Genomic DNA, 72,089 nt, shown 5'->3' with positions numbered 1-72,089 from the left:
CTCTCCTTTATCAATGCACTCCACTTCACTTACTGTTTTTCATTTTTTTAAGAATATCGCTCTTTGATGAGAATTGGAGGTAGTTCTGAAAAGAACTTTTTTTTTCTTCTTTTTTCTTTTTTTAGAACAAAAACAAAAATAGGGAATGGAAACTACTCAACAGGAGCAAAAAAAAAAAAACATTTAGGGCTGGGAACGGCAGCGATGGTTCTCCAATGCTCGAACCATGAGCAGAACACTTTGCTCCCCAAAGCAAAGTAGCTGATCACAGTCTCTGCATTTAAGGACACCTTTGTTAAATGCAGGCTGAATGTTCGGAACCAGCTCTTGCGATCTCCCCCTCACCGATGTCGTTGGTCCTCCGGTTGATGTAGAGGCCCCATCACTGGGAACCTCCTGTGCCAGAGCCCTGACACTTTCCCGGGCAAAATTCTGGGGGTGCCTCCTCTCCACATGGCGAATCATTGTGGAGTTCCCAAAAGAATATTTTTTAGTGGGGTCACTTTCGGAGCATTTACCTTCTTCTGGTCATCAGGAATTAAAAAAAACTTCCAGATGAAATGTTCTTTCACCTTCGGCCGAGGAGGCTCTTAATCGATGAAATCATTGTTGTCATCTTCACTGCTGGATGGTCTGGCAGCCATGATAATCCAAGATATCCAACAAAGAACCGAGAGCAAAAAGGCAGGTCTTGCAGTCACAAAAGTGAAAGAAGAAGTGAAGGAAAGGGGTGGGGATTTAATTCTTTGTAAAAAAAACTGTTAGCAACCAATGAAAAGTGTTATTTTAAGGTCACATGACTTGACGAGCTTACGCTGCGCGCATCGAAGCGCTTCCGGGGGCGCTTACGCGGCACGAACGTAGGCGCTTCCGGGGGTGCATACGCGGCGCGTAGGTAGGCGCTTCCGGGGGTGCTTACGCGGCGGGCCTAAGTGACGTTTCGATAGTTTCACGGAAATGCAAAATCATTTTCATTTCGTAAATCAAAAATACTGCTTTTATATGTATGGTACTAAATGTCTTGCGTTATTATTTACTTTTCATTCATATTTTTTTACACGAACGCAGAAGTAGGGCTCTGGGTGCGCTCTCCGGAGAGCTTACCACTGCGCGCACCCAGAGCGCCCCTGGAAAAAATGATTAAAAAAAACATTTAAAAAATATTATTAGCGCACCCGCAATCCACTGCTGATGATGTCACATATTACATCATTCATGACATGGTCAGTGACATCACTGATGACATCACTGATGACATCTCAAATGACATCACTGATTACATCACTGATGACATCATCCAGTGTCTGTGTGTGTCTGTAAAGTTAAAATACAATTAAGTTATCAAGACTGATGCAAGCCCTTTCACATGAGGCTGGCCCCATGTGAAAGGATGCATTGCTGGAGTTGCGTCACTTTTGTGACACACTCCAGCAATGCATCACTTTTGCGTTTACAGATATGTCAGAAATACTGACGTATCTGTAACTCCTTGCGACATAATGCGTCACTAAGATACATTTAATAAGTCAGTTAACCAATCAATTTTACACAAAAAAAAATCCATTTAGACATTTATTTACCCATTTATTCTTCCATCAACCTTTAGATATACATATATAAAAAATATTTATTTTTCAGAAAGATACACATTCACTGGATGATGTCATCAGTGATGTCATTTGAGATGTCATCAGTGATGTCATGAGTGATGTCACTGACCATGTCATGAGTGATGTAATATGTGACGTCATCAGCAGTGCATTGCACGCGCAAGTTATAGTGAGTCCAACTAACTATAACGTGAGAATTTTAATGGTTTTATGCGAGTAAAATTTCCACCTAACTATAACTGGTGCGAAGCCTATGGTTTTTTTCAGTGAATATATATATATATATATTCACAGAAAAAACCATAGGTTATAGTGGATATATAGTTAGGAATTTGCATTTACAAAACCTTGAAAATTCAATGAAAAAACCATTGGTTTTAGGCCATATATAGTTAGGGATTTGCATTTACAAAACCTTATTTTACTCGCATAAAACCATTGAAATTCCATATATAGTTATAAGCGCTAACTATATATCGCGCACCCGCAATCCACTGCTGATGATGTCACATATTACATCATTCATGACATGGTTAGTGACATCACTGATGACATCACTGATGACATCTCAAATGACATCACTGATGACATCACTGATGACAACATGCAGTGACTGTATGTTTCTGTAAAGTTAAAATATCTCTTACATATTGAAGAATGAGTGGATATATAAGTGTCTGGATGAAGGATTTAGTAGGTGCATGACTGACTGTATGAGTGAGTGATTAAATGTGTCTCACTGAGTGCATGGGTTAGTGACTAAACTGTCTTAATTTGTGCATCATTATGTCTGTTGTTCTGTGAACTGTTGCATGTGTTGATAAGTAGCTATATGAGTAACTATATGGGTTATTGATTGGTTGCCCAAGTATTTGTATGGGATACTGAGTGTGTGTGTAGGTGGCTGGGAGGTGTATGACTCTGTGCATAGATGTGTGAGCAGTTGATTCACTAGATGTATGGTTTCAAAAGTGCATGTGGAAACAGCTGTATGGGCGGTTGACTGTGTGCATGAGTGCATTGGAGAGTGAATGGATATCTCAGTGCTACATGTCAAAGTAAGTACATATGTAAAACACAGTACATGTGAGAGTTGACATATATAAATAACTGTGCATAAGAGCCAGTGAATGTGTGAGTGGCTGTATGGATCATTGTGAACTTGTATCAGGGATTGTATAATAGAGTAAATATGTGTTAGTATATGTTTGAATAAGTAAATTTTGTATAACTGTATAGTTGAGGAAATGGAGGTGTGATTGATTCTTTGCATGACTGACTAGGTGTGTGAGTAACTCCATGGATGAGTGACAGTCTGTGAGTGTCTGTTTACACTGATTGTATCTAAGGTTATATTAGAGTCTGAAGAGGTTCATCGTATTATCACATGAATGATATCATCAGTGATGTTATCAGTCATGTCAAATGAGATGTTTTCAGTGATGTCATCAGTGATGTCATTTGAGATGTCATCAGTGATGTCATCAGTGATGCCACTAACCATGTCATGAATGATGTAATATGTGACATCATCAGCAGTGGATTGCGGGTGCGCGATATATAGTTAGCGCTTATAACTATATATGGAATTTCAATGGTTTTATGCGAGTAAAATAAGGTTTTGTAAATGCAAATCCCTAACTATATATGGCCTAAAACCAATGGTTTTTTCATTGAATTTTCAAGGTTTTGTAAATGCAAATTCCTAACTATATATCCACTATAACCTATGGTTTTTTCTGTGAATTTCATTGGTTTTTTAATAGCAAATATGAAAAGCTTTAAAATGTCAAGTACGTGATAGATAAAAACATTTTCGTATTTATGCACGCTGATGTGCTTTGAACGCTGCACCCCCCCCTCCCCTCTTTTGTCTTAGTAGTACTCTCTCTTTGCAGATAGTGAACGGTAGTTAACGCAAGCCTTTGCCCCCGTTGTAATCCGTCGTGCCTGCTTGTCTCTCCATTTGATTGATTGTTGTCCAAGCATTTACTGTTTTAGAATTGGTTCTCTTTGGATCATTCTCTATTTACAAACAAGCACAAAGTCGCAATACTCTGTTTAGTCTTTGCAGATAGTGAAAAATCGTGTAAAAAAATAAAAGTAATCGAGCAAAATCAGTAGGCCACTAATTGGATCTCTTTTTGACCTCGCTAAAATAGAAATATTAGGAACAACCCTTCATGAGAAATACGAAAATAGTGAGATGAACTGAGCTCCACACCATGAGGGCTGCAAGACAGCTCGGCTCCATCACCCATCCCGCACAAAATAATGACAAACCCTATGCAAATATTAAATATATAGACAACACACCAGCAAAGAAACAGGGTAAAACATTTTATTAAAAAACTATTTACATAACGTTGGTTTATAAGATGATGTCAGTAGTGGACCGATGTGTGAATAGATCGAAAGCCGCACAAGGCTCCAAGATCCGGATGGCAAGCTCCTGGATGTTGGGTGCCATAGTTCAGAGTTCTGAGTTTGAGCCTTTTTCAATGCCTGTGCTTTGTTGAATCAAAATGGCGGCTTGACACAAAGCTGACTCAAGCGTTGCTACTGATGCTAAGCAGACCAAAACTGGTTTTCAGTTTGTACATTTTTCTAGATTTTTCAATCCAAGTTTGGTTGACTTTGTAGAACGATGGCTTCAAATTTTCAACATACGGTGTGGTGGCGCTGACTGGGAGGGGGCGCTTCGCTCCTGCCCCCTCCCCAAGTAAGATTTTCATACGTGAAAGTACGTTAATGGTTTTGGTCCCTGAGTTGCTTCGATGTCACTGCCATTCTCAAATAGCATAAGTTCTGGATGTTGGGTGCCATAGTTAAGAGTTCTGAGCAGTGCTTGTAACACTGTCTGAAGCTTATTTCCACCTACTGCAGCTTCACTATTCTCAAAGTAAGTGAGTGTCGTTTGTGGACCTGACTGCATTAGAAAACAATGTGATATGTTACCTTCCTAAACAGCTTGACGGAGGCCCCTGAGGGGCGGTGTGATGGCCATGGACTCGGATAAGACGCTTGGCTCCGACACCCTCCCCAAGTCTTATAGCACTGGTGTAGCCTGAGATCGCCCCCGACATAGGCGGCCGGCTCCCGGGATCCGGCGGAACTTTTTGCCTTTTGATGACTCTTCAATTCTGGACCTTGTCCCACAATCCGTTTCACCTGAAGACAAGCTGTAGTGGGGCGCCCCTTTACCGTTTTAGTTGCCATTCCGCCCGCTTTTGCTACACTGTGCCTCTTCCGCCATTCAGCTGTTTACCGCCCGCTCTTGCGACTACAGCGTCTCGCTCACCATGTAGTTGAGTTGCTCCCGCTCTTGCGGTGCAGCGATAGGCGGCTGCCACATGGCTCTCAAAATGGCGGCCGGCTCTTCGGTTTTGGGCCTGGTCCACTAAAATGGCCCTGGGACACATTGGAACTCGGACGCTTCCCTGATAGGGCTTGGGTCCCATTCTCGAAAAGCGTCCCCTCAGCCGTGAAGATTCTACAAAAGTCTTGGGGGCCTCCGACTCCCGCAGGCTTCTGGTGGGGAGCGGCTGCCATGATTGCTCGTGGAATGGCCACGACGGAGCTACGAGATGGTAGTGGTCTCATGCTGACGCCAGCTTTAGTCTGAAACATCCAGAAACACTGTAGACTACCAATTCGATCAGTTCCGGTAGCGCCCCAACATGACCCGGAAGAGAAGAACTTGCCCTCCCCTCTTTGACTGATGGTTCTTGTTGCCTGTCCCCTCTGTTGTCATTTAACAGAACTTTTTGGACTGCTGAAAGGGGTTGTGTTCTGAACGCTGGTTGGTGGAGACATTTTGACTATATTCTTGACCTACGTTGTCGCGTAATGCGTTATATGACACGCCGCGTTAGCGCACCCGGAAGTGATCCGAGGCGCAGCGCGCAGCGCGCAGCGCGTAACGTAAGCATAACAGGTCATGTGACTTGTTAATAAAACTTTTCATTGGTTCATTTTACTTTTGTTAATTTAATGATGAAAAGCTTGGTCATATGACCTAAAAATTACGCTTTTTATTGTTTTCGAATATTTTTTTTTCAAACATATGTTATAATATTCCAGGCTAATGTACTTTCCCGGAAAATTTACAACTGTCTTGCAAGTAAAATATATTCCTTTTTCGAGAAAAAGGGCGTTTCTTCCTTCCATGACGGAACCGTTGAGTAAAAGAGATTCGGCCTGCTGTCTTAGTCGCCGATACGCCTGATTATCAGATTCTTATCGATCACTTTATGTTGCAGACATGAAAAACACAACTGCCCTTGACCATTTATCTTTACTGCGTTCCTACATATTATACCTTTTATCCGTCATGTAATTGGACTGCTTTATTTCACTTGCCTTTTACTGGTTCGAAAACAGTGACTAAAAGTAAAAACTTTACCAATGTAAATACTACTACCGTGTTTTGTTTTAAAAACCTTTATTGTGAAAATGTCAGTATACAAATACGGGCCTATAACCACGTGGGCCGGCCACGGAGCAAACTGAAATCGTATATGATGAGGAGACATTTACACTGTAGAGGAACGTAACGAGCGGGCCATTAGGTTGCAAGAACTAAGGTGTCTAACAGTTGCGGAATCGGTGGACATACATTTTGTAATTAAAATAGGACAGGGCCACTTACAATAACATTTTCTAGATATACATTTGCGGGCAAGGAGTTACGAGTCCCATTTATACCGGCGCCATTTTGGGCGAGGCCGGGCAGGTCCAAAATATAGTCAAAATGTCTCCACCAACCATCGGCCAGACCAGAACCCCTTTCGGCCCTTTATGCTACAAGATGGTGTCTTCCATTCAGAAAATATTGTTGGCAGCATTTTGAAAGGAAACAGAAACAGCCGTTCTCCTAGTGAGTTTCACATTGTTACATTTAGGAAGAATGTTGAAGAGTAGTATGTGGAAAATCTGAAGCCATTTTTCTACAAACTCTTAATCAGACTTGGATGGAAAAAAAAAACATGAAGAATGTACAAACTGAAAACCAATTTTTGTCTGTATAGCATCAACAGTAACGCTTGAATCAGCTTTGTGTCAAGCCGCCATTTTCATTCAATCAATAGCGTCCCCCTGCACACATTCAGGGACCTGGTCGTGTCTTCAGATGAAACGGATTGTAGGAAAAGAAGCAGAAAGGAAAAGGCAAAAAGTTCCGCCGGACCTCGGGAGCCGGCCGCCTATGTCATGTGCGACCTTTGGCCACACAAGGGCAATAGTGAAGCTGCAGCAGATGCAAATAAGCTTCAGACAATCTTACAAGCACTGCTCAGAAATCTCAACTGAGGCACTCAACATCCAGGACTTGCCATTCGAATCTTGGCGCCTTGTGCTGGTTCCGACCTATTCACACATCGGTCCTGGATCTCGGCGCGTTCGACTCACTGTACCGCAACAGTGACCGCAATTCAGCTGGACAAGCCGCCATTTTCATTCACTCAATAGCGTCCCCCTACACACATTCAGGGACCTGGTCGTGTCTTCAGATGAAACGGATTGTAGGAAAAGAAGCAGAAAGGAAAAGGAAAAAAGTTCCGCTGAACACCACCTTGGGCAATAGTGAAGCTGCAAAAGGTGCAAATAAGCTTCAGACAGTCTTCAACTTACTCTGATTCTTATAATAAACTTCAGATAGTCTTACAAGCACTGCTCAGAACTCTCAACTGAGGCACTCAACATCCAGGACTTGCCGTTCGGATCTTGGCGCCTTGTGCTGGTTCCGACCTATTCACACATCGGTCCACTACTGACATCACCTCATAAGCCAACGGGGCACCCCACGCCGACTTTCGGCGCAGCATTGTAGGATGGCCACACCAGTGCGGCAACTTGCTGGACACAACATCGGGGCCATCCAGATCTCGGCGCGTTCGACTCACTGTACCGCAACAGTGACCGCAACTCAGCTGGACACGCCGTCTTTCGGCGCAGCATTGTAGGATGGCCACACCAGTGCGGCAATTTGCTGGACACCACCTCGGTGCCATCCGGATCTCGGCGCGTTCGAGGCACTGTACCGCAACAGTGACCGCAATTCAGCTGGACACGCCGTCTTTCGGCGCAGCATTGTAGGATGGCCACACCAGTGCGGCAATTTGCTGGACACCACCTCGGTGCCATCCGGATCTCGGCGCGTTCGAGTCACTGTACCGCAACAGTGACCGCAACTCAGCTTGACACGCCGTCTTTCGGCGCAGCATTGTAGGATGGCCACACCAGTGCGGCAATTTGCTGGACACCACCTCGGTGCCATCCGGATCTCGGCGCGTTGTGCTGCCTTCGGCCTATTCGCACATCGGTCCGCTACTGACGCCGCCTCACGTGCCAACGGATTTTCTACGCTTTTTGTAGCCCTATGCCGCATAACAGGTCATGTGACTTGTTTATAAAACTTTTCATTGGTTCATTTTACTTTTGGTTTCCTAAAGATGGAAGGCTTGGTCATATGACCTAAAAATAACACTTTTCATTGGTTTAGAACATTTTTTTTTCCCAAACGATGAAAGCCCCACCTTGTTTCTGGATCATTCAGACTGAAGCTGGCGTCAGCATGAGAGCACCACCATCTCGTGGCTCCGTCGTGGTCATTCCGCGAGCAATCATGGCAGCCGCTCCCCACCGGAAGCCTGCGGGAGTCGGGGGCCCCCAAAACTTTTGTAGAATCTTCACGGCTGAGGGGACGCTTTTCGAGAATGGAGCCCAAGCCCTAGCAGGCAAGCGTCCGAGTTCCAAGGTGTCCCAGGGCCATTTCAGTGGACCAGGCCCAAAACCGAGGAGCCGTCCGCCATTTTGAGAGCCATGTGGCAGCCGCCTATCGCTGCACTACAAGAGTGGAAGCAACTCAACAACATGGTGAGCGAGACGCTGTAGCCGCAAAAGCGAGCGCAACTCAGCTAGATGGCCGCCACCTGGGGAGGCCCGTTCACGCCGCCTCCCCCACCCCCGGGCCGCCGCACGCCAATTTTCGGAGCAGCATTGTAGGATACCAAAACCAGTGCGGCAGTTTACTGGACATCACCTGGGTGCCTGTCGTACATGTTGTGTCAGCCATGTGACACTGGACACAGTCCCATCAACATCTCAACGCGTTCTGCTGCCTTGGGACTATTCGCACAACAGACCGCTACTGACGAGGCCTCCCCCCGCACCACCCGGGACGCCCCACGCTGTTTTTCTGTGCTGCATTGTAGGATCCCAAAACCAGTGCGGCACCCAGGCGACATCACCTGGGTGCCGTCCAGAACTCTGCACGTTGTGCTGCCTTGGGACTATTCGCACAAAAGACAGCTTCTAACCATTGTTGCTTTTTGTGTTGAAAAATGTTTAAATGTTTTTAGTTTTTGTTCCGTTCGTTATAGTTAATAGTTAATAAAGTTTTATAATCTTACTTTGTTGGAGTGTTATCTATTTTTTTTAAAACGGGTGAATGGGGCCTTGAATCGGGTTATTGTCATGTGTGGGCTTTGGAAGTGTGCTGCTGCAGGATCGGACATTTCAAACTCAAATGCACGTTCTTTTTCTTACCTTTCCGAAGCATGGAGCGCAATAGCAGGCAGAGAAAGGGTGATGCACGTGTTGAACACTACCTGACCTGGCAAGTTGCTGGCAGTGCCCCCCCGCCCGCTCCTGAAAGAGGGCACACACACACCGCCGCCCCGAGTACTTCACAAATCTTTAAAAGACCATGCGCTTGTTCATGAGGCTTAAATGGTTTATCACCTCTTCTAGAACCCCTGCATCGACCCTCTGACGTTTCCTGGAAAAATTACCATGCAACACAATACCAAGCCCTGTCAGCTGAAACCCCCAAGGAATCGTGGGGCATATTATCAAGGGGGTTTATCTCCGCTTTTTTGGCTTTAAAAGCCAAGAAAGCGGAGATAAAAATATCTCCCTATTACCAAGCTGTCGCTAACACCAGTTAGTGACAGCTAAAAGGAGATAGCGACCATCTTGGGCCCCGCTTTGCATGTCAGTGATACTTATCACTAATGACATGCAAAGCGGGCGTGCCAAGATGTTAGCGACTGGAAACAGTCCCTAACATCGCTATCTCCTATTACCAACTTTTGGAGATATTCGCGCTAAGCGCGAATATCTCCAAAATCTAACACCTGCCCTGAGCAGTTCTTAGCCATGTTATCCAATGGGAGGTGGATAACATGGCTAAGAGCATTTGCTCGATAATACATGAATATCGCTGACTTTTCTGCGATAATAGCAAGGTTTATCTGCGATAAAAATCGCCGATGTGCGGCGATAATTTTTGTCTCTAAACAAATAAGAGACAAAAATTATCGCTAGTTGTTCGTAATATGCCCCCGAGTTTTTGCTTGCAGAAATCGGGAGGCGGGAGACTAGCACTGAAATCAGTAGTCACACGCCTGAATCGGGAGGGTTGGCATGTCTGAATTCTCTACAGCTGGGGCCATAAACTACATCCGCAGGGGTAGGTGATAGCCTAGGTCCGGCCTGGACAATCGGACACAGAGGAAGAGGAGTGTCAGAGGGTGCGGTAGTGAATAGGGTGAAAGAGAGGTGTCGGGAGGGCACAGGGTGTGATTCTCAGAGAAGAGCAGCGCAGATGGGGGGAAGTATATGGCCCATGCATGAGAGACAGAGCGGGGATGACCAGTGCGTGGGGGAGATGCTTGCGAGGGTGGGAAGCCATGCTGAGGATCGGCGGCGTGCAGAGAGTGGGCCTGGTCAAGGCATCTAAAATGGCTGCCGTGCACGACAAAATTGTGGCATTGGACAAAAAGGCAAGATGGCGCAGACAATGTTTTTCAATAAGGATTTATTTATAACAAAATATTTACTCGCAGTGACAAAATGGTGGTCAACACTTCCTGATTTCCATCGAATCGAACGTTAACAAACGTCACGCAGCAAAAAAAAAAAAAAAAAAAAAAAGCTCACGCACAGAGCAGTTTTTAACCATGTTATCCAATGGAAGGTGGATAACACGGCTAAGAGCATTTGCTGGATAATGCATGAATATCGCTGACTTTTCAACGATACTCATGCATTGTGGCCGATGTGCGGCGATAATTTTTATCTCTAAACAATTAAAACGAAGCACAAAATGGCGAATTCCCGTTTCGCTACCAGTTTGCGGCCCAGTTCGCGGCCCGTGAAGCGCTTCTACCGTGAAAAATCATTTTTTTTTTCTTTTCCCAACGGGACCCTTTAATAACCCCAACAACATTCCTAGGGGGTCAAGAGGGGGATACCTTGCCCCCTTTCATTAAATTCCCCTTTCGTTTTTCACCTCTTCTTCTCTCTCGATCCTACCGAGAGACAAGATGGCGGCCGCTCCGGACTGTTTAGAATGTTGACAGACACCGGAGAGCCAATCAGCTTTCTGCACGCAAAGTTCCGAAACGCGAAAAGTAAGCGGACCGGATCGCTGCCCGGAGCGCTGTTACAGATATATATCTTGATTTAAACGTTAATTTCTCAAAATCCACTGAAGCACATATATTGAGACCTAGCAAAGGCACATCGGGCTAACAGTCCCTACAATTTTGCCAAGTTTCGTGCAAATCCATTCAGCCGTTCGAGCTAAAAGTGAGTCCAACCGCCCTATGGAAAACTCAATGCAAAAAACGCGTTTTGGGACCCCCCTTTTTTCTCAGCCCCCCCTTGACGAAACCCCACCAAATTTTCAGGGGCTGCTCAGAAACAAAATGTGCCATTTTCCTGAAAATTTCAGCCGATTCCGTCCACAAACGCCAAAGTTATTAGACATAGAATTTTCAGAAATCCCATAGGGAATTAATCCTAACCATATATACCTACTGGCGATAGCCAGTAGGTAATATATATATATATATATATATATATATATATATATATATATATATATATATATATATATATATATATATATATATATATATATATATATATATATATATATATATATATATATATATATATTTATATATATATATATTTCACCTCCCAGGCAGAAAAACTACCAGTGACGAGACTTGTGCAGACCAAAGTGTTTTATTTCTCTGTCGCCCTCGGACGCGTTTCGCCTGACCAGCAGGCTTGTTCAACGCGTCCGAGGGCGACAGAGAAATAAAACACTTTGGTCTGCACAAGTCTCGTCACTGGTAGTTTTTCTGCCTGGGAGGTGAAGTGTTGTCTGGACTGGCTCCAGAGGTCCCGTGTGAGACGAGACGCCCGCTGTTTTGGAAGGTGGCAGTTTTCTTCTGGAGAAGGAGGAGTAGAAGATATATATATATACTGGACCTTGGTATTGGTCCCGAGTCAGCCTGAAAAGGGGGCTGACGTGGGAAACTTCAAGCCGAAAAATTAGTTCATCAGAGCAGCAAGATCAACTCACCGCCCACTGGAGGGTTTAATTTGCAGACAGCCGTCAGGACCACAGGCTCCACAATGCAACTTTAAAATGGAATGTTTCCAAAATGAAATGCCTTCGGAGAAAAGGTAAAAAGTAAAAATTAAACATTGAACTGTGGAACTAAACGGACTGCCTGTTAGGTGCAGGACACCACTTTGAAAAAGTTTCCAAGGGAAACGAAACGCGTCAGTAAAGTCTTTAAATCACGCTGTTCACCTTTAAATAAAATGGCCATAAAATGAAGTCATGTGTGCGACTCAGCTGTTTTCCGTGAGGGAAGATGTTTTGAACATATATATATATATATATATTAAGAAACCTTGTATTCTTGATCAGAATACAAAAGACTCACACTCCAGGAATGCTTAATTCAGTTCAGCTATATTGGTTCAAACAGCAGCACGTTGCAACCTTAGCGGTCTTTTTAATATATATATATATATATATATATATATATATATATATATATATATATATATATACATATATATATATATATATATATATATATATATAATATTTAAATAACAATATGAATAAAAACACACATCATATGGTGATACAGTCTTTCAAATATAAATATAAATTTGCACAAAATGAGGAAGACACTGGGGTCACTGTATATAGGGCACACTGCCATGGTCTGTGCCACAGTGCACTAATAAATTACAGATACAATTCTCCCCCAGGGCATCTACGAACTGATGCCTGCTTTGGGGTGAACATTCATTGAAAGGCGGGCGGGCTGATTGAAGCAGTAATCCATCTTTCACAGTCCAGGTGACACGTGGCCTGATTTTGAAAGGGGGACACAGATCAACCTGCTGGCAGGTGTAGTGTGTTTATACTTTTCCTAAAGGGGGATGTCTGGGGAGGCCCATGGACCATGGAACCTCTTTGACCCCTTAAATGGGTCACCCTCGGGGATCATTGACTGTCTCTGTGCCCAAGTCCATAATGCGCTGCAAGCGAAGAGGCAAAGGGTTTCCCTCATTAGCAGAGGGCACACCCTCAAGCTATTGAAGCAACTCTCCCTTGGAATCGTGCTGAAGCTATATGTGCACTGCCACTATCTGTTTTACAGAAGGGGCTGTGCCAGCATCTGTGGCCCTTCCTGTAATACCACTTTATTGTTTGGGTGGAGAAAGTGGGTGCTGTATATAATATGAACCATTGGGACTTTATATAATATGGACACTGGGGTCACATTATATAAAGGACATACAGTACCTATTTGCGCCACAGTGGACCCTAGTAAAGAAAATGCACTGCTGTGAGCGCATTTTGAACTTGCAAGTGCCCAGAGGCAGTGTATTAGTGAGAGGTGGAGTGGCTGTCTGAAGCAGCTGCTCCATCTTTTATTGTACAGGCAGCACATTGCCTTCTTTACAAGGGGTGACTGTGATTCCTTGTAGAGAGCTGCAATGAATGGCACACCTACCTGCAGGATGTCATGAGGGTCCATGGGACCACTCATCCCCTCTTTTTACACTGCACAGTTAATGGGCCTTCTGATAGTCTGTGTGTCTCTGTGCCCAAGTCCATACTATGAGGCAGACATAGAGGCAGAGTGTTTTACTCATTTCCAAGCCCCCAAGCAAATTCAGAAACTCAGGCTAAGTATTGCCCTTGCACTATATGTGCACCTGCGCTATGTGTATGTGCCTCACACGTGTCTGCTGCCCCTTCTATAAAAAGAAAGTAGTCTGGGGTTCAGAAAGAGGGCGCACAGGATTGTGTGCCCCTGGTGCATGTCTAAAGAGACAGCACCATAATTGTGGCCATCCAGTGCTTGTAAGATCATCTACACATAGGGCCCGATTATGATGCCGGGTCTCTATCGGGCTCTGTTTTGTGCCCTGGCACAGGTGGTCCGTTCTTTTCCAGACTGCAGTGACAGCAAGCACATCAATGTGTGCGTGCTCACAGAGCTCACTTCTCACTAGTGGAAAAGTTACGGCATGACGTCATGCCAGGTGAGCGTTGTAGGGGGAAGGGAAACCCTTTAAAAGAGTCATTTTCTCTCTGGATTTCCCTTCTCTTTTTGAAACTCAGGAGCAGCACATTGTCGTGGTGTCTCCAGGGCTTTACATTGAATCTTTTTCAATACTATCTACAAGCCATAGTTGCTGCTTATTTATCTCATGCAACCAACAACCATTGACAAAGCCAATAGTCCTGACTTGTTGTAGGCATGATGTTACTTGTTGTATCATATATCTGGATGGAATGTATGATGTAATTCCGCAGCCTTTTTATCTACAATGAATCACAACGCGGTCGGTTGCGGAGACAACGTTTCGTTATAAACAACGCCTGGCATCTGGATGCAATGACAGAAACAGCAAAATACAAGTCGGGTGGCACACTATGCTAAGCACAGATTTTTAGCTTAGGTGGTTTTAAGTCACTCCCTTTATTACATTGGCCACGCCCCTTTGAGAGACCCCTCAGTATTTCCATCCCACTTAAAGCCCCGAGTGAATGTTCATTAAAGTAAGAGATGTGTCAGGTATGAAACCGATGGTGTTCGGACCCCTGTGTGTTCTTCAGTGCTTGCAAGTAGTGGAGTTTAGCAGGGCGGGACAGGGGAACCAAAAGCAGCCCCTAGCAAAATGCTCAAGTCAGCTCCTCTCTCTTCATCTACCCAAAATATCTCTCTTCCAATCCATCCATTATCACTCACTCCTTTCCTCTCTCTCTTTTCCTTTTCTGATCACGTACTACCTTTCACCTTCTTACCTCTTTTTCTTTCTTGAAGTGCGCCCATGCCTGCTCCAATAAATCTCGGGAACTGGTGAAAGCGACTACCCATGGGGGAAATGTCCAGTGGAATAAAAGACCTATCCAGCCTGGAGTCGAGTCCCACCAATGCTCGCGTGAGAACAGGACATGGGATAGTCACTAAATGATTGGGGTTCTGAGCCCCCTCCGGGGGATGGCATTGAGATGCCACCATATCTACATTGTATTCATATTGATTACCTGTTGATACTGAACATGCTTTATTGTTTATTAAAAAAACAGAGCCTTGGTATGGTGAGGTGAGTTTGTTCGTACGAAATATTTTGTAGTGTGTTAACGTGTAGAAGCAGTATCAATCATTGCATTTCCAAAATTGTATGGCATGCATTGAAGAAGCTAGTATTGAACATATAGTGAGGCTTATAATTTACATTGTCATTTATGTATTATTTATTAATTTATACGTTTACTGAACTTCTATGTATTACCTTTAGATTACTTCATCTCACTAGAGGGTGTAACAAATGAACAGTTTGATCAAAGGAAGGTCATATATCAGTCTGGTGGATGAGTTCTGTATCTGACATTCTTCCTACATGAGTTATGTTAGAAAAGAAGTCTAAATAATTATGTTGTCTGGAATTATCTGGATATCCTAAGTTTGTATGCTGCTTTCCCCATTTTGTGAGGCAAAAATAAGAACCTACTGAGCCAGGGGTGCTGTTGGTTCATCTTTAATAAAAATGTAGGAAATTTCACTTTTTTAAATGTTAGCTTATCCATGTCTGAAGCTCCTGAAGATTAATTTACACTATCCTGATAGCAGTTGCCGCTCCCATTGCCTGACCTTAATGAGGTGTGAAAACTGCTCCTATGGCAGAGACAATGGCTTAGGCCTGGATACAAGGTGGACTGGGGATGAGGTATTTGTCACCCGTCAGCCTGGGAAGAGCAGCTATGAGAGTTCAGGATTTTAATTACTTCAAACGAGCAACGGTGAGGCCTGCACTGGCACGGGTAAGCTTAGAGAAGTTTGAGGAGGAGAAGTCCTATAGCCAGTTAGGCACCCAGTCAGTGGAAAGGAGATATGTCCCAGGAAATATGTTTGGTACAGCTGAGGAGAGGAAGAAGGGGACTGCTCATTTCCCAAAACACCCCCATGGTTTACCCACAGGTTCCCTTCAGGGCAGAAGGCTTGTTCCATCTTGGATTTCTCTCTTTTTTTTTCTTTGTCCTCATTGTACACTAAACAAGTTAGGATATATTAGGACTGCTGGGGCCCCCTTTCTAACTGTACCAGCCTGGCCATGCCCCGGGACATATACCAGGGGGAGCATGTATGGGGGTGCCCTTCCGTCCAGTGGCCCCCCTAGCATCCCATCCCACTCTTTCCGGGTGGGAAGGCTGCATTTCCGGAGCCGCCAGTGCAGATCCCACGCTTATGTGTTATTGCTGTTATGCTTAATCATTGGACTTTAAATTATCTTTTACTCCTTCTAAACCTCAATCCTGTGATTTATGATGTTGCTCCCATATTTCCAAAAACCTGTACTCTTACTTTGTCTCCCCTCCCGGTCCAACTTATTAACCCTTCGGGCCGATGCTAACCATTCGCCTTCTGCTGGCAGGATATGGCATATCCATTTAATACAAATCTCCCGTCTAGCCATTAAAATTAATACGAAAAGTAGGTTATTCTGCTTTTTACTTAACTTAGGGCTTCCCATATAAAACACCTAACATAACTAAATCTGTACTTACCTCTATGTTTTGACCCAGCACCTCCAGGAGGATCTTACCCATATTGATCCAGAATCCCTGGAGTCCGGGGCACTGCTGAAACATATGGATATCATTTTCCCTCTCTTCTCCTCATTTGAGTCAACATCTCACCTCTTGCTTGTTCAACTTTGACCGCTTCTTTGGCATCCAGTATTTCTATGCATTGTGAATAAATGTTTTTTCTGAGAGGTGTAGATTTCATAATATACCAACATGTACACATTGATACTCGCCATCATTTTTGTATATCCGGCATTGGCGTTGGCATGTCCTTCCTCCAAATCGGCGGCATCGCTGAATTTTTCGCTTATTTGTACTTTCAAAATGCGTGTTTGTAAGATATTTCTCCCTAAGCACGCAAACAGCATTCATGAACAGGAAAAAAGCATTGTGAATGGGCAGAACAAGCAATTCCACGTGTTCGCAGAATGTTTGCGTGCTCGTGGAGATTTTTTTCCATTTTGCGGAGCTTTGCGTAGCACGACAACGCAAATTCCGCCCACCCCTACTAAGGACCTTGCCCAGCTCACTAGTTGATAATACTTGAACTTAGAGAGTGTGCCATTAGTCAATATTGATAACTGATTCCATCCTATTATTGTATTTTTTTTATCAGCTGGCTCCTTTCGTTATCTCTTCATCTTTCAGAGGTGCTGATAGCCTATATTTCAGGTATTCCGGTGTTCCTGGTAAAAGTCAGATCGGGCATAATCACTATAGTATGGAATTTTTAACAAGTGTCTGATTTGGTACCATAGTCTAGAGGCTGACAGCAACACCTTTAAGTTCGCTTTTTTAAAGAATTTTGGATGTTTAAATTTATATAATAAGAAACTGCCTTCCAGACGGGTCATAGCCTGCAAATATATGGAATAAGTCTGATGTTCTTTAAATAATATTCTAATGTCCTTTAAATGAAAAGCTCTATAGTACTGATAGAAATCTGGGCTAGAGATCCCTCCATGTTCCTTTTTCCTTCTTAGCTTTTTCCAGGCTATTCTGACCCCTTTTGAGGCCCATATAAATCTGCTCAGGTCTACTTGTAGCTTGTTAAACCATTCTCCCCTAAATTCCAGTGGTATGGTATTAAAGATGTATGTGATTTTTGGGAGAACCGCCATCTTCAAGACATTAGAATGGCCCATAAATGATAGGGGAGGCTTTCCTACACTTTCAGGAGTTTTCTAGTTTCTGATAGTACTTTATTAAAGTTCAGATGAGCAATTTTACCTATATCTTTCACTATCTGTATACCCGGGTATCGTATCTGTTCCTTTACTAAGAGATTATTGCTCTGAGAAATCCACTCCATAATTTCTATTTTTTGTTGATTTTCTTGATAACCTGAGACTTTTACGAACTGCTCCAAGGTCTCTGTTATCATCGAGAGTGAGCCTGCCAGGTTATCTGATCATTCGAATAGAGGGCAACTTTTTTCTCCCATCCCTCAAACTTAAAAGGAATTATCATATGATTAGATCTGAGGGCGTTAGCCAATAGTTCAAGATATAGGTTGAAAAGAAGTGGGAAGAGTGGGCATCCCTGCCTAGTGCCCCTTCTGATGGCTATCCTCCTTGTGAGGTTTCCATTAACCAGAACTCTAGCTGTTGGATTTTTGCTGCCCCTGAAAATGCATTCCCAAAATTGTATGTTTCAATAGCTTTGTGTACAAAAGGCCAGCGGACCCTATCGAAAGCCTTTGCTGTGTCGAAAGTAATCACCGACAGGGAGACACATCTATTGCCCCACAAATTCATGTGTTAATTCTTGAATTTGTCTCCCCCTGATAAAGCCTTTCTGATCTTGATGTATTAGTTGATCTGCAACATTTCCCAGTCTCTTGGGCAGTATTTGGGTATAGATTTTATAATCACCATTTAATAATTATATGGGCCTATATTATTCACATCTCTTTGGGTCTTTCCCTGGCTTCAATATTATACATATACTTGCTTCCTCCCAAGACTTCAGCAAGTCTTGTCCTTTTATAAAGACCACATTAAATACCTTCATTAGGGGGTGAGCCAGTTCTTACTTTAGAGAGCTACATAATTCATTGGGTAGTGCATCTGGGCCTGCTGCTTTCACTTTTTTTTATTCTTTTATCACACTTGCTACCTCTTCTGGTGTTATTTTGGCATTTCTCTTAGAACATTGCACTCAGAAATAGTTTACAGCAAGGCAAACAGGATGTGCTATTAAAGTAGGGAGGGTTGCCCCTCAAGAACTACTTGTCCATTCGGTAGGGCGTGTCCGCAGTCACCCACACCCACTGGCTACTATACTGTACAAAAATGGACCTCATAATCAGCTCCTCAGAAATCTTTCTGGATGTGCGCAAAAACAGAAAGGACTGTACCTGCTATTCAAAACTTGTGAGGAGACCTGAAGGGCTGGATCTGCTCCCACACATCCCCACGGCAAAGAAGTGAACTCCAAGAGTCGGTTGATTGACCTCCTGTGTGACTACTGAGACATCAAAAGCTGCAAGATGCCTTTTCCCTAGAGTAACCAGTTGCAAGTGGAAGATGACTGGACCTGCTAGTGGCCTCAAATGAAGTGAGTCCTGACCCCTAAGTACTGTCTCTTTGGCCCTGAGAACCTTAGAGGTGTCCAGAAGGACCTATTCTGAAATCTCTGGAGAATATTTGGACTTGGAAAATGATTTCTAGACTTCTGGGGGACTGGAACCAACCACTCAAATCAATCCACCCAATGCATGAGCTCAATGGGTAAGAAAATCAGGATGGTGCCACTCAAAGCTTATGCCAACTGTGAATCCAGTTCAATGTATAAGAAACACAAGAGCTACCCAATATACTAATTTGGAGTCTGGGTGCATACAAGTATCTCATTATCTCACCCTCTTATCACATTAGAAGATGTGGGTTCAAACCACAAGTGGACACCTTCAGAGGATCCTCTCCCTTGTTACAGGTGATTAAAATTGCACCCAGCTGCCTATGCATACTTGATTTTTTCTGACAATTTAATTTTTGAAGTATCCTGCTACTTTTAGCATTGAGCTCTCACCTTCTAATGACGGTTAGGACCGCATAGCATTATAATACAAATAAGGTAAGTCTTACCTTCAGAAGTATACACTACATTTCTGATTTGTCTGTTTATTTCTGAGTAAAGTAGAATCCTTTTTTCCCGTTAACAGGCTGCATCTACCGGAGTTACTAACAGAATTCAGTGACATTTGCACATTGGTGCTTAAATTTGTTCTATCAGTTTGAAAATCTTTTTTCAGTCATTCTTATAACCTGTAAGCAGTTTTTCCCCCCACTTGTAGATAGGGTTTAGCACAGTATCAATACTGTGTCCTGGTGTATTCCCACCTTTATCAACTTTTAAGTTTTTGTTTTTTCACAGTCCTTCAGGTACTAGGCTTACACTCATAAGAGATTAATTATTGTTTCCATATCTGGCTTGTTCCAGGTGTCCCATTAATTATTCAGTCCTGACCTCATAATTTATAAATAAGGCAGAGACATAATTGACACTGTAACAGACATGCTCCTTCACGCAAAATAAAATAGATGGTATGTGAACATACTGAATATGTCATAAAGCTTACAAATATTGTGGTTTTCCTTGGTCGTGTTTTTGATTTATACACGTAACAAATCTTTGTTTATTTGTATATGTTTTTGTAAACACAGGTGACATAGACCATGTGTTCTCATATAAATTTATGTGAGAAAAAGGGGGTCTCAAAACGCAAAATCCTCAGACATTTTCCATAGCCTTTGGTATGACTAAGCAAATACTGCTGAAATGGAATTACATCTAATTCGGCAGGAAGCAAAATCTTGGTCTGCAGAATGTGCTTTTTGTGATATGATATGAATCCATTCAGCAGTTTTTCAGAAATTTAAGGGAAAAAATAATGTATTTTTAGGCACTGCAAAAGTCTCAAAAGACTCTTGCGGGAGCGGCAATTTAGAAAGAGAACATTTTGATTTGCCCGGTGAGCTTTATCTCTCTTTGTCTAATTCATTATCAGTGACATCAGTAACGTTTTAACTTAAAAAAACGCAGAAATTCACCAGTTATAGTTGGCAGTGCTATTTATAACTTGTGCCCGCCATGCTCCTTATGATCTTACATATGACATCACTCATGACATGTTGTATGACATCATTTATGACATCTCAAATGACGTTATTGATGACATCTCTGATGACATCATCCAAGCTTCATTTTCCCACATATTGCTCTATAAATTACTGCGGCATTCGAGTTCTGACAGTAAGTTCAAAAAAGCTCAGGAGAATATCAGGCCACAATACAGCCATCACAGATACAAATACCTTAAGTGTAGAAAGTAAGCATTATGTTCAAAATTTACCCTTTTCAATACACTTAACAGATAGCATAGTTCACATTAACAATCAACCACAGATATATAAGAAACCCTCATTGAGTGTGCTGTTTGGTCTGTATACAACTGTTCACTGAAAGCCAAGTTCCTAAAAATAGTTAATGTCAGTTTCAAAACAAATGTGGTACTAAGGACAGCTTTTATTTATATCAAACCCCCTGAAACTGATCGAATGAGAAAGGAAGTTGATATCAGTAAAAAATTGGGTACTGTAAACAGTGCTTACCCTATGGAGGGAGTTTACTCTTTACCACACTAATTGCAAACAGTGAAAATTTTATGAAAAATACGCCACTGAGTATTACTTGGGGGGTCATTAGGTTCTCGTGCAGATCGCCACCGCCGGCATGGAAAGACCGTCCCCTGCTTTTCTGCCCGGTCGACAAGTCGACCGGGCGGAAAAGAGTTTAATATGGTGGAAGTCTGCTAGATACCGCCATCCATATTATGAAGGGGGCGGACACATGCCTTTCTCAGTCGGCGTTGCTGCCACGGAAAGGCATGCTGGAATCTCTTGCGGGGGTCCATTTGTTGGCCCCTAGGGACTCTGGCGGATGGGTCGTGCACATGGGGGTACCTATGGTACCCCCCTGCATCTAAATATACAACGTGGCAGGCACCGCGCAGTACCTGTCAGGTTGTGCATTGATATGCGTGACGTGCATGTTTAGCATTGCGGCGGGCAGTGCATTCAGCACTGCAGGCGGCAATGTTAAATATGCGGGATGCGCCCGCCACTGTGGCGGGCGCACCCTTTTTACGTCGGGATGGAATGCAGACTTCCTAATGTGCCCCTAAGTATCTACTAAAAACAATGTACGCTCTATGCAACACTTCTCAAAAAGACAATATTTGCTAAAAAATAACCAAGATCTGAAGATGCTAACCATCATATAAGCTGCATCCTTCATACTGTGGTGAAAACAGAATAGATAGCCGATCATCTCAAACAAAACAAGCACACATACATAGGTTAGCACCTGGTGCACAAAATCTGCTATGTTATGTAAAAATTGTTGTGCTGACGTGATTCTGTCTAATAACTCCAGGCTGCCTAACCCCTTCCATGCTCATGGGATTACGGTGGCTTTTTTATGCGTGGCGGTGCCCAAAACGGGCATACCAGTGCCCCCCCCAAACAAATAGCCACAGTCTTTCTGCCCCCTTTGGGATCATATAGGGGCAACCCTCCCCCCCAGATTTCCCTCCAGGGCGGCAGAAAGCCCAGTAGGCACAGACGTATTTTCAACAATGTGACTACTTGTGGATTTTGGGCAGGCGGCACATAGGGAAACCTAGCAAACCTGTGCATTTTTTAAATCCAGACACCAAGGGGAATCCAGGATGTGGTGAAGTGTATGCCTCTCACCAAGTTCTGTTACCCAGAATCTCTTGCAAACCTAATAAAACACATTTTCCTCATATTTCTGTGATGGAAAGTTCTGATATCTGTGTGGATCCACAAAATTCCACACGTCGCGCATCCCTCAAAGTCTTCTGATAAAAATGGTACTGTGTTGGTAGGCCTAGTGCCCGCGACAGGAATTGGCCCAAAACGCAACGTAAACACACATCTTTACAGTGATAACTGACCCTTTTTCTGCAAAGTGCCTAGCGATAGATTTTGAACACTAGCTCTGCTGGCACCTAGGGAAACCTAGCAAACGTATACATTTTTTTAAACCAGACACTCAGGAGAATATAGGATGGGGTGACTTGTCTGGCTCTCACCAGGTTCTGTTACCCAGAATTCCTTGCAAACCTCAAAGATTGTACAAAAAAACACATTTTCCTAATATTTCTGTGATGGAAAGTTCTGGAATCTGTGTGGGTTCACAAATTTCCACACACAGGTACCATTTTCATCAGGAGACCTGGGGGAATGCTCGGTGGTAGGAAATTCGTAGATCCAATTAGATTCCAGAACTTTCCATCACAGAAATGTGAGGAAAATGTGTTATGTTTACAAAGTTTGAGGTTTGCAAGGGGTTCTGGGTAGCAAAACTTGGTTAGAGCCAGACAAGTCATCCCATCCTGGATTCCCCTCTGTGTCTAATGTTAAAAAAATATATAGGTTTGCGAAGTTTCCCTAGGTGCCGGCAGAGCTAGGGTTCAAAATCTACAGCTAGCCACTTTGCAAAAAATGGGTAATTTTTGACTGTGAAAATGTGGTGTGTCCACATTGCGTTTTGGGCCGTTTCCTGTCGCAGGCACTAGGTCTACCCACACAAGTGAGGTACCATTTTTCTTGGAAGACTTTGGGGAATGCCGGGTGGGTGGAATTTTTGCGGATCCACACAGATTCCAGAACTTTCCACCAGAGAAATGTGAGGAAAATGTGTTTTTTTCAAATAAAGTTTGAGCTTTGCAAGGGATTCTGGGTAACAGAACCAGGTGAGAGACAAACAAGTCACCCCATCCTGTATTCCTGTGGGTGTCTAGTTTTTAAAAAAATGCATAGGTTTGCTAGGTTTTCCTAGGTACCGGCAGAGCTTGGGTTCTAAATCTGCAGCTTAGAACTTTGCGAAAAAAAGGGTCAGTTTTCACTTTGAAAATGTGGTGTGTCCACCTTTCATTTTGGGCCGTTTCCTGTTGTGGGTACTAGGCCTACCCACACGACTGAGGTACCATTTATCTTAGAAGACTTTGTGGAATGCGGGGTGGGTGGAATTTTGTGGATCCACGCAGATTCCGAAACTTTTCATCACAGAAATGTGAGGAAAATTTGTTTTTTTACACAGTTTGAGGTTTGCAAGGGATTCTGGGTAACAGAACCTGGTGAGAGCTAGACAAGTCACCCCATCCTGGAGTCCCCAGGGTGTCTAGTTTAAAAAAATGTATAGATTTGCTAGGTGTCCCTAGGTGCTGGCAGAGCTAGGGTTCAAAATCTACAGATATGCACTTTGTGAAAAGAAGGGTCAGTTTTTACTGCGAAAATGTGGTGTGTCCGTGTTGCATTTTGGGCCGTTTCCTGTTGTGGGCACTAGGCCTACCCACACAAATGAGGTACCATTTTTCACGGAAAACTTTGGCGAATGCGGGGTGTTGGAAGTTTGTGGAACGCGCAGATTCTAGAATTTTCCACCATAGAAATGTTTGGAACATTTGGGTTTTTGACAAATTTTGAAGTTTGCAAGGGATTCTGGGTAACAGAGCATGATAAGACCCAGACAAGTCACCCACCCTATACTGGATTCCCCTGGGTGTCTAGTTTAAAAAAATTTATAATTTTGCTAGGTTTCACTAGGTGCCGGCAGAGGTAGGGTTCAAAATCTACAGCGAGGCACTTTACAACAAAAGGTTAATTTTTCACAGTGAAAATGTGGTGTGTCCACGTTGCGTGTTGGGCCGTTTCCTGTTGCGGGCACTACACCTACCCACACAAGGGAGGTACCATTTTTATTGGGAGACTTAGGGAAACCCAGAATTGTAGAGTAACTGTTTTTAGCTATTGTATTGCAATGCAATTCTGCCTTCCAAATGTAAGAGAATGTGTAAAAAAGAAGTCACTTTGAAAAATGCCCTATATTTCACATGCTGGTATGTTTACCCACAATTCGAAGATGTGCAAATAGCTACTGTTTCTAAACTCTATATTTTGTTCCCATTTCAGAAATACATTAGTGTCTTTCATACCAATTTTTCCCTGTTTATATTTTCCCAAATGAATTGCTATATACCTGGCACACAATAAAAAGCCATTGCAAGACGCTCCTCAGTTATTGGCTCTGGGTTCCTCGGGTTCTTGGTGAACCTACACGTCCTCTATATCCCCACAACCAGAAGGGTCCAGCAAATGTAAAGTCATATTGCTCTAAAAAATCTGTCATACTTAGAAGAAGTGACAGGTGAAAAAGTTGGCACAAATGCTGTTTTTTGTAACTCATTTTCAATTTTTCCTATTTTCAACTGTTAGTTCTATAGGAAAACCTTAAAGGATCTACACAAATGACCTGTTGCTGGATTCAGAATTGTGTATACTTTTCAGAAATGTATAGCTTTTCAGGATCCATAATTGCTTTCATACCCATTTTTACCATTAACTGGAAGGAGGTTGAAAGCATAAAAAATAGCACAAATAAGCTATGGCCCAGTAAAATGACAAAAGTCTGTCAGTACCTGAAAGCTGGGAAGATGGTGATTTCAGCACCAGAAACCCTTTGTTGATACCATTTGCAGGGGAAAAAAACAGACACTTTCATCTGCAGGCCTTTTTGGCCATTTTTCAACAAAAAAAATTGTGGCTGTATTCTGGCTAATTTCTGGGTGTTTTCCAGGGGAGTCAAAAAACCCTGGGAACCTTTAAAATCCCCATTGTGTTGGAAGAAAAGGGCGCAAATTTGGTGTGGATACCTAATGTGGTCAAAAGATTACAGGGGCCTAAGCGCTAACTACCCCAAATAGCCAAAAAAAGGCTTAGCACTGGGGCGGAAAAGGCCTAGCAGCGAAGGGATTAAAAAAGTTAGTACTATTTACTACATGGAATCTTACTCCTGTTGGAAACATTTTCTGCAGCACCAAAACAATTATGTGGAAGATAATAAACACAAGTCAGGTGTCACCTGCAAACAGAGTTATTCTTGAATACAACGATTTATAAAATGTTGAATACCTCTACACACCGTTGTGGATTAGGAGCACATGTGTTTTGTAAACACTCATACCATTTGGCTGGTCCAAGGTTGTTCAAAATCAAGTAGACGAGTAATATGGTACTCAACTACCACTATGTAAACTATAAAACAAACTAGATCACTAAATGGATGACGTCATCAGTGATATCATCAATGCCATGACTGGTTGACCACAACCGGTCAAGGAGGTTCCAACCAGCATTTTAATTATTGGGGAACGGTCCCAGGGTCTTAGAATTTATCTGCTAAATTATTAATGGGGTCGGGATAAAGGTACCCTGACCCTGACCCCATGGGGGTGGGAAAGGAGTGTCAGAGGGACCTATGTTGGTTTTGAATTTTGAGTAATATTGTTTTCTTCCCCACTTTGGAAATCTGCAGATCTCTGCAAGGCTCAGCGCAGCCTCCCATGCAAATCTGAGACAGTTCTGCAAATATTGATGTACTTTGAGAAAAAAACCTAAGACACCCATACAGGTACCCTCACACCTATTTACAGGCCCGCACATGCAACCACTCACAGATTAACCCAGGCATTCACACAGCCACTCACAGAGCCATGCAGGTACTCTCAGAACCACTTACATACCTATGTAATCACTCACACACCCACTCACAGACTGATACAGGCACTCACACACCCACTCACAGAGCAACACAGACACTCACACTCCCACTCACAGACCCACACAGACACTCAGACACCCACTCACAGATCTACTTAGACACTCACAGACCCACTCACAGACCCACACAGATACTCACCGATCTACTTGCAAAAGCACACAGATACCCAGACACCTACTCACAGGCCCACACCAACACACACACACACACACACACACACACACACACACACACACACACACACATTCAAAGAAACTCCACATCTACTTAGGCACTCACATACTCACTCACAGACCCTCATAGGCACCCACACACCCATTACAGACCTACACAGGAGTGATATACCCACTCACAGACCCATGCATGCACTTACAGACCCACTCACATACTCACGTAGGCATTCACATACCCACTATCAGACCCACACAGGCACTCACATACCCATTCACAGATCCACACTGGAAATTGTATAATTAACTGACTCACAGACTCACACAGCCACTCACACACCCACTCAGAGTGACATGGAGGCACTGACAAACCCATTCACAGACAAAAACAGAGACTCGCAGACCCAGTCACAGACCCATGCAGGTATAAACAGACCCACTCACACACCCACTTAGGCACTCACACACCCAATTACAGACACACAAACACACTCACAGGCCCACACAGGCACTCTCATACCCGCTAACAGATTCACACAGGCACACACAGACCCACTTGCCAAGTCACACAGGCACTCACAGACCCACTTACTGAGTCACACAGGCACTCACAAATTCAATCAGAAATCCATGCAGGCATTGACAGACCTACTCACACACCCACACAGGTACTCACAGAGCCACACACAAACCTATGCAGGTACTCACACACCCACTCACAGATCTATGCATGCATTTATACATCCACTTACACCCCCACATAGGCACTCTCACATACACTCAGAGACCCGCATAGACACTCACACACTCATTCACAGTTCTATGCTGGCACTTTCACACCCAATCAGAGTCCTACACAGGCCGTCACACACCCACTCATGTAGCCAGCCATCCACTCACACACCCCCCTATAGACCTATGCAAGCACTCATAGATATACTCACATACCCATGCAGGTACTCACACACATACTCAGAGACTCATGTATCTACTTACACATCCGCTTACAGGCCCACACAGGCACTCAAACACCCACTCACAGATCTATTAGTCACTAACAGACTCACTCACAGAGACAAACAGAAATTCACACACCCACTTACAAATCCACAAAACCATTCGCACGCCAATTAATAGAAACAGACAGACATTTATACACCTACTGACAGACCTACCGAGCTACTCACACACCCACTCAGAGTTTCTCTCTCACATACTCAAACACCCACTCACAGGCCCATAAACCAAGTGGTACAAAGCATTAACGTTAAACTTAGAACAGGCGTAAAGGCCAGCAAGAGCAGTCACATCACACAGGTTAAGAAAGGCAATTGATTAAATACAGACTGTCTAAATAAGAAAAGAGAAATAAGGAGGGAAGAACGCAGTCTGCGTAAAAAATATGATAAGGCTAGAGCAGAAAGCCTTGCCAAATTAAAGAAAGATTATATAATGCTTCTTAATAGTACAAGAAGAGCCCATAAGGATACCTGTGGGGAAACTGCTGGAGGCAATAGAATCCAAGAACATACTGCAGTTCTGGAAACTAGTCCGTTCAGTATCAGAGGCCTCAGCCGCTTCAATGATCTGTGTGGTAGAACAGGGTGCTTGGGAGGTTTACCTGAAAGAACTATACCCAGCGGGGAGAGAAATTGAAGAGGAAGTGCAGGGGAACTGGAGCGGTCTAGTAGACGATCTAAAACCTGACTTCTCAGTAGAAAATGTACTGAATACGATAATGACCCTTAACTTAACAAGAGCCGCTGGTCCAGATAATCTGCCAGCACTGATAATTAAGTCACGTACACCATGGTGGGTGGAATTTTTCTCTAACATGTTTTCAGTAATTCCAAAATCAGGAATAATACCTAGTAATTGGAAGGATACGATAATTAGACCAATCCATAAAAAAGGGGATGTCAATGCACCAAAGAACTATAGATTAATTAATCTACTCGATATTGGAGAGAAAATCTTTGCTAAGATAATATTGGGTAGGTTAAAGATTTGGGCAGAAGAGAGAGCAATTATCCCAGTAGACAAGGTGGCTTTAAAGAAGGCCACTCTACAATAGATCACTGCTTCGCCCTATGGGCCCTGGCCCGGAAATCGATAGAACAAAATGGGAAGCTACATTGTTGTTTTGTCGATTTTAGGGCAGCGTTCAACTCTGTGGATCGAAATAAACTTTGGGAAGATATGTTAAAGTATGGATTACCGGTTGGCTTGTTGATGATCCTAAAAGAGCTTCACAGTGGAAACTGGGCCCAGGTAATTAGAGATATGCAGGGGGCACTAACTCACAAGATACTAGTAGGGAACAGTCTTAGACAGGGGTGCGTCTTGGCACCCCTGTTATTTTCAATCTTTTTGGCAGATCTCCCTGCGGCACTTGAAGTGGAAAGTAGTGCAAGTTAAAAAATGAATGGCCATAAAGTTCCTTGCCTTCTTTATGCTGATGACTTAGTGATCATGGATCAAACTGAATAGGACTTCAAAGGAAATTAACTGCTTTTAAACACTATTGTGATAGGAAAATACTGACTGTAAATGTTTTGGGAAGAGTAAGAAGAATTTCAATTTTTTTTTTGGGTGATGACAAATTAGAGGCAGTTAAGGAATATAGATATTTAGGCCTCTGGTTTGATAGTGCACTAAAATGGCGCACCCATTTGGAGGCTCAAAAGGCAAAAGCATTCTCATCCACTTGTGGGCTAAAAAAGTTTAACAAAGAATATGGAGACATGACACATAAACCAATGATAAAGGCATTTGAAGCAATGATCCCCCCCCCAAGTATTGTATGGGGCAGAAGTGTTATACTTGAGCAGTAAACATGCGTGGGACCAGGAAGAGGGATTTTTTAAAAAAATGTTATTGTCTTTACCTAACTGTACAATGGTTCAAGCAATTAGAATGCAACTAGGGCTGATTTCTTGGAGTGTACAATCTCAAATGGCCCTAGCAAGATTCTGGAAGCGCAAGACCTAGGAGTGACACCTAAGGTCTCACAATGGTGTGGAGAGGAAATCCAGACAAGTAATCTTAGCTGGGCAAAGGAGGTGAGAAAGACTCTCCAGAAAGTATCAGGGCGTCTTAACTTGAGATCTACCCAGAACGCCCTGATAGGCGACTTTACAAAGAAAGCACTTAGGGAACAAGGCCAGTCGTTCTCAAGGGCACAGGACCTAGATTATATGCAGGAGAAAAAGTCGGTCCAGTGGTTAATGATCTCATGGGTAAATGAAGGCTGGTTCCCTTATCTGGAAATATTGCCTAACCAAGGGTTACGACATGAAATACTAAGGACCCGGTTTGGGATCAACCCCTGGAAGATAGACAGGAAATTAAAATCTGTACTGATTGGCCCAGAAGGTAATTGTAATTGTGGGCGTGGTATAAGAAAAGATATGTTGCACATATTGCTTGATTGCACATTTGTACAGGATTAAAGGAAATTGTTTTTACGTCCTATATTCCTATCACATAAGACAATTACACGTGCCCATGCGATATGCTTACTAACAGATATGCATTCGCTAGAAATTGCAATTGGATTGGGCAAATTCCTGAAGGCCGTAAAAGATTTTGGAAGGGAGATATCGAAGGATGGGCACTGATTTTAAGTTCTTTTAAGCCTTTTTATAAAGTTTAAATCTGTCTTTTTATTCTTCCAGATATGTGAACACTTCTGTAAAATATGGGTTTAATGAATTGTGTATCAGGGGGTATTAACCACTCTTAACCTTCTCTTTTTTCTTTTTAACAAGTATGAATTTTAACTATTTATGATGTAGGAATATTTTGTCTGCTCGTACTTTGTCCGATTCTGTTTGCATTTTGTTTTGTATTGTTTAAAAGACTATGGTCTAAATAAACAAGTTTCTCTCTCTCTCTCACTCACAGACCCACACAGACAAATACACACACACACTCATAGACCCCTTAAGACACTCACACACCCATTCAGAGACTCACCTACACACCCACATATTGACCAACACAGGCACTTTCACACCCACTCAGAATCACACAGGCTCTCAGAGGCCCATTGAGAGAGCCACATGGGCACTCATACATCCACTCACAAACCTATGTAGGCACTCACATACATACCCACTCACAGACCCATGTATCCACGTACACACTCACTTACAGACTTCCACAGGCACTTGCACACCCATTCACACACCTATGCACACACTCACAGACCCTTATAGGTAGCCACACACCCATTCACAAACCTACCCAGGCACTCACAGACCCACTGTCAGACCCACACACCCACTCACAGATCCACCGACACTCAAACATACATCTACTCACAAACCCATACAAATACATTTTAAATATGCTGGTTTGTATTGGATGTGTTTTTTTGGTTTGTGGATCTGTTACAGATCCAGGGAATTGAGTATAAATGTCAAAAAAAGGATTTAAAAAGAAGATGAACCAGTGTTTGTGAAAAGGGGTACCTGCAAAAAGAGCCTTTGTGTTTATTTCGTGCACATAATAACTGCACATAAAGGAGAAAGCAGTCTTTCAAGGTGTTGTGGAGCACCCAGATGCCTTACTCTTGAAATAAACTCTATCAATCTATAATGAATAATTTATTTTATTTTATTTCAATTCATAAAAATTACAACCATACACACTATATCCTTTCAGAGGCCTTTATTTGGTCTTACTTAAACTTCGATGTGCCATTTCATTTAGTTGATTTCAAATAGTGCTAATAAACAAAAGGATAGAACTGTTAAAATTGGATATATGATCCCCAATATTTAACTTTCGTCAGTGTGCAGTTGTCCCGAGGCTGGGCTTTCGCTAAGGAGTCCTTGGAGTTGTTGTGCACATTTTGCTAGGCTTGCCAGTTCCATCAGGATCTCCAAATTAAAAAGAAGTTCCATTGCTTCTGAGCAAGTGCAAGTGCCTTACTATAAAAAGACTGGTTTCAATAAAGTGCATTGTGCGTACATCAAATTTGGACAAATGCAGACTAGATGGGCCAAAGTTTCCTCATACTGGTGGCAAGTCTACAAGAGGTAACCATCTCAAGGGATTTCCAATGGGGGGTTTCTATCTTTTATTGGCAAAATCATGAGTCTAACTGACAAGATTTGTTTTAAAATTGATTTATTCAATGCAAAATTTAAACATGACTGGCTCAATTTGTGCATGTAGGAGCTGATTAGGACCTGGATGTTGCTTTCAAAACTTTCTATTAGTCCTAAGTCTTCGTGCCTAGCTAAGAGTCTTACTTGTTCCTTTAGTATAGGTTTTAAGACTTCCGGCTGATGGATAAAATGTCCCCAGTTTTGCATCTCAAGATTTATTTTGGTGCAGGCAGTCAATAAAAAATCTGCCCATGTGTTTTTGCCTTTTGTAAAGAGTTCTTTCAGGTTTGCTTTCATAGTGTTGAGAGGGGCTGTGCGAATTCCACAATAGTAACGGATAACAGATGCTCAGTTTTCATAGGATTGTTTGATTAGGCCGAACTCCCGCTGCACCAAAGCATTCCGTGCATGGGTGGGAATTGAGAAGATCCGTTTAAAAGCTCAGGATGGGCTGACTCCATACTGTTTACCAGTGCTCCAAAAAAAACTAGTTGCTTCGAGGAAATTGAGGGTAGTAGTTTGGCTTTTATTACCTTTCGGATTGCCTCACTGTTTGGGCTGTACAGTTTGGAGTTAAGTTTACACATGACATACGTCACCGCCTTGGCTTTTACTTCTCAGGAAGAAATGTGTTGAGTGGGTTCGCCGTTGCTAATGAACCTGAACCCCAGATAATTATATTTAGATGTGGTGGTAATTTACAGTTTGCCCAATCTCCACTGGTGTTTAAGTTTGTTGGAGTAATTTACAAAGATCACTACCTTTGTTTTGTTGGTGTTGGCTGTTAATTCATTGGCGTTGTTGTAAATGCTTTGTCGTTCCAATGCTTTTTGCATCCCTGTGTTTGTGTTATCCAATAATAACATGTCGTCTGCATACTGTATTAAAAACAGCCTAATCTATCCAATTGTTGGTGCTAGTAGGTTGGCTGTTGATACTGAATTACACAGGTCTGCAGTGTATAAATTAAAAGTAGGGGCACCAGTATACAGCCTTGTTTGAGACCTTGGTCAATGAACACCTTTTTTTCCGCTGTGTTCTGGGTAAGTTTAACAGGTACTCAAGTTTTAAAATAAAGAGAAATAATGCATTCAGCAGCATACTTAGTCCACGAAACATGAAAAGAAAGGACGCTGTCTTGTGTGGGTGGCCTGTTCTGCTAGGTAAGCCAATGCTAAAATGTTTTCCAATTTTGAAGCTCCAGCCCTGAAACCAGATTGGTACACCGGTAGTATACCTTCATCGTTGACCCAGTGTTGAAATTCCTTTAAAAGGAGACTTATGTATGCCTTCACCTCAATGTCCAACACGGTTATCATTCTGTAGGTAGTGGGATCTGTGGTGTCATGATTTTTGTTTCTAAGTTGTAATAGAGAACCTTTCCAATCTTCCAGGATTGTTGTATTATACATGCAGAACTGATATACTCCATTACTATATCCATTTCAAAGCACTCATTGTTGTTGTATATTGAGCCCAAGCTGTGGTCTCTGAGGAATGTAGAAACAGTTTCATTGACATGTTTCCTGAATTTGTCTATCTGTGGACAGAACTTGTTTGACCACACCCATTTCTGCCTTTGGCAAATGTTGGAGAACACAAAGGCAGTGTGTAGAACATTTTAATTCACCAAAGATATCCTTCATTAGGATTTCCAGCCCACCCCTAGTATTTGTGCCTAGGTAATTTCCACCACAGTGAGCAATCGTGAGGTCTGGATGTTGGCAAACCGCAATGCTTTCAACCAAAGGTAGTAATTGATGCCACTTTAATCCTCTCTCTGGCCAAGCCAAGTAATGTCTACATTAGGCAATCCCAAGTCCCTGTCAATTCCACTCTTTCTAACACTCTCTGGCCCAAAACACAAAGGTATGTCCCACAATCCGCACTCTAACCATTTTGAAGACAAACTGGAGTATCACACAGGAGAAGGCTGTAGCTGAATGAGACAGTTTTGAAAATGAAAGGCAGTTAAAATGGAGTACAGCACCTAAATTAAAAAAGAACATATTTGCTTGGATGCTGTAAATATGCAGCTTGTCTGTGTAAAGGAACAAGGGAACCCTGTAAGTCGGAAGAGACCAAGGGTAGCAATATATTACTAGAAACAACGGTCCCTGACGTGGGGGTATGAGGTTACAGCCACACAACTGTAATCAGTGTTGGGTACACTGTTGTCCCACTGGAACTTATTTTGTTTATTACTTATTCAATAAATATGAAAGAACATACAATAACATAAAGTAAGCAACAAGTGAAGGGGTTCTGGAAATCAAAAGATTTCCTGACCTCAGGCATGTAGTGGTAAAGTGACTTTTAAGTGATATAAAGAATACAGTAGTCACGATAGAGAAGACACATCTTGTACTCCACAACAATCAAGAATTAAAAGTCAGAGTTAAGTTGTAGTTGTCGATGATGGTTCGATCCCAAACAACGGTTATGGGATCATCATCAGGACAGGTCAATCAAAATGACTGAGAGGTAGCTGTGAGTCTGAATTGCGGACCACAATTCAAGTGAATCAGAGGGACGATGCCCTGCTCGTCCAGGCTGGGGACCACTGTCCTAGTGAATAAGGGGTGATGCCCCATCCGTGCACCCTGGTCTACATGGGAGCGTAAGATAAGGGAAAGGGCTTCCTCTGTTGTCAATGGATGGAGGGGTATACTCTTGTGCCAAGATTCAGTATCAGGGCTCACAATGGAACCCGAAATAAGGATAGTAAGGTATCAAGGCGCGGTCCTGAGTCTTCAACACTATCCTGCTGTTCTCCGTCCCTAGCCTCCTCATCATATAGTCTCTGATAGAATTCTCTAAATACATGTAAAATCTCTTTAGCTTCAGTATATTCTTTACCCCTTTCAACTATCTTTGTGATTACATTTTTGGACTTCTCTTGCCTTAAACGGAGAGCAAGAGCTCTACCGGCATGTTCTCCTGTTTCATAGCGGTTGGTTCTAGTAGCCTGATATTCCCCTATCGCCTTCAGGGTAACCAATTTCTGTAATTCTGCCTTAGTAGCAAAGAGGCATTTTAAGTATTACTCCCATCCCCACCTGATGCTATACTCTTGATGTGCTCTTCTTCAATAACTGTTAACGTCTCCAGAAGTTGGTTTTCCACCATCCTATCTTCTTTCCTCAATTTTACTGAAAAAAACTAACATTAGCATCACAAAAGTCTTCCGACCACTTCTTGATATGGGCTACAAATCTAGGATCTTCCAATAGGCTCCTCTCAAAGGTCCAAGAGGATCTCAATCTTTCACCGCCAACCCTTTTATACAGGATTACCAACGGGTTGTGATCCAAAAGTACTCTCGGTAACCTGGAGATGGCAACTCTATTGATTTCTGAGGCAGAAATAAACAGATAGTCCAATTTGGAGTGCTTCTGGGCTGGGTTAGAGAAGTAGGTAAAGCCAGGGTTTTGTGGTTCCTTGGTACCCCAAACATCAATTAAAGCCAACGATCCCATAAGTGCCTTGATCGCCCTGAAGACCCTGGGTTTTCGACCGACATATTTTACTTTATCGTCCCAGTTAGCTGAGATATTAAGATCTCTGCAAACTATTAGAGGTCCCGGCCAGCCAACTAATTCAATCTCCAAAAAATCAAAAATCTCTGGGTCATCCCCGTTAGAACCATAAATTACACAAAAAAGTAAGGCCAATTTCCAACTCTGAGATAACCCATCTCCCATAGCTTTCTGCCTTCACCCTTTTAACACCATCCAAAGACTTCCTAACCAAGATGGCGACCCCCCTGATCATTGTAGATTGTGTGGAGCAGGCGACCAACTCAAAGCCATTTAAGAACAGAAGGTTTCTCTTCGCCCAAGGGAGATACGTCTCCTGGAGAGAGAGCACATCTATCTTATTAAATTTAACAAAGTGGGCCAGTCTTTGTCTCTTCCTCCAGTCATTTAGGCCACCCACATTTAATGTACAGATTCTAATGTCTAACATCCTGACTTTTGGTTTGACGTCCCTGTGAGGCCTGCCCTCCCCCACAGCCACCCCCCCTCCCCCCAACCCAGCTCCCTCTACCCCCCACCCCCCACTCTGTGAGGCGCACAGATCTAGTCTGTGCATGAGAAGGAAGTGCAGTGTTTACGGCGAGGACGGCTAGCAATACCTTTCTAGTACCTAAAGACCAAGGAAACCCATAAAGAGAGAAAAAATACATTCAAAAGTTTTTGCACACACAGAACCACTACCAGTGACCTAACGATACATCAATTTATACCATTTGTAATATATAATAATCCGTCAGTTTATCTGGATCTATTTGCCAAGGCTATCTAGATACTCCTTAGCCTTCACATCTGAGGAAAAATATAGCGTTTTCCCTTCATTAATAACTTTTAACTGTGCTGGGTTAATCAAATAGGCTTGAAGTTTCCTATCCTGAAAGGGCTTTATCAGCCCCCTAAGACGCCAGCGTCTTTCCACAGTCACGTGGCAAAAGTCCGGGCGGACAAAGAACAACACCCCATCTACATTACTCCTGGCATCCGGTCTCGCCTTATCCACAATCGCATGTCGTAGGACAAAGTTACCAAGAAAAATCAGTACTGCCCTGGGTTTGTCCCCTTCCTTGGTGTTCCTTCTTAACTTGAAGGGAATTCGGTGCTCTCTTTTTAGCTCTTTAGGCCAGTCCCAGCTAGACAACTCAGGAAAGGCTTGTTGAAAAAGCGTGATGGTATAAGCCCTTATGTCCGATCCTTCCGCACCCTCTGGAATTCCTAAAACTCTCAGGTTATTTCTTCGAAGCCTATTTTCCATCTCCTCCAGCTTCCACTGTATATCTGTCACCTGGGAGCTTTGAGCATCGACCTTGGATACAGCTTCTGCCACATTAGTTTCCGTTGCCACCACACGCTCCTCCAAGTTTGACACTCTGTCCCCCGTGGCTTTTGATCAATATTCCAAACAGGCAACCCATCTTGCGACAGTTCAATTTGAAGGTACTATGGTGCTCATAGAGAGGGTTGTGAACTTCTGACCTCCTGTTAACAGTGAGTGTTCTAAAAATCGTTACTATGGAAATTGACCTAAAAGAGTATGGGGGTTGGAAAATAAAAAGACTGTACTGTAACACTTAAAAGGAGAGTTGTGTAGAAACGCTGCTTGTTGTGGACTGTTTGCCTTCATAAACACTATTTTCTTACAATGTGAAATGTACATGTAAACCATCTACATCTACTGATACACTCATTCAGATATCTACTGAACCTACTGGATGTGTTAGTGAGTCTGGGGTATGTAACTGTAAGTGCAATTGGCTCTGTTTGTGCTGGATACATCAGTGTTGTGCAGATGGGTGACTGGATGTGGAAATGCCTCTGTCACCCTCTTACTGAATGTGTATTTGGTGCTATAGCTTTGTAAATAGGTATGTCAGTGCCTGTTTGGGGGGTGACTAGGTGTATAACTCCTTACATTACTGTGTACATCTATCTGTAATGGAGTGAATGTTAGATACATGAATGGCTGAATATGTGCCTCAGTGACTCTGACAAGGCCTGCATGGGAGTGAGTATGACTATGAGAATCAGTAGGCAATCCATACAGGCATTTTCAAATTTAGACAGCTAGACACACGCTAACATAGTTAAATACATATCCAGTTACACACCCACAAAGGCATACTAGACAATAACTGATGCACTGAGAAACACACTGATAAAACCATTCACACACACATTTACTCACCTATATATCCAATTACGTTGTCATTCGCACCCCCATGGAGGCAGTGTCAGATTCACTCAGACACATATACAGCCATTCATGTATCCAGGAATCACTTCATCACAGTCTGAGGTATTCAGACATACACTGAATTACAGACCTAAGGGCAGATTTGCTAAGATTTAGTGCTGTGTTTTCATCACAAAAGTGACACAAATTGGCGCATACTCTTTTTTCTGATTTACTTTCCAGTGCTAAACTTGTTTAGTGTTAGAAATAATGTGAAAGTAAGGCAAAGCAGCCCATAGTGCTTCTTTGCATTACTTAGAGCCACAGAGGTTTACCATGGGTGTACCCATGCAACCGCCCAAGGTTTCTGACGCTAAACCCTATTTACTGAATAAAGTAGACAGGGTTTAGAGTCAGAAAACTTCTCCCTTTTAAAGTAGATGCAACGAAAAAGAAATGTTTTCATTTCTCCTTCCTTTTCTGACTTAGTATGTATGCCTCACTTTACAGCACACATAAAAGAGGGAAAAAGGTTAAAGTCAGTCTATGCATATCATTTTGTACTGGAAGGTATCCTTCCAGTACTAAACCTATGCTAGACTCATGCAGACCCCTTTGCACTATGGCAAAAAGGTTTCTCAATGGTGCACAGCAGCTGATTTCAGTACCAGCACTGGGGAAAGGGGAGGAAAGTGCTATATTTCTGAACATATGGCGCTCTCCTGCTCTCTCCTTCTTCCATAGTGCAGTGCAGCATTTGTGACGGCTGCACTACACTGTGTGATTAAGTGGTACATCTGGCCCCTAGTCTCCCACTAGTACAGGCACTGACATAGCTATTTACAAAACCATAGAGCCATTCACACATCCAGTGAGAGGGCGACCCGGGCACTTATACATCCAGTCACACATCTGCACAGCACTCATGTAGCCAGCTGTAACATAGCCAGTTACACACACATATACATACCCCAACACTGAATACGACGACCAGTAAGCAGTCCATACAGCTATTTACATACAAATTTACAGACCAATAGAGTTACTAAGAGAGACAGTCAAATAGTGACATAGTTAGTTACATATCCAATGACACACCCACATAGGGACTGATACACTCATTCAGACATCTACTGAACATTTAGACAAGTAGCTCTTTAAACATGTCTCAGGCCTGCTACTGCAGAGCCTGTGTGCAGGTTTACTGCCAGGCCGACTTGGCATTTAAATCCACTCACCAAGCCTTAAACACCCCTTCTACTACATATAAAGCACCCCTAAGGTAGGTTGTAGGTAGGCCATTGGGCAGGGTAGTATGAGTATGTGCTTAAAAGGTAAGACCTGCACTTTGAAGTTTCAGTGAGTTACATGTGCAGTTACAGACCCATACGCCCAGGTATACATCCAGTCTCCCATCCATACTGCTACTCACATACCTATGTACAAACGCATAGAGTCACTAACACACCCAGTCTGACAGCGACCAAGTCACTTACACATTCACTTACACACCAACATGTCACTTATGTATCAAGCAGTAACAGAGTCAGTTGCACACAGTTACATACGCCAACACTCACTAAGAGAGCCAGTAAGCCATCCATACAGCCACTTAGATACACATTTACAGACCCATCCAGACATATAGCAACATAATCCCTTACACATCCACTGACAAACCCATGAAAGTTCTGATACAGTCACTCAGAAATGAACTCAAGTACTAACACTCCTAGTCACCCATCCAGACAAGTAGCCCTTTAAACATGTCTTGGGCCTGCTACTGCAAAGCCCACGTGTGGAGTTTTACCGCAAAGGGTGACTTGGCATTTAAAACTCATTGCCAAGACTTAAACTTCTCCTTTTCAACATATAAGTCACCCTTAAGGTAGGCCATAGGTATCCCATGGGACAGGGTGCTATGTGCTTAAAAGGTAAGACATGTACTTTGAAGTTTCAGTTAGTTACAAGTGCACTTACAGACACATATGCCCAGTTCTAAATCCAGTCTCTAAGCCATACTTCGACTCACATACCTATCTAGAAAAGAATAGAGCCACTCACAAACCCAGTCAGGCAGGGAAAGAGGCCCTTACACATTCAATCATACAGCAACACAGCACTTATGTATCTAGCAGTAAATGAGCCAGTTGCACACAAAGTTACACACCCATTCACCCACTAACACAACCAGCATGGCACTCATCCATAGACTAACTCATAAATCAAAAGTGGCAGATGTACACTGTCAGTTACACACTTGGCAGGAAGAAATGCTGGAGGCTGGAGCTTCTTGTAGCCTGAAGATCTCCAGAGTGCAGAGCCAAAAAGCCTTGGCAATGGCAAGTCGATGAAATGCACAGGGGTTTGGTTCCAGCAGTTCCGACGAGGGATACTGGCTTTAAAATTGCAGAGAGGTCAGGTCAGGTTTCGAGGAAGTTGCAGAACCATCACCTGTGTTGCGAAGCCTTTCAAAGTCTGTGGGACGTCAGAACCAGCAGACCGGTCAGCTTCATTGCGGTGCATTTAGATGCACAGACGACAAAGACGAGTTGAAGAACAGCGAGCAAGACCAGGAGCATCAGGAGTCTTCCTTGATGCAGTCTCGGTTCCAGGCAAAGTCCAAGTTTAAAGATGATCAAAGAGTGATGTGGTGTCAGGCTTGAGTCTTGTCCCATGACGAATCTGAGGACCCACCAACAGGTAATCCCTTACATACCCTAGGAAGGGGGTTAGAACAACTCAAGGGTCCCTCCCAGAGAAGGGGCTGGACAGAGGGGAGGATACTCCCATGTCCTTCGTACAGTTTTGTGCCAGAGCAGGAGCCAAGGACTCCCTGAACTGCTTCAAACTGGAGTATGTAAGGAGGGCACCAAATGTGCTCTTCAAAGCAGTCTGGTGGTGTTGGCAAGCACTCCCACCCTAGCTCAATGCATTAAGGCAGGTCTAGGAGGTGGTCACACCTCCCTGTGCCGGGAAACCTATTGTTCTGCCTTCCCCTGCTCGAGCTTGGCTCAGTAGCAGGCGAGCAGAATTGTGCCTGTGGTTGGAAGCAGCACTGGCTTGCTATCAAACCCTGAAAGGCTGTAATCAGGGGTAATGGGGGTACCCCAAGGGAACCCTCAGTACATGGGGCTCATACTTCCAACACTGGAATTGGTGTTGGGTATGATTTTAACTTGTTAGATACCAAACAAGACCAGGTTCGATGCAGCCACTATGTAGTTAGACATCTCGTAATGACTGATGTCCACTCTATGTATTAAAATGTCTGCCCGCACTTACAAAGCCTGGATAATTGATTATGGGGTTTATAGGGGTGTCCTTCTCATGCAGGGGCACCCTCACACTTATAAGCAAGCACCCTGCCATCAGGACTGAAAGGCCTGCCAGAGAGGTGACATAGATTTTATGTGTAGTGTAGGAGAGTAGGGTCTGCAATCCTATGGTCACCCCAGATTTTTGCTTTTTGATTCACTGGTTTACGACTTTCCCTGGCTTGGGCCTGCTAATCAGACCCACAGCCTAGCTGTTCTTTCTCTAAATTGACATCCATGTACTTTAGGTGCATTTACCAATTGCTATTGGGTCACTCTTGTAAGTCCTTGTACAGTGTACCATAGGTACCCAGGGCATAAGTGCACCCAAGGCCTACAAGGGGCTGCAGCATGTATTGTGCCACCCCTGGCTGGCCATCTAAACAGACACAACTGGCTGGTAACACAGCTGGGGCAAGGTGGTGTAATCGCCCTTTGCTTTTGGATATAGTATTCCTATATCTAACCCTAAAATGGACACATATACTCCTATAAGTCCCTCCTATGGCAGGCCTTATCAATCCTGAAGGCAGAGTGCTTGGAATTATGTGAGATGGTACTCTAGCATGAGCTGAGCCTGTCTGCAGCTTTCGGAACCAAGTCCATATAGCTGTTCCATGATAATGCTATACCATATACTCTTAAGTGCATTATAATCCTTGCGGTTATTGCTAACTTTGGCATAGCATTATCAAAACATGTCAAGTAAGGTGTCATATGAATTTGAATACTACCCCCTCGCCAGTTCTGGCGACGGGGGTAGCATTCCACCCTTTTAGAGGGACACGACATGTATGTAACTAAGAACCCCGGTTAAAGTTAACCCGAGCCTCTGCATCACAAAATGGATGCTGCCACCACAGTCACTAGTCTGACCTCCTGCTGCTGGGAGTCCTTCCAGCGAGGGAGGCCTGGACAAAGGGTTTCCTGCCTTGGGAGGTGCTAGCACCACCCCAGACAGGAGTTTGTGTATTGAGGTAGGACAGGCTGAAAGGAATGAGACATGCCTGGGGCACACAAGGTGTCCCTATGCATACCCCGGTTCAAACCAGTTGCTGGGGCACTCCAGCCCCAGCTCTGGCACGAAACCGGACAAAGGATAGGGGGTGTAACCACCCCCTTCCTGGTCCCACCCATAGGAGGGACCTAGTCACAGTACAACCCCCTTTAGGAGAATAAAGGTAGGAGCTGGTCCCATTCCAAATTAGATTATCTTGAATTGAAACTACAAAGAAGAAACTCTGGACTTCGATGTTCTGCTCCACAGAAGACTGAAGAAAATCTTGCTTGTGGCCAAGGAGTGACCACCCTGCACAAGCAGGCACCATCAAGCGTCCTAGCGGTTTACTTTGTCGTCCTTCCCGGTGGAACCAGACTTCAGAGCCCAACGAGACCCAGACTTCCAGACCTCTCTGACCTCTACCTACATCTGCAGCACAGCTGAGATCCGTAGGTGCGACGAGACACGTGGGACCGGCCATCTTGGAGAAACTGCACTTTGCTTCCAGCACGACTTCAGAGGCATCCTCGAGAAAGTGCTTTGGGGATTGAGAAGCCCCAGCCCCGAGCAGCTCCTGCACAGAAGACCAGCCCTCCAGCATCCACGAGATCCTAGTGGGGCCCTTTTGCTTGATTGCTGCTCGACACGTTGTCTGGTCACTTGCCGGCTGGCTAGTGGCCTCCTAGACGACGATCCTTGAAATCCACACCACTGGACTGGTTGCTCCAGACTGGCCCTTGCTACCCTGCAAAGGAGAAGCACCCCAGACCCTCCTGGTCTGCACCAGATGCCATCTCCACTCACCGCGTGGGTTGCCTTTGCCAAGGCCTGTTGACTCCGAATCCGGATCAGACACCGCCGGCAGCGAGAGCCTGCGTGGGACAGCTTGTGCCTCCATCCTGGTTGTCGAAGACACCTCCTGGTCCATGTGGCTGCAGAGTCAAGCGCCCACTCTTAACCTGATCGTGACAACAGCATCTGGTTCCTTCCTGGTTCCACTCCGGTCACTGGCTAGTGACTGTGAACATTGTCCCCTCTGCTTTCAGGTCTCCATCTTCCTCGATCCACCGTTGGATCGCTCCGGACATCATCCTCCTGGTCGCCTGCAGCATCTTTCTTCAAGGCTCCATTGACTTCAATGCGGAAACCCGATACACTTTCACACCTATGCACCCGCAGCCCGTAGGTGAGGTAACAAGAGCATTTCGGTGCTCAAAGGTAGATTGACTCTCCTAGTGTCCAGGTATCCTGTAGTTTTAGTCGCAACCAGTTGGACCTGTCCGTACTCACCTTTTTCGTAATTTGCTCTGCCCATTGACTTTGTACCGCATCTCGCGTGTGAGTTCACACTCTGCACACGCGTCCCATGGGCCTCCTGCTCCTTACCTAAGGGTAGGGTAGTGTAGTCCCAGCGATCCTACAGACTCTGGGCATCTTCATTTCTTCTATCGATTTCCTTATACCATTTACTTAGTATATGGTTTGTCGTGCCCCTGGGGCACCATTGTAATTTGTGCAATTTATCGTATTTTTCTTCAGAGTATTGTTATGTGCTTAGCCCTCTGATCTCATAAAGAGTGCAGAGGTGTTTTGTTAGTAATAAATATATTGTTTATTTTCATAAAACCTGTGTGGTGTCCTTTCACTTGGTGTTCAAGGGGTTATATGTGGTAAAACAGCTGGTTCGATGCAGCCACTATGTAGTTAGACATCTCGTAATGACTGATGTCCACTATATGTATTAAAATGTCTGCCCGCACTTACAAAGCCTGGATAATTGATTATGGGGTTTATAGGGGTGTCCTGCTCATGCAGGGGCACCCTCACACTTATAAGCAAGCACCCTGCCATGAGGACTGAAAGGCCTGCCAGAGAGGTGACATAGATTTTATGTATAGTGACCTCAGATATAAAGAAACTTATACCTGTCGTGAGAGGTTCAAGCACCAATGGCAGGCCTGTAGTCACAGTTTGAGTGGTCTTTTATGCGTGGAACCCATGGAAGACCCCTGGTTTACCTATGGTTCTGGTACCTCAGTACCATATACTAGGGACTTACAAGGGTACACCAGTAGCCAATTGTGGATGTACAGCAGTACTTATCATGGTAAATTTACGGAAGAAGCACAGTGAATGGGGTCCTGATTACCAGGATCCCAGTCAGACTAGTCAAAAACACACTGACACCAAGCAAAAAGTGAAAGTAACCATGCTAGAAGGATCCTACCTTCCTACAGTATGTAATGTAAAAATAAAAGTATTATTTATTTGCCTTTCAGACATCTACTTGTATTTACAAAGGAAGATTAACAATGCTGAAAAAGACAGAAACAAGAAAGAAATTGAGGATGCTACTTCAGGAGAACACATTAGTGCATGCAGTTGAAACAACTGGTCGATGCTATGATGTAAAAGATGGTACTCCCATTACAAAAGAAGAGATGATTCCTGGAAATATTGAGGAAGAGAAAGCTGAAGAGGTATAAGGAAGGTGTAGACATACCCCTTTGTTATTTGTAGTGTTCACCAGGAATCAATAGATATATTAAGAAATTTCCTACATCATTTTCCAGGTTCAAGTGTGAAGCTGAAAAAATTGTAACGTTGCAAGGATTAGATCCGTGCAAAGTAAGGAAATATGCTAATTTACAGGAAAATTCACTGGCGTGTCTGTCCAACAAAGGGCTAGAAGACTTTACCTTGTAAAGATGTCCAGCATAGTGTTTAGGAGAAATATCAAAGCACTTTTGTATGGTACAGTATGAGAGGTGAAAAAAGTTTGTGATGATATACAATACCCTATTTCTGGTCCTGAAATAGAGACTTGGGAAAAAGAAGAGTTGGTATGTCTAGGGGTAGAGAAAGAGAACACAGATGTTAGTACAGATAACTTAACAATAATGGTAATATTTAATGCAGTTTATATAGAGAATCCAACCTGTGGTGTAGATGTTGTTGGTGCACTCACTTTAAAAGCCAAGCATGAAGTTTTGATGTGCTTTCAAAAAGTGAGCAGGAAAACAGAGAAAAGTGGCTAGAATTTTCTATGCATTTATCTGTGGAGGACCTGTTTGATTTGTGAACATGGCAGATCATGTGTAAGTATTGGTGTGACAAATTAGAGGACACCAAAAGGCCTGCGAGAGCAATACATAACAAAGATAGAGTTGGTTTAAATTCCATATGAACTTCGACATCTAAATGTTTATGAAACAATATTTACACAATCTATGAATACATTTCAAGAAATAATTCATGTAGAACCAAAGACAGGAAAACTACCAATGATTGAGCTATAGAAAGACATTAAATGAAGAGTTCTGTACTTTATTTGAGATATTAAATATAATATTGAAACTCTGGGTGTAAAGAGAGATATAGATGGACCACTTAATATACTAGTGAATGGGTTGCCTTCAAAAAACAAAAAAAAACAGGCAAGAACTAGTGGACGTAAATATGGTGAAGAATGCTACATTCTATCTGAAACAGAAAAATGTGTATTACAAAGATGTAGTTGTTCTCATAGATGGAAGTTGCATGGAGGGGAAAAGGTTACCTTCAAGTGCACAGTTTGAAAAACTGGATAAAACTAAATCTGAAGAAATCTATGAGCACTACAGACTCCATCCACTTCATTCAAAAGAGGTTATGGGGAATGCCATTGAACTGTGCCAGATGAAACAAGCTAAAAGAGCTCCAATGAGTTTCTGGGAGAAACGTTTAGAAGCTCGCTATATTCAACAACTATTTCAAACTGGTATGATGACCGCCCAGTGCAAATACCAGCAGCTGAGTATAGATCAATCAGATTATATTCAGAGGACCCTAGAGTTTGTCAAAGTATGCCCTCTATAGTCCATCTGTTATTTGAAAGTGGTTTGTCTGGACTATCATATGCTATTAACATATTCTTAAAACTGGAATTAATCTACAAAATATGTCCACAAGAGACTTTATCGACAAAATTCATGGAAAAGATGAGAAGTTGGAATATAATTTGGTAAATTTGATAGCATGCCAATGTGGCACCAATGAATATTGGTATCACTGTCATGGTGAACTGAAATGTATGTAACGCACACTAGGTGCACCAACTTTGTTTGCACTCCTCAGTTGTGCACAGTACGCATGGGATGACATACATTACTTTTTGAGATAAACAAACTATAATATTGAGGAAATCAATCTGAAGACACCAGAAGAAAATTTCTCTTTGGACCCTGCACATTTTTATAGGTATTTTAACAACAGATTTCAAGCCATGCTCACCTTAATCTGCAACAAAAAAATCCACCTCTTGTAGTAGGCGCTGATTTCTTTTGGTATAAGGAGTACCAAGCCAGAGCTCCTCATATTCATATGTTGTTGTGGATTAAAGATGCATAATACAAAAGGGGGAGCAAAAGAAGTTTAGTGAACCAGATGCCCTCCACTCAATATTCTCAAAGTAGAAAGACCTAGTTACATATTGCACATACAAGTCCAATTTTTAAGGAAGTGTTGCACCATTTTTTACGGCGAGACAGGGTTTTCTATCTAGTCATACCCACCCTTGACGCTCCCTTGAAAATTGGACTTTTATGTGCAATATGTAACTAAGTCTTTGTATTTTGTGGATTAAAGATACACCAACATTTGGAACAGACACAGGCTAGTCTACACTTTGTTTCATAGAGCAGTATGTTACATGTACCATCCTAAAAGACAGTGACCAAAGAGGCCTAAAACAGCAAGTTCTGCATTTTAAACCACATAGATGTGGGAAGTACTATCAGTGGAAGTAAAAAGCAAAAGAAACATTTTACACTAAATGTCATTTTGGATTTCAAAGACCTGTTATTTCCAAAGGAAGAGTCAACAGTTTTTTGTCTGCAGTCAGACACACCCCTACTCAGAAAATTCCCCCAAAACACCTACAACCTGAAAAAATCAGAAGCTTTAAAATATATCAACGACTATAATCTTGTAATTCTCAAAATGTGGAATGGATATTCAGTTTGTGGCAGACAACTCCATAGCTGTTGCTCGTTATGTTACTTTATAAAGAGACTTCTGTCAAAAAGTCTTTAACCTCATCCGTGCGGTGCAGATTTAAAGTAGGTGTTGCGTCCTAATGAAAATGGGCGTGGTCATGACGGAACGGTTCCGTCATGAGCACAGCTCGACCGATGCTCATGATGGAACCGTTCCGTCATGAGCATCGAAGGGGTTAACAGAGAAACTGTACAGCCTCAGTTTGAAGATGCTTTCACACAGGGAAATTGGATCTTTTGAATGCTGTAATCAGGTGAGTTCAGCTAGTTTATATTCCAAATCGAGAGGAATTGTTTGGGTGAGATTAGGCCTAGCATGCACACAAAATAGAGCGTTATAGTCTTTTCCTGAAATTCAGTACTGTAGGAAGGTGGCTCTTTATATGATATATCAAAATGAAATATATTTTGCGAACAGTCCAGGGGTTGCCTTATGAGTAGACAGAGGTTTACTCTAGCAATCCCAAAGTGCTCTTCTAGAGGTAGTGTGGTCGAGCAGCCTTAGTGTTAGCATCTGCAAATACACAGAATAGTCAATAAATGATGCACACGACTCAAGAAGGAGATACACACCAATTTATAAAAATAAAACATATTTCATATATATTTAAACACCAGAACCAATTTGATCAGGTAAGTATGTTTTGAAACAGAAAATCTTTTGTATTAAAAACGTCACCACTTTTTAGAAGCTGAAATATTATCCTATGGGAGGAAGAACAAGTATGGCACTCAGGTACACCACATCGACTTACAGGACCAATACCCAGTAGTTATGGTGAGTGGCGGGCAAGGTTCATTGCAGCACCAGCAGAAGACCACCCAGCAGCAATAGAGCAGCTGGGCGCAGGGGGGTAAAACAGCATCGGGTGCCTAATGCAAGTCTATTGAGATAGGTCTTCGCGTACAGAGGCTTTGGCTTTGGCTGGGGGGCGTGTTGGGCTGAACCAACAAGGCGTGCTCAGGCCTCACGATTTTCAGGGGTGTAGGGACACCATTAGCCCGCTTCTCCATGGCCAAGGGGCGATGGGTGCAGAGGTGTTTTTAGGCATAAGGTTTTCCCTACTGTGGGCAGTGGCGGTAGAGAAGGCCTGCGTGTAGAGGCTGCAGGTGATGGAGGAGGGTCAACACAAGGCAAAACCACAGTGGATTCAGTCTATGGTGGGCTGGGAGACCATTTTAACACCATTGGCCCACTTAAACTCAGGCTTGGATCGACGGGTGAAGTGGTGTCTTCAGGCATTGAGGTTTGGCAGTGTTGAAGTACTCTCAGGTCTCTTGGGTTACCTGCAGAGTGCAGGGAAGCATGTCTGCTGCTTCACAGGAGTTCTTGGTTCCTGAGCAAAGTACTGGCAGGTCTCTCAGGCTTTGGAGACACAGCAGCTGCAGGACAAGTTGCCTTTTAGCACAGTTGTCAAAGTCAGCAGGCAGGCTGGCTGGGTTGGCGCCAAGTCAGCTGCTTGCTCTTCAGTTCTTGCTCTTTGCAACTCTTCACGTTCATCTTCTTTTTTATGTCGGCAGGATCTGCTTTTCTGGTGCCAGAGGTTTCCCTAAATACTGAATTTAGAGGCTTTAGGAGAGTTTAGGGTAGTAGCAAATGGGCTACTGACCCTTGTGATCACTACGCCCCCATATCACATGTATTATTAAATCCACCACTGGAATCAGTATAGGTTTCTTAATAAGAGATGTTTGATACCAAACATCCCGATTTTCAGTGAAGCCATCATGTAGCAGTGAAACTCGTTTTCACCAGTGTCCTGCACATGTTTTAAATTGACTTCTCTGTTCACTTGCACGGGCAGTAATGGAACCAAACAGCACAGGTGCATATCTGCTTATGCAGGTCTGCCCTCACAAGTAATATAAAGAACCCTGCCTTAGGGCAGGTAGGCATGCTATAGGGGTGACTTACAAATACTACATGCAGTGTCAGAGGACTTGGCACACAGGTGTGTCATGTTGTGTTTTTACTTTGGTCTGTACCAAAACATGCAACCTGCAATGGCAGTCTTGCATTTTTTTGGTGAGGGGTCTTTTGGGCTGGCGCAGTTCGTGCTGCAGCCCTGGGAGACCCTTCTTTGGTACAACGTACCCGATGTACCAGGGGTACCATTCACTAGGGGCTTACTGGGAGAGCTAAAGGCATTGCCAACAGTTTTAGGACAGAGATCTGGCACTGGTGACCTGGTTAGCAGGAACCCAGTGCATTTTCAGTCATAATCACATCAAATGCTAGGCAAAAAGTAGGGGTGACCACGTCAAAAAATGGGCCTTTTCCTACAAGTACCTTGCAGAACTTGACACAGAAAGTAGAGATAATGTCAAAGCAAACATGTTGGACACCTATTATACACAAAGGAGTCCACATCATGAAAATGCATGTATTTGTGACATATTTCTAAACTACAGATATAGAAACAATGTGACAGAAAATGTAGATGAAGGTAAATTAGCAGTAGTCGGTTGTGATGGTTGTTTGGTATTACATAGTAAAGGCAGACTAATTAATTATAGAAAAATAATTTGCAAGACTGCTGAAAATGAGAGTTTTCTGTTTACCATTTCTACAGCTATTTAAGCATTGGTGTTCTGAATCTGAATTACTAGGACAGTTTGACTGCTATGGCAGAAGTACTACCCGCTGTCTTGAAACTGCAAGGCGCCATCCCCCCTCGGGGAATGGCGTCTTTAGTGGCAGCCAAAGGGCCGACCCAGAGTAGGTTCAATTCCGAGTCGGCCGACCCGGAAGTAGTTATGGCGCAAGGACCAATAGGAACGGTGGACGGCGGAGCGCCCCGGAAGTAGTCGTATGGCGCGAGGTATAAAAGCCCGCGACCATCCTAGAGGCCCCCTCTTTGTCCGCTAACCGCCCAGGAGTCGGACGTCGCCTAGAGAAGACATCGTGGGACCTTCGTGCCGGAGTGAACAGCGAGGGTCAATCCGACTCGTGATCTAGGTTAGCGGGCCGTGCAGTGTGTTGTATGCTTGAATTTTTAAATTGAAGGAGCGCGGTGCGAGCATAGCTCTTTGTTCATACCTTTTGCGCAGGGGGGATCGGGTTCCAGCGGTAAATTTAAGTGTTTTGAGGTCTTCATATCCAGGGTGGTGAGCGTTGGCGCAATTAGCACAACCTGATTCCCCGGGAACGAGATCAAGCCGCGCACGGCTTGCCTTTATGCATGTACTATCGGTTAAGGGGGTTTTTTAACGTTTGTTCTCTTTAAGTGCAGGATGCCGCCGAAGAAGGCACCGAAAGGCAAAGAACCCGCAGACAAAAATAATGAATACCTCGCCTTTACGGAGCTGCTGGAGTTCACAAGAGAAAAAGGCGTGGATTGGGTACTAAAGAACATGAGAGATGGAGCTAGAGCAGATGCGAATTCTCAGGAAGAAAGGGGGAGAGGCAGGAGAGCGAAACGAACCCCGGAAAAGCTTAAAGGTGCTACAAAAGGCAAACGGTCTAGGCCGGCAGACGCACAACCAGCATCACCAGATGAGGAGGAGGTGCTAGAGACATTGGACTCGAATTCAGGTACAGATAAAGACAATGAAGATACCGAAGGGCAGCACGTGGTGACTAGGCCCATACAAATAGGGGGGCTCCCCGTCACTCCTGTGGGGGGGTCCAGTCCGCAGGGTATGTTACCGCCAGTTGTGGCGCAACCGGGTAGCGGAGTATCTCAAGTGTGGGTGCAACCCGGGGGGGTCGCGCAGCTACCAGGAATGCAATTGTATGGATCACATGGGCAAGCGATAGGTAACGGCCTCATGAGCTCGATTCTTCCTAGCATGTCCTACCCGACAAATGGGGCTCCCATAATGATGAATGCTTACTCTAATTTAGGGTGTCCAACACAGGGCCCGATTGCTAGCACCGTGGTTGACGGGGCCGGGTCTCCTAATAGCCAGATACAGGGGGCGGTCGGGGGACAACCAACAGGTCACCCTCTGTTAGCATTCAGCCCGTTAATGTATGGATCATCCTCAATGACCCTATCACCATCCGCAGGGATCACCTGGCATGTGCCTGCAGACATGAAGGAAAAGATACTCAGGGGTGAATATGTGGAGGTGTTCGACCTCCTTAATGCAGGTGTAGCGGCGGGAAAACCCAAAAGTGGGAAGGAGGGTGATTACAATCAAAAGAAGTCCTGGGTGGAGTGGTCCATGAAAAATTGGATCACAGGATTTGCTATTCATGCCGCAGTTATATTGGAGAAATATCCTGTTTTGGGCCCACAAATGATGAGCTATATATCCTTGATCCATGGTGCGGCAGCTGAGTTTCCAGGTCAGGGGTGGTTAAAGTATGATAAGATGTTTAGACAGATGAAAGCGGTCCACCCAGGTATATCATGGGACCAGCGGGAGATCAATCTATGGCACACAGTGTTCTATTCCTCCCCTTCAGCGTCTAACACCGCTCCCCCTGCTCAGAATCAGTCCTTTTGGAGTGACAAAGGCGTCGGAGAGAAAAAACAGGCCTGCTGGCAGTTTAACAGAAACGAGTGTACTAGGGGGGTCCTATGCAGGTTCAAGCACTGCTGTTCGTATTGCGGTGGGACCTCCCATCCCGAAATCAGATGCTTTAAGAAAACGGGAAGCCCCAAGGAACAATCCGGCCATGTCACCCCAAAAGGGAAGCCACCTAAAACTTCTGACAAAGCTACCATCTCCCATTAAACGACATGTCCTGACACATCTCCTCAGTAAGTACGACAACCTCGAGGAGGCTCAATTCCTGCTTCATGGCTTTACGTCTGGCTTTCGTATCCCGTCTTCAGCCCCCCCTTCTAATGTCCCTCCCCGCAATCAAAACTCAGTATTGAGAAATATGGAGGCAGCACGAGGCAAAATCATGAAGGAAGTATCCCTAGGTCGGGTTGGGGGCCCTTTCAAAGATCCACCCACCCATAATCTGATCTGCTCGCCTTTAGGATTGGTCCGAAAAAAGAGGAAGGTAAATTCCGTCTTATTCATAATCTATCAAGCCCCCCAGGGTTATCTGTCAATGATAAGCTAGACCCAGACCTGTGCACGGCACGGTATACCACGTTTGACACGGCCATTGAAAAATTGCAGGCTCTGGGGGAAGGAGCGTTAATGGCCAAAACTGATATTGAGTCAGCCTTTTGGTTGCTGCCTGTTCACCCAGAAGATACCAGGTTCTTGGGTTTCACGTTTGATGGTGACTACTTTGTAGACTTATGCATGCCTATGGGGTGTTCTATTGCCTGTGCAGTGTTCGAAACTTTTGCGAGGTTCTTGGAATGGGCAGTGGAGCAGTTCGTGACCTCAGACAAATCGCATGCAGTAGTCCACTACTTGGATGATTTTCTATTCATGGGTCCCGAGGGTTCCCAGTCTTGCAGGAAGGCCCTCCTGGGCTTCCAGCATTTGGCTGGGGCGCTGGGGGTGCCATTGGCGGAGGGAAAAACCGAAGGCCCGACCACATGTTTGACCTTTTTGGGCATTGAGATAGATACTACAGCAGGTGTGTGCAGGTTGCCAAAGGCTAAGGTAGATGCCTTCAAGGCCGCAATCGATAACTGCCTGGGAACAAGGAAGGTAACCTTACACCAGTTGCAAGTTCTTGTGGGCCAACTGAACTTTGCCCTGCGGGTCATACCAATGGGCAGGGCGTTTTCCAGGAGTATAGCGAGGGCAATGTCCGGGCTGCGGGCAAAGCACCACAGGGTGAGGCTATCAGCCGAGGTGAGAGAGGATCTTATGCTTTGGAAATGTTTTTTGCAGGATTTCAATGGCACTGTGTTGTGGCGGGCAGCCAGCACCTCAAATGCGGACCTTGAGCTATTCACTGATGCCGCAGGGAGCATTGGCTTCGGAGCGATCTTGGGCACAAAATGGTGCATGCAACATTGGCCAGACGAATGGATTGAACAAGGTCTGACCCATAACATTTCCTTCCTAGAGTTGTTCCCCATAGTGGTAGCCTTACACTTGTGGGGAGATGTGCTCGCAAACAGGCGCATTGTGTTCTGGTCGGACAGCATGTCTGTTGTCATGGTGATTAATAATCAGAGAGCAACATGCCCTTGGGTGCTCAGGCTATTGAAAGAGTTAGTTCTGCAGTGCCTGAGCCACAATGTCCAATTTACTGCTAGACATGTCCCAGGTGTGGAGAACAAAGCAGCTGATGCATTGTCTCGTTTTAAGTTAACAGAATTCCGGGAACATTGGCCACAAGCGGAGACGACAATGACGGCCTTTCCAGCGGAGCTATGGAAGTTTGGTACCCTACAGCTTCTGAGTTGATATATGCATCCTTGGCCCCCAAGACTAAGAGTATGTATCAAAAGTCCTGGGAGGGTTATGCGGCTTACCTGAGGGGAGCGGGCCTAAGGGACGCCTTTGTGCCTCAGAACGTGTTAGGTTTCATAGTGCACCAAAAAGAGGAGGGAAAATCAGTGGCATTCATGAAAAGACAGTTGTCGGCATTGGCATTCTATGCAGGGCTACAGGGAGTTTCGGACCCGACAAAGGATCAGAGGGTAAGAAGAGCAATGAGAGGTTGGGAACGCTTGACGCCAGGGGAAAAAGATACCAGGAGACCCATAGACGTAGGGAAGTTGGTAAAGATCTTGGAGGCACTGCCTTTCGTTTGTTATTCCCCCTATGAGACGCAGTTATTCCGGGTAGCCTATGCTTTAGCCTTTTGCGGAGCATTGCGGATCTCTGAATTGCTCCCAGCGTCCAAGACAGATAAGGAGGGGGGCCTAAGGTGCTCGGACATAATCGAGTCCGAAGGGGTACTGAGACTTAGAGTGCGTAGATCGAAGACAGATCCTTTGAGCAAAGGGACGTGGTTACAATTGGGTAGAGTAAAGGGGGAGTCCTTCTGTCCAGTTAACCTACTGAGGGGATTCATCCAGGTCAGGCCCCAGGTACCGGAAGATAGACTGTTAATTCATGAGAGCGGTCTTCCTCTTACCAGGTTTCAGTTTACACGAGTAGTAAAAATGTCCCTGGCAAGGATCGGAGTTGATCCTTCCGACTTTACATCCCATTCTTTCAGAATAGGAGCAGCGACAACAGCTGCTGGCTTAGGCCTGCCCGAACAAGTAATCAAGAGATTAGGTCGCTGGAAATCGGCATGTTATGAACGTTATGTCCGCCCGCAATTAATCTAGCAAAAGCTTTTCACAAAATTGAAGTACCTTTCTGCTTGGCTTCATGCTCACCGTATCTCTTAATGTTTACTATAGGTACACCCCCTAAGAGAATCCAAATTTGCTGGTGTGGCCACTCCTTCATTCGCAGGGCGGGGGCGCACTTCGAAAAGACGCTCAAAGACAGGGTGACCATGATGCAAGGTTGCGATCATCATTGGGTAGGCATAGGCGGGCAGCGCCTAGCGGACGTCCCGAGAGATGTTAAGGCGGCTTTGGCCAGAGGCATGCCTTATCCGATGTATTCGTGTTACACTGCGGAGGCAACGATATGATTCCGGGCGGTAGGAGAGGAGTGAAGGAGTCCCTGTTCTCTACTTTAGCAGCAGTCAAAAGCATTTTTTCGGAAGCCATAGTACTGTGGTCAGAAGTCATCCCGAGGCTCGTTTGGGCGCGGGGCGCTCCTATGAAAGCGTTGAACAAATCTATTAAACGGTTGAACCAGTCGGTGGCGGAAATTCTCCAAAAATCTAGTATTAGAACTATTCGTCACAAGTTGATACAAACGACCAGGCCAGAGTTATACGCGGAGGATGGAGTGCACCTTTCAGAGGCGGGCACTGAGATATTTATAGAAACAGTCCTAGGGGCCATCTCCGAAGCTCTTGAACGCGGGGGGGGGGAGGTCGAGTCCGCCAGTAAGCGCCTCGCCCTGTGGCGGGGTTCCGGACAAGAATACCACGGGAACTTCTTGTCTAGTGACACTTTTACCTCTGAACAGGTTTGCTATATCATTCTGGACTCTGGGCTGGCGGGAGAGTTGGGGCTGACCTGCTGGTGGCCTTGGCTCTTCAGCCCTACCCCGGAGGCCGCTGGTTGCCCAAGTGGGGGTACATTCCTCACCTGCGGCTCTGTTGACCGGAAGGGGGTTAACGTAAAGAGAGCAGGTGATCTGGGTTGCGGCCTGCTGGCGCAGCCCTGAAGTCAAATCGAAGACCCATTGGAGAATGGGCGGTAAATGAGTGTATATTGTATATAAGTGCAAGATTTATTCTAAAATACTGTGATGGAATATTTTACTAATAAATAACGAAATGGGTGGGTCAATGAAGTAATTGACCTGTGAACTTAATTTTAATAAACAAGCACACTGCAGAAAATCAACCATGACTCCCGAGTTTGATGTTGAATTGAATTGGGGCCTTGTAATGTATGCAGTGTGGAGGGGGGAATGCACTTTGTATGCCATCTATGCAAGGCGCCATCCCCCCTCGGGGAATGGCGTCTTTAGTGGCAGCCAAAGGGCCGACCCAGAGTAGGTTCACTTCCGAGTCGGCCGACCCGGAAGTGGTTATGGCGCAAGGACCAATAGGAACGGTGGACGGCGGAGCGCCCCGGAAGTAGTCGTATGGCGCGAGGTATAAAAGCCCGCGACCATCTTAGAGGCCCCCTCTTTGTCCGCTAACCGCCCAGGAGTCGGACGTCGCCTAGAGAAGACACCCACCCACCCATCCCCATAATAAGGTTTTTCAGTTAGGCAGTGGCGGGGTTCCGGACAAGAATACCATGGGAACTTCTTGTCTAGTGACACTTTTACCTCTGAACAGGTTTGCTATATCATTCTGGACTCTGGGCTGGGGGGAGAGTTGGGGCTGACCTGCTGGTGGCCTTGGCTCTTCAGCCCTACCCCGGAGGCCGCTGGTTGCCCAAGTGGGGGCACATTCCTCACCTCTGTTGACCGGAAGGGGGTTAACGTAAAGAGAGCAGGTGATCTGGGTTGCGGCCTGCTGGCGCAGCCCTGAAGTCAAATCGAAGACCCATTGGAGAATGGGCGGTAAATGAGTGTATATTGTATATAAGTGCAAGATTTATTCTAAAATACTGTGATGGAATATTTTACTAATAAATAAAGAAATGGGTGGGTCAATGAAGTAATTGACCTGTGAACTTAATTTTAATAAACAAGCACACTGCAGAAAATGGCAGAAGTACTACCCGCTGTCTTGAAACTAAGACTGGCCTGAAACAAGGCTGTATACTTGCTCCATGCCTTTTTAATCTATTTATGGCCGATCTTCCTAGACAAAAACAGATAAGAAAGAATGGAACATTAATGGGTTACATATTGAAACTGTAAAATTTGTATAAATACTTAGGAATAACATTTGACGATACTATGTCTTTTAAACAGCACTTTATTAACCTCAAAGCAAAGGCAACAGCATTGTCATTTGCTTTTAGAAAGTTGAGAGACAAGTTGTCATGTCAAAATCACAAACATCTATTGATGTCAGGAGTGCAGGTTTCAGGTCTCGAGTTCTTGGGACACGCTCTGATGGTGGTCGAAAAATGCCGCAGCTGTCCTGGAGGCAACTGGTGGCGCTACAATTTCTGTAAAAGCAATTTTGATCGCGGCTGCCGTTTTCACGGTTTTCCATCATGGTGGCCGCCGCGATCTTCGTAGTTTAGCGCTCTAGTGTTTTAGCGTTGTTAAGTGATTGCTGTGTTCGTGGGCGAGCATTTGAAGGTCTGCGCACTTCAACTGTCGACTCATAGAGAAAGGCTGTGTATTCCCTATGCTCCGGTTCCAGTCAGGAAGATTTCGCGAGAGTTTCTCTGTTCACTTCTCCCGCATTTGCTTCGGTTCCTGTCAGGAAGATTTAGCGAGGGTTTTCCGCTCACTCCTTCCGCATTATCCAGCGTTGGGTGTCAGTTCAGTTTGGAGGTCAGAATAAAAATTCCTCAACCGTCGTGGGACGTCAGGTATTTTCGGTGGCGGGTCTGAAGAAAGACTGTTCAGTGTCTCTTTTTCTAGTCCTCCCGTACTATGCTTTTCATTTTCATTAGAGAAAGTGTAGTAGAGAGTTAAGACTCTTACTGGAACTCTTATGTTTATTGAGGTACTGAATTCTGCTGAAGGAACTTTTTCGCAGCAGAGCTTATAGTCCTCAATATATTCTAAACTATATATCGCTATTGTGTTCTCCGTGAAATATCCTGCGCTTCATGAACTGTATAGTCTTCAGCTATTATGAGACTTTGCCAGCCTTGAGTAACTGCAAGAAATTGAGAAGGTGCATTCTAATACTCTACAAATTTATGATTAAGCCAATGCAAGTTATCAACAAGTAGGTGGAAATATATATAAATGTATGCTTCCATTGTCATCACAGGTAATAGGTTCAAGGAAAGCAGAATCTTGGGTGGGCAAGATAAAACTAGTTTTGAATAATAGGATGCTTAGTGAGAACTTGCAATCTTGTGTTTATGTCATTACAGGTGTAGGAGGTCCCACCTTGGGATTTCCAGTTGAGCAAGACACTGCACTGCAGTCTCTCCTTTCTCCCATTCCCCTTTCCTCCTCTTTACTGCTAGTTAAATATATTTTGACTGCAGTGGAGTAGATGAGCTGGGAAGAGATCTTCTGACCCTGTGGAAGCCTGGTTCTGGTTCTCGGCGCTTGACAATTGAAGGTCATGAAAGCAAAGCTGATTCCATCTTTGACTTACGGCGCAATGATTTTCCGTGATAAAGACGCAAAAATTCTTGATGCCCTGCAAATAAAAGTCTTCAAATCAGTTTTTAGAATTCCCAAGCATATAGGACATGCTAATGTCAGATTAGAATTTGGTCTGAAAAGGCAATTACAAGTACAACAATCTGCTTCTTAAAAATGCTATATTCATTATATCGCTCCGAACAAGGTACCCTTGCAAACCAATGCTGGCAGGAGATAACGAGGTATGAGCATGCTAGCAGATTGAGATCTTTTTAAGCGAGAGTTTAAATAATTTTCATTGCTCAAAATTTGAAGAAGAGGGGAGGAGCAAATCTGTTTTTAAACAAACACTAAACAGATCAGCCAACCTATTATCGATTGTTTTAGATAAAGATGAGCTCAGAATAAAGTATAATTATTGGTCAATTACCAACTCATTCATTAAATTAGAACCCCAATCATACTTGTTGACCCACCTAAAATCATTCCTACGGGAAAAAATTTATGTTATTATGGTTTGGGAGATACCCTACTAAGGATGGAATACCTAAATGGGAAAAAACCTGGTCCTCTAACATTTGTAGGTTATGTGGTTCCTATGACGAAACTTTAATACATATTGTGACTATATGCCACCATTTGCTAGAAGAGCGGAAGACTCTGTTAAGACCTATTTTTAATGAATTAGGGGTGAGAACATGTCGACACGCCATCATTACCTGCTTCACTGGGCCAACGCCTTGCCTGATCTCCCAATTTGTAAAGTTTATCTTAATTGCCGAAAAAAAACTAATAGCCAAAACCGATTATAACTGTTAGTTTAGTAATATGCTGTTAATGCAAAATGGTAATGAAAATGAAAAATTTGCTTTTAAAATCTATTTTTAAAAAGTTATGCACAAACTTTACATCATAACTGTTACAGGATTGGTCAATTTTAAGACTAAAGATAAAGCGTTTAAAACAGTTTTTACAATATGGTTTGGAAATTGTCCTCTAGAATCTTTGCACAAATGCATTTTATTCATTGCTGCTCTTTATTAATGCTGCTAAAAATGTTCAGTGTAAAGCTGTATACAAATAATATTTTTATATACTGCATTTTATTTCTGTTTGAAATTATTTTTATTAATCAACAAATAAATCAATTACTTACTGGACTGCTACGGAGACTCTTTTAATGGTGTCAAAGGATAGTGTTGAGTGTTCAATATTTACTAGCTATTTGAAGATGTTAAATTGTGAAAGTGAACAAGAAGAAACAATTGCTGCTGAGATAGCTAAGAAGAGTTTACAGCGTGCCGAAGTTCAGGTCATCTAAGTCAAGATCCTCTTGAACAGCCAATAATTGAAAATGAAGCTGCCCTTGCAATGTACAAGGTAGAGATTGCAATACAACTAGCAAGAGAGGAAACTATTGATTTGGAAGAGGTAGTTGCACAACTAATGTAGGTGAAAGACAAAGTTGAGCATGGATTCCTCTATGACAAGGAATAGTGCATATGCACGTCATTTAAGCCTATAATGTTGTATGTCAGTGGTCAAGCTAGCAGTGGTAAATTAATGATTATAATAATAATAATAAGCAGGCTTGTAAAGCGCATAGTTACACTAACTAGTGTGTCCCCGCGCTAAGCTACAGAAAAGAGGCAAGAGGAGCAAGAGTGGGAGATATAGTGCCCCCAAAAGGGTCTTAACTATGGGAGAGCCAGGTTTTCAATTTCTCCCGAAAGAGTGTCTCCGATTGTTCATTGCGTTGTGAGAGAGGAAGTGTATTCCAGTGTTTAGAGGCCAGGAAGAGCGAACGCCCACTCTCGCTTTTCTTACTCTGGGGATTATGACCTGATCTGTCCCTGCTGATCTTAGATGACGGGTAGGAATATAGTGGGTCAGTAAATTGTGTAGGTAGCTTGGCCCCTTCCCCTTCAGGATCCAATGACTGAAACATAAAGCTTTAAAGAGTATTATCTCCTGCAGAGGTAGCCAGTGGAGAGCTGAGAGGGCATTCCTGGTGGAAGATCGCCTGGGCAGCACCAAGATGAAGCGGGCTGACGCATTCTGAATGCATTGAAGTCTGTACATACATTTATTACTTGCTCCTAGGTAAAGAACATTCCCATAGTCCAGGTGAGAGGTTACTAACGCATGGACTAGGGTTTTCCAGGCTGCGATGGGGAGCACATCTAAAGTCTTTCGTAGGCTTTTAAGGATTCTGAAGCATTTACCTGCCACCATTCTAGTGTGGCTCTCAAAGGAGAGCTTGAAGTCTAGCCACATCCTCAATTTGGACGGGGATGGAGTAGGGCCCAGTGTCTGTGGCCACCATGTCGAGGACCAGATAGAGGGAGTTTTCCCCACCAGCAGAAGCTCCGTTTTGCTGCCATTTATTTTAAGCAGTTACTTGTCATTCACGTAAGATCTTGTAGGCATGTAAAAAAAAATTTGGGCTGCCTCATTAGGAGACTGTGACAGACAGACCACCAATTGTGTGTTGTCAGCATATGACACAACACTGATCCCATAACTCTCAATTTTCTCTGCTAGTAGGGCAATATAAAGATTAAAGACAGTGGGACTCAATATAGAGGCCTGTGGGACCCCTTGGGCCAGCGCAATGCTTTTGGAATAGTACGGTTGTTGGGTCACCTGAAAACTCCAATCTTGTAGAAAGGACCTCAACCATTCCAGGGCCACTTCCTCCACCCCACCTTCCCTAAGGCGTTGTAGGAGCAATGGGTGAGACACAGTGTCAAAAGTGGCACAGAGATCCAGGAGGACCAGAGCAACTGTCTGGCCCTCATCTACTTGTCTGCGAATCATTTCTGTAGACAATAGCAGGGCCAACTCCGTGGAGTATGTGGCCCTAAAACCCAATTGCGTGCGGTGCAATAAACTTTGTCGGTCGATGTGCACAGGTATTTGAATGTTGACCACTTTTTCTGCTATCTTAGCACAATAGGGCCGGAGTGAGACTGGTCAGAAGTTCTCTAGCTGTCTTGAGCTCACACCGGCTTCTTTTTAATAGGAAGAACAATGGCTTTCTTCCACCTTATTGGGACCACGCCCGTCTCAAAGGAGAGTTAAAGGAGGTGATTGATATGGGGTATTAGGATCTCCAGGCTATCTCTCATAACTTTGGGAAAGTTGGGTCCCTGGGAGAGCCGGATTATATGCTCAAGGCTATGTCTTTGAGATCATCACAGGAGGGAAGATCAAACCTGGAGAGGCGGTATGCCTCCTCCAAGTCTACCCTCCCCTCCGGACTGGCAAGTCCACTGCGTGCCTCCTCTGGAAATGCCGTATAAATTCTTGCTACCTTCTCAGCAAAGAAATCCACCATTGACTTGCAGGAGTCTACCGAGCTGATGGTGGGAGAAATAGTTCTCACCAGAGATGATATGTCTTTAAAAATCGAAAAAAGTTCTCTGGAAGAGTTCTCTGCTTGCTCAATCCTGTCACTATAATAGGTGGTGCGAGATCTTCTTATAAGCGCATGGTACTGTTTTAGACTGGTTTTATATTCGGCCTTCCTGTGATCAGAAAAATCTTTTCTCCACACACGTTCTAAATGCTTTCTTAGCAATCCTTAGTTCATCATTAAACCACGGCGCGGTTTTAGACGGTCAATTTGGCGCACTAGAGGACCATGGTGCTACTATGTCTCGTGCTTCTGTAATCCATTCATCAAATGATCTGCAGGCCGTCTCAATATCGTTGCCTCCAGGCGGACCGCACTCTTTGAGGGCTTGATTAAAGGTTGCTGGTGAAAACCTGGCCCACTTCCTATGATGCCCACCTAGATTTTTCATACTGGTCGCTGGGAGCAAAGGTGATAGCGCACTGAAGGGAATCAAATAATGGTCCGTCCAAGGAACTGCAATGGCGGGGTTGGTTTCTAGATCCCCCCAGTTGGCAAAAAACGGGTCCAGTAAGTGGTCATGCTGGTGGGCCAAGAGAGTTGATTGCAGTACCATCTGTAGAGCAGCCAATTCCTGACAGAGAGCTTGGTCTTCATCTTTGGCCGTATCATCGAAGTGCAAGTTCAGGTCCCCAAGCACAAGCACTTTGGTTTTTAATAGAAGTTCTCACTGCTTTTCTACAGAAGAATACAGAGTGTAATTTGTCATGTGTAGTAACAGCATCCACTGTATTAACTGCACATAATATCAAATGAATTACTTTACATCGACTTTTGATGCTGCCTGTAGAGAATGAAAACAAAGTAGAATATCAAATGTTATCCGGTGAAGCTTTCCATTAAGTGTTGAGTAAAAGCATTTAATCATCTATGCGGTGAGCCTTGCGGGGGCCAGAAGGGAGATGCATGTCTCCCACTCTAAAAAAAAAATCAGCCAAGGCAGATGGGTTTTCCACGCCCTAAAAAAGCTAAGGGAGGGGACACATAAACCACCTTCCAAATGTAAACAAATGGTCCCAGTATTGGGTCCCTGGAGCTTAAAAAAGGCTCAGGGGGGAGCAACTGCCCCCCAAAATAGCACTGACCCCCTGGGCCAACGCTGGGGCGAGTCTAAGACTTTAAATGAGTGGGAGCCCCCGGTGTTTGTTTTTTATCAGAGCTAAAAAAAAAAGTTTTGGGCTCCAGTGATGGTCCCTCTGCTATCCTTTCCTTATCCTGCCCCCATATGAATTTTTCACAGGGCAGGGCACTGGGTCTCTGAGTCCAAAAACGGCTGCTGTCGCATCTTTTGATCTATTGATCATCTGTGGTGTGATATGCATAAATATGGTTCAATTTTCCCAATGAAAAATGAATGGGGAAAATCCAGCTTGGGAACCCTTATTTTTCCTGGTGAGTGAGTGAATGGGTGAGTGAGTGACTGTGTCAGTGGCTATATGGGTAGGTGAGCCAGGGGTGAGTAGCTGTTTTGGTGAGTCAGTGGCAGTGTGAGTGACTATATGGGTGAGTGTGTGGGTGTGTGAGTAGCTGTATGGGTGATTAGGTTACTGTGTGAGTGGCTGTAAGGAGGTATCAGTGGGTGTGTTAGTATCTGTATGTTTTAATAACTGGATATGTGAGTGCCTGTTTTGGTGAGTGAATGAGTGAATGCATGAGTAGATGTAAGGGGTGAGTTAGTAGGTGTTTGAGTGGCTGTGTGAGTGAGTAAATGTGTGAGTGGCTCTATGGACGAGTGATTGGTTATGTGAATACTGGCATGGTTGTGTGAATGGGTTTGTGAGGGATTGTGTGGGAGTGGGAGTGGGTGTATGAGGGGTCGTATGGTGATGTGAGTGGGTGTGTGAATGGTTTTGTGGATGATGTCATCAGTGATGTTATCAATGATTTCATTTGAGATGTCATCAGTAATGTCACTGACCATGTCATGAAAGATGTATTATGTGAGATCATAAGCAGTGCATTGCAGGGGCATCAGTTATAGTTAGCTCAGGTAACTATAACTGCTGAATTTCAATGGCATCGTATGAGTGAAAACTGAGCCTAACTATAACGCCACTTTAACCTTTGTTTTTTTCAGTGATTTTTTTTAAATTTATTTTTATTCTGCTTAACTATAATGTCCCTCTAACCTGTGGTTTTGTCAGTGAATTTCTGAGTTTTTTTTAATGAATATATATATATATATATATATTATGTAGAAAATATATATGCCTATATACCATACTTAAGCTCTATTGGTCTGTAAAGCCTTTGGAATATACTGTTATGATAGGTTTATTGATATCTCTTGACAGCTTCAATCAAAGTTGCAATGCTGGAAGCATAATTCTTGCTTCAGTGTTGTAATAAAAACAGGATTTTCCTGCTGCACTAGTTAAGAAAAGCATGATTGTTATGATCACAACCAGAGTACTATCTGTCTCCAATTTTTTTCAAATTCACTATCAAATTGACAGACATCACTTCTCTCTGAAATCTCAGTGCTTCAATGATACTTGTTGATAATATTTCTGACGTAGTTTTTTCCTGCAATTCTTCAGGCCACCCAGCATTGTTTCAATTCTACATATCATATTGTGTAAGTAAAATGTCCTGGCCTGAATGACTCTTCCTGTCCTTCCAAATACTACTGTCTACACCTCCCTATGCCCACTAACCGGACAATGGGCGTAGTCCAGGAAGGGACAAACGACAGGACTACACCAAATGGTCACTTCTGCATTTTCACAGGCAAGCCTTTCTCCATCCTCCCACACCTGAGTCTGTGGCTTCACAAAACCCAGTGAAAGGCAATCCAAAATGTCTCAAAACATTTCTAAACAAGTGTAAACACTAAACAGTTGGAAACCAAGATGTCCTGGTCAAAGGCATTATGCTTAACACCCACCTTCCTTGACCAACACCATTTTGAGCAACTTGGAATCTTTATCATCCCTTCTCACTAATCTTAATCTCTCACTCGGCTAGCTTTAAAAGCATTCATGCTTACCAACATTCATCTTTTATTCTACCATTGCTTGCTTTGTTGTCAGCAGAACTAATCTTGACACAGCTATAGCACGATTTTGTCTAATAAATACGGTGGTGCTCCATGACTGTCCTGTTATTATACACCAAGTACTTAATTTACCGTTTTTGACACACCAGTGGCACAGTAACCTGCCCATATTTGCAAGGCCATGTTAAGTCACCCTGCATGACTTTTCATGGCCCTGTAAATATGGTTTCCATTCACACACTACTCTGCGTGAAAGGGGTGTTCCATGTGTGTTGCTGTGAGTGTTCCCACGCAACATCTATTGAATCTTACACACTCCCAGATTTACAATTTTTTTAAGCTGGGAATGCGTCAGAATCATACGTCTCCCCAGGAGAGTGGCGCAACAAGGAGAAACACATTTATTTCTCCCAATTGTTTCCACTTTCTATGCCTGAAGCACACATTGAAAGTGGAAGATGCCATCAATTATTGTTTTTGTACAGTAAGGTGCCCCTTCCTGCACAAAAACAATCATCACCTGAAATCAGACACCCATGTAACATGTTGCAAGGGTGCCTGCGCTGGTTAATGGCAGCTAGAGGAAAGCACACAAATACGTTATATTCTTGTTAAAATGACACTCATACCTGTGCTTTTATAATGAAGCAGCTCCGCGCAGAAAAATGGCTAGCGGAGCAGCGCTGTGTCATATTTTTGTAAATGAGACCCTTAAACGTTAACTTAGTTTAAGAAAACTGCAGCAAGTTCTCAGACTTTTCCATTTCATCAATTCATAGTCTTTGAAAATATTTGTGTGCCAGGGTTTATTCAATGTTGAATCGAAGTAGAGAGAGGATCAACCTTTTCATATATATTCTATATTTATTCTGCAATTTAGTTCCCAAAAACGCCTAAAAGTCATGAAAAGAAAACTACTTGAAAATAAATAATCCACTAAGATGGGCAAATTACCTTAATCTACCGCCCCTTCCTGAAATCTGCTATCTATAATTTGCCGATTTACATCCGTTTTCTTTGTGGTGTTGTTACCCAAAAAGCCACAAAAGTTTAGAGAAACATGAGATTCAAAAATAAAACAAGTTTCAGAAAGAGCAAAAATAAAGCCCTCTCACCTCAGTGGAGCAGTACAGCTTAGACTGCCTGCTGTATCTGCCACCTGTACCCACTTCCTGAGCTCCCAGCTGTGTAGTCAGCTAATACAACAAGCATTGAGAAAACAGATCATAGAATGACTCACAAGTCTCAAAGATAGAGAAGGTTTTGATTTAAAGGGAAGGGTAAGCGACAACAGTGGTACATCAGGGCCTTCAAAAACAGAGGATACAATTGTTCTCAAAACTTCTTCAATTACATAGATTGCGCTCCTGCTAGAGTAGTTTTGCACCAACATTTACACCAATTATCAAATGTAATAACTATGTAAGCACCAAAAAAACAGTGCTAACAATGATTTTTGTAAAAGCAGGTCTGTCCAAGTGTAGGTGCACATGTTGCTGCAAGGTGTAGTTACACCTATTTTAAAACATGTGTTAGCTAGGTTATCTTTATTGTTTAGATAGCCCTATTTTTTTTTATATAATTGCATGCCCCCGGGACCTGGTCCACCTGGGGGCTATAGTATAAACAAGCGCAGGAGACCGCATCCCATGGGAACCCTAGGACCTGAGCTGGGGGTCAGAGTATTCATACCTTGCCCCCTTTTTATATTTTTTAGTTTTTTTTGGGACTTGGCTGAAGTAGAGTCCCAAAATGGCTGCCAACACTTTCTGGTAGAAGTGTTGGCAGCCAAACGGATTTCAGCACAGGGACTAGCGGATCCTTGGAGGATCTGCGTGCCTTTATATGTATATGTAAATGTGGTTTTCTTTTAATGTCTCGGAAACCACTCCACCAAATAACTAAAAGGGCCTTTTATGGAGCAAGAGCTACCTTACAGCCAAATTTGATGTAATTCCAATCAGCGGTCGGGCTGTAGTTGTGTCTAAAATCACTATTGGAATTAAGATTGGAAGTGCACTTCTTTTGCCCCTCCCTTTTTCTCGGCCCCAGCTTGACGGATCACTCCGAAACTTTCCATGCCCAACTAGAATCACCAGGGCACTTCTTTTTTGGGGGACAGTGTTGTTAAGATTCAAACTACGCCAACGTTATAGGCTAGTCAAAAAACACTTTTCTTATGGAAACTAGGCCCTAACTATACCTACTTGTGACTGACAGTTGGTGATATATATGAAACGCATAGGCCATTTTCACACTGGTGCTGGTATGTTTAAATAAATCATAACTACCTGAAAATTACCCCCTTGGTGTTGCTGTGTCCCTCGGTGCGTGACGGGGTGGATGCTGAGTCAAGAGCTCTGATTGCTGCTTATATATATATATATATATATGGTAATATATATATCTCCCAACGCTGTTCATCGAAGTAAGTGCTTACAATATTTTAATGTTGGCCATAACGCATTCCGGTCCTGACGGGCCGTGATCACAGTATATATATATATTGTGAGGCACAAGAAAGCAGTGAAAGAAATGCGAAAAACATGCAAAGGGGGCAGGGTAGAAACACCCGGACCCCCTAGGCCTGCTCAGGGGGTCACACAAGGACCCCCAAGGCCAAATAAAAAAAAGAATAAGGTTTTAAAAACCTGGGGCTTTCACGTTTTATATGCGGGGGGCCCCGGGGACCGCCACCCCCGGTCTTCTTTTTTTTATAATAATAGGGGACCCAGGGGGGCCCCCCAGCCCCGGGTATCGCCACCCTCAGGGCTTTAATATTATGTATGCGGGGGCTCACGGCCCCCCTGCAGCCCTGGGGACCACCACCCCCGGAGTTCATTTTAAAAATTAAAATTAAAAAAACATGTGTGGGGGGTGGGCTCAAGCCCCCCTACACGCCCGGGGGACCGCCACCTCCCCGGGCCACTAAAATTTTAAATAGGGGGGTCCGTGACGGACCCCCCAGCCCCGGGGACCACCACCCCCGGGGCTTTTAACTGGTGAGAGGGGGGCCGCGCAGCCCCCCTCCTTGAGCCCTTATTGGCCCTGGGGACCGCCACCCCCCAGGGCCGGCTCATGCAGTGTCCCGGAGTGCCTAGCCCCAGGACACTGCTGTTAGGTATGGTAGGGCGGGAGCCTCGCGGCTCCCACCCTACCATAGCAAACTGCTTTGGTTTTTAAAAGAGAGAGCAGGAAGCCTGCTCTCTCTTTCAAAAACCAAAGCTGATTGCTTTTCTGCATGGGGAGCAGCTAGCAAAGCCGGCTCCCGCAGGATGCGGGGAGCCGGCAGGGACCATGGGGGGCTTGGGGACCCCCCCACTGTCCCCAATGGAGAGGGCAGGCCCCAGGGGATGGGGTCCCTGGGGCCATAAGTTGCCCTGGAGGGGGGCCACGCGGCCCCCCTCCACCATTAAAGATTTAAAAAAAGATTGGCAGGCCCCCAGTGATTGGGGTCCCTGGGGCCTTAAGTGGGCATAGGAGGGGGGCTATGCAGCCCCCTCCACAAAAATAATATAAAAGTTGGCCATGCCCTGGGGGATGGGGTCCCCGGGGCCGGAATTGGCCACGGGAGGCGGCCCACGCGGCCCCCTTACCGTAAAAAAAAATTTAAAAATAAGAATTGGGGTGAGGCCCTGGGGGATGGGGTCCCCAGGGCCAAAAAAAAGAAAAGAAAAGGGGCTACACAGCCCCCCTTCTTAAAAGTAATTTTTTTTTTAACGGGATCGGGAGGAGGCCACGGTCCCTCCCTGCACCTTTCTGCAAATGCGCCCCCTGGCACATTTGCAGAGGGGGAAGTAAAGTCCCTGGGGGCCAACTAGCCCACCAGGAGCCTCCAGTATGGGCCAGGGGGCTGCGTTGCAGAGAGGTGTATAAAGGGGCGCGGCCTCAGAACACCGCTCTGCAACGCAGCCCCCTGGCGCATACTGGAGGTTGCTTTTGGGCAAGTTGGCCCCCAGGGAACCCCAGTATGCAAGGGGAATTAGTTACCCCTCTGCAAATGTGCCAGGGGGCTGCGTTGCAGAGAAGTGTAAAAAGGGGCATGGCCTCATTACACCTCTCGTCAACGCAGCCCCCTGGCGCATACTGGAGATTCCTGGTGGGCTAGTTGGCCCCCAGGGACCCCCAGTATGCAAGGGGAATTAGTTCCTCCTCTGCAAATACGCCAGGGGGCTGCATTGCAGAGAGGTGTAACAAGGGGCGTTGCCTCAGAACACCTCTTTGCAACGCAGCCCCCTGGCACATACTGGAAGTTCCTGGTGGGCTAGTTGCCCCCCAGGGACCACCAGTATGCAAGGGGAATTAGTTCCCCCTCTGCAAATGTGCCAGGGGGCTGCGTTGCAGAAAGGTGTAAAAAGGGGCATGGCCTCATTACACCTCTCTGCAACACAGCCCCCTGGTGCATAGTGGAGGTTCCTGGTGGGCTAGTTGGCCCCCAGGGACGTCCAGTATGCAAGGGAAATTAGTTTCCCCTCTGCAAACGCGCCCGGGGGCTGCGTTGCAGAGAGGGCTCAATCGTTCGGAATATCGGCGTTTGGGCAGATATGACCCACGGACACGGCTTATGACTTTTCTTGAGAAACATTTGGATTTGGATTATCATGTCCTATACTTTGGAATTTTTGAAAGACTGACTTTGAGGATGCTATAAATTACTCAAGTCCATGGATGCTGCTGGGAACGCCCCCAGCAACACCCATTGCACGCCCGTTTAACGCAGGACACTGCGTTAAAGGGACTGATATTTATCAGGCAGGATTACGCCACAAAAAGTGGCTTAGTCCTGCCTGATAAATATCACTCAGTCTTCTGCTCCACCGCAACGTCACAAAAAGTGACGTTCGGGAGGCGCAAGGGGCTCGTAAATAAGGCCCCATAGGTTTCACACTTGTTATAGTTAGGAATTAGCATTTAAAAAACCTTTGAAATTCACTGAAAAAAAACATACATTTCACACCAGTTATAAATAGCTGGACATTTTACTCATACAAAACCATTGAAATTCCTCCGTTATAGTTAGTTGTACTCACTATAACTCGCGCGCCCACAATCCACTGCTGATGATGTCACATATTACATCATTCATGACATGGTCAAGAAGCATGGTTGAAGGGCAAGATGGCAGCCGCAGCAGTGGCCGTGTGAGGTGCTCAAAGCTATGCTCCGTTTGACTCCTCAATAAACCCTCTGGTTTTCCCGTTCCCGAAGCGGCAGTAACCCAAGGAAAGCAGTGGTTAAAGCGGAGGGATAGCACAGGTGCTTACCGTGTATTTCAGTTCCTGGCAACCTTCAGCAGTGGAGTTCTGTGGCGGTTGGTCGGCCGGCTGCTGGCTCCTCACACTGACCGGCTCGGTGGAATCTCCCGACAAGCTGCAGCTGCGGCAGCTCAAGCTCTGTGAGGCGCGGCTCTGTTTCGCTTAGAGAGAGCTTGGTTCAGCATGTTAAGCAGTGTATGGACTTAGCTGTGGAGGTCTGTGGAGTGTCCGGAGAAGAGCCCGAGAGTTATTTTGACAGCACGATTGTTCCGCGGTCCGGTCTGATTTGAACATTTATACTCTTCGGATTTTTGATCGTGTAGGCAATGGCACCGAAGGGAAGAGGAGCCGCGAGGAACCGCGGAGGAACAGCTGTGACCGCCTCCGTGAGTACTCCTGCCGAAGGGGCGGCAGTGACTGTTGCTATAGTGCAAGATAGTGCTGGGGGCGGTGAAGCTAATAATTTTGGGAATGTCCCCCCGGACAGTACTGCTAGTGGCGATAGGAGCTGCAATGCAATGCAATCAGCTGATACGCTGCATTTAATAGGGCAGAGTGACTATCAGGCTCAGAAGGGGTGTCAGATTCAACGTCCTCAAGATGTTCCACTGAAACAACGGGTCGTCCCAGCAATATTCAATAAAAAAGGAATCAAAGTCAAACCCGGGGCAATTGCGGAGGCCCAAAGTGCTCAAGTGATGGTGGTTGCTCAGCATGGGCCGTCAAAAGCTGAGAGTGCGAACCCCTTTACCGAGCACTCAATGCGGGTGGTTCCAATGGATCAAGCAGGGGGAGCAAGGGGAGAGGACTTTTTAAGTGAGCCCGCAGTGGAAAATGGTGAAGTTATAACAGGAGAAGCTGGTAATATAGATTCCAGTAACTGTCCAGCAACTGAGAAAGGTAGTGAGTCTGAGTATACTGGCTCAGATGGTAAGTTTTATTCTATGTCAGATTTAACAACGGCATCTGATAAAGAAAACGATGAAGACAACCTTAGTAACCCAGGTGATTGGGGGGCTACGCCTGGTGACGAAGACCGGGAGGACCAGGAGGAGCTTGAATATTCATTGTCCCATGGAACAGTAAGGAGAGTTGCAGAGACGGAAGAGATGGAAGAAAACTCAGGGCATGGTCAATGTTCACTAGTGGCTCAGTTTAATTTGGAGGAGGATTTTGAGGAGGACTCAATAACTTTAGGAATGATTTATAAAAGTATAATGGCTCATCGGAATGAGACCAGAGCTGAGGGCCTGCGCACACAAGGAGCGGTGAGAAAGCTCCAGAATACATTTAGACGCCTGGTGAAAACCTGTGCGGAGGTTACTACACGGGTCGTAGAAGTTAAAGAGCGAGTTTCCTCAGCAGAAGACACCTTGGCTAAACAACAGACAGTTATTGAGACCTTGCAAAAATCCAAGTCAGATGTGGACTGGAAGCTCACAGACTTAGATAACCGGGCAAGGCGCAATAATTTGCGCGTTTTAGGTATTGCTGAAGGAAAAGAAGGCTCAGACCCACGCAAATTTATCATCCAGCTATTCAAGGAAGCCTTTCCTGAACTTAATGCTTGGAACTGGGATATCGAAGTCATTAGGGCGCATAGGTTCCCATTTGTGATACGGCAACGTGGCAATGATCAGAATGCATATCCCAGGGCAAGTTTAATTTGCCTCAATAACTACCTATTGAGAGAGGCATTATATGATTTGGCCCGCCCTGAGCGAAAACGGAAAGGCGCTGGATGTGAGTTCTTTGTGCACCCTGACTTTTGCCCTACGACGGTGCATGAGCGATGGCAACTGCGGAAACTAATTGCACCTTTTCAAGCAAAGGGGGCCCAATGCTTCCTGCTCGATCCGGCTAAACTAAAGATGATTTGTAGAGGCCAAACCCGATATTTCACTTCTGGCTCAGAGGCACAGGCGTACTTAAAAGAAATGGATAAACAATCAAAAAGCCCACATTCGAGTACTACATTGAATAATTAATGGAAATGGCTTTAAATTAGAAGTGTTTGCATTAGTATTTGAAATGGATTGTTGGGTTTTACACGCACCAGGAATGTAATGTTGTGATACAGTTATATTGTAGGGGCTCTCTCTCTCTCCCATAGGACTTATCTTTCTGTTTTTCAAAATGTTTTTTCTTTTATTTACTATTTTTCTGTTTCTTGGTGTGCTTCTTTTTATTTAAGGGGGAGTACTCAATGACATATGCAAAGATATGCAAAGATATGAGTAGTTACCCAATATAGGATCTCTGATGGTTTTATATGAAAAGAAGGACGGGGAACAGAGTCTGTAATTTATAGAGTGCCTGATGTAAGGCTTATGATTGGGGTGAGGAGGGAGAGAGCCAGAGGGTGGGGGGCTGGGGAGTCAAACAGTGGGGCATGGGTGAAGGCACGTCCACATCGCAGAGGACATGGTCCTTAAGCCTCGTTGTGGGTGGTGGAGGGGTGGGGGGATGGTGAAGGGTGGGGTTGGCACAAGAATGGGGGGTTGTGGGAGGGAATTGGGCAGGAAAAAGAAAATAATACATGAATCTAGGTTGGGAAAGAGTCTTTTTGATAGGGCAGTCAGCTATGTTTTTCTGATTAAATTGTGGACAAATGAAAGAAAATCAGACATGGCTAGATGGCAGGTAGGGGGATTAGGGTAGGCACGTTGAATGTGAGGGGGTTGAACTCACTGGAGAAACGACGACGGGTCGCACAGGAACTACGAGCTCTCCAATGTGATATAGTATGTTTGCAAGAGACTCATATAGTATGGTCAAAGAGACAAATGTTAGAAGAACTGGGATTTAACTTAATTACCTGTACCAAATACTCGGGTGCCGCGAGAGGAGTGGCAATTCTTGGCAAAAAACATATAGCCAATACTGGTAGGATATTATCTGATGGGCTAGGTCGATGGGCAATTGCAGAATATGTTGTGGGCCATACTAAATTTACGATTTGTGTAGTATATGGGGCAAACTTAGATGAAGCAACAACTCTTGAGTTTTTAAATGTTGAATTAGCAACTTGGCCCACACCACTGATCCTATGCGGGGATTTTAATATAAACTCAGCACCTAATATCCTAAACAACGAGCAGTTGCGGTATACTGGCAGGAAACCGCGTGTGTTTAAAGCATTACAGGCATTAACGGGCGATCATGGGTTAGTGGATGTGTGGGCCTCTTTAAGTGGGGGTGGCACCTTGATACACTTTTTTTCTTTTCCCCATCGGACGCTAGTTAGTTTAGA

This window comes from Lissotriton vulgaris, chromosome 1_1 (genome assembly GCF_964263255.1).
Source record: "Lissotriton vulgaris chromosome 1_1, aLisVul1.2, whole genome shotgun sequence".
In the NCBI taxonomy this organism is placed as follows: Eukaryota; Metazoa; Chordata; class Amphibia; order Caudata; family Salamandridae; genus Lissotriton; species Lissotriton vulgaris.
The sequence above is the reverse complement of the archived record's forward strand: the minus strand, read 5'-3'. Positions refer to the sequence as shown.